This window comes from Marmota monax, unplaced genomic scaffold (assembly GCF_021218885.2).
Source record: "Marmota monax isolate L192 unplaced genomic scaffold, Marmota_monax_Labrador192_F-V1.1 WCK01_AAM20220418_F8-fsc00834, whole genome shotgun sequence".
Lineage (NCBI taxonomy): Eukaryota > Metazoa > Chordata > Mammalia > Rodentia > Sciuridae > Marmota > Marmota monax.
The window spans coordinates 55,213-127,301 of NW_026694919.1; the positions used below are offsets into that span (position 1 = coordinate 55,213).

Here is a 72,089-nt window from a genome sequence, read left to right on the forward strand (position 1 = left end):
ATGTCCTATTGAGGAATTTGGAGCCCGACCCCACCAAATGTAGATCGTAGCCAACTTTTTCTTCTATCAGACGGCGTGTCTCTGATTTGATATCAAGCTCCTTGATCCATTTTGAATTCACTTTTGTGCATGGCGAGAGAAAGGGATTCAGTTTCATTTTGTTGCATATGGATTTCCAGTTTTCCCAGCACCATTTGTTGAAGATGCTATCTTTCCTCCATTGCATGCTTTTAGCCCCTTTATCAAATATAAGATAGCTGTAGTTTTGTGGATTCGTTTCTGTGTCCTCTATTCTGTACCACTGGTCCACCCGCCTGTTTTGGTACCAGTACCATGCTGTTTTTGTTACTATTGCTCTGTAGTATAGTTTGAAGTCTGGTATCGCTATACCGCCTGATTCACACTTCCTGCTTATCATTGTTTTTGCTATTCTGGGTCTTTTATTTTTCCATATGAATTTCATGATTGCTTTCTCTATTTCTACAAGAAATGCCATTGGGATTTTGATTGGCATTGCATTAAACCTATAGAGAACTTTTGGTAATATCGCCATTTTGATGATGTTGGTTCTGCCTATCCATGAACAGGGTATATTTTTCCATCTTCTAAGATCTTCTTCTATTTCTCTCTTTAGGGTTCTGTAGTTTTCATTGTATAAGTCTTTCACCTCTTTTGTTAGGTTGATTCCCAAGTATTTTATCTTTTTTGAAGATATTGTGAATGGAGTGGTTGTCCTCATTTCCATTTCAGAGGATTTGTCGCTGATATACAGGAATGCCTTTGACTTACGCGTGTTGATTTTATATCCTGCCACTTTGCTGAATTCATTTATTAGCTCCAATAGTTTCTTTGTAGAGCCTTTTGGGTCTACTAGGTATAGAATCATATCATCTGCAAATAGTGATAATTTAAGTTCTTCTTTTCGTATTTTGATGCCTTTAATTTCTTTCATCTGTCTAATTGCTCTGGCCAGTGTTTCGAGAACTATGTTGAACAGAAGTGGAGAGAGAGGGCATCCCTGTCTTGTTCCAGATTGTAGAGGGAATGCCTTCAGTTTTTCTCCATTCAGAATGATGCTACCCTGAGGCTTAGCATAGATTGCTTTTACAATATTGAGGTATGTTCCTGTTATCCCTAGTTTTTCTAGAGTTTTGAACATAAAGGGATGCTGTACTTTGTCAAATGCTTTTTCCGCATCTATCGAGATGATCATATGGTTCTTATTTTTAAGTCTATTGATGTGGTGAATAACATTTATTGATTTCCGTATATTGAACCAGCCTTGCATCCCAGGGATGAATCCTACTTGATCATGGTGCACAATTTTTTTGATGTGCCCTTGTATCCGATTCGCCAGAATTTTATTGAGGATTTTTGCATCTAGGTTCATTAGAGATATTGGTCTGTAGTTTTCTTTCTTTGAAGTGTCTTTGTCTGGTTTAGGTATCAGGGTGATGTTGGCCTCATAGAATGAATTTGGAAGTTCTCCCTCTTTTTCTATTTCCTGAAGTAGCTTGAAAAGTTTTGGTATTAGTTCTTCTTTAAAGGTTTTGTAAAACTCTGCTGTATACCCATCCGGTCCTGGGCTTTTCTTAGTTGGTAGTCTTTTGATGGTTTCTTCTATTTCCTCAATTGATATTGGTCTGTTTAGGTTGTCTATATCCTCCTGACTCAATCTGGGCAGATCATATGACTTAAGAAATTTATCGATGCCTTCACTATCTTCTAATTTATTGGAGTATAAGGATTCAAAATAGTTTTTGATTATCTTCTGTATTTCTGAAGTGTCTGTTGTGATATTGCCTTTTTCATCCCGTATGCTAGTAATTTGAGTTCTCTCTCTTCTTCTCTTCGCTAGCATGGCTAAGGGTCTGTTGATTTTGTTTATTTTTTCAAAGAACCAACTTTTAGTTTTGTCAATTTTTTCAATTGTTTCTTTTGTTTCGATTTCATTAATTTCAGCTCTGATTTTCTGCTGAGAGCCACGGCCGAGTCTGTATGGCCCCTGGCATTTTGCCAACAGTATTGATTGACAGGCGAGGCATTACTATCCGCCTCTGCCGCAACTTTTGAGTTCTCGCACTATTTTGGAGTTCTCGTGGGGATTTCCGGGGATTCCCCGAGAGTTCCCATTGGTTGGGGAAGTGCAGGAGGAGGGATTTCCGGGATAGATATTTCCGGCTGGCGGTTCCTGGACAAGCCTCCTGGCGCACTCGGGAGGATTCCCCGGGAGCTCTGTGAAGTGTTTTCCTGCAGTTTAAAAATAAAGTTTGTTCCTGCTTCAGTGGCTCGTGATTTGTGCCCAGCCAGACTGCGGCATTTGGCGGCCCGTTCGGGGAAAGTCTGAAGCTTCGGGGTAAGTGAAATTGCTTGCCCCTAAGGGAAGGCGAGAGAATGGGCGACCATTTTAAAAAACAATGTGTTCTTGTTTTGATTTGTTTTGTGTTTGTTTCAAGCTGCCTATCCCTAGAATTTTCTCAGGCAGATTGGGAAAAATGGTTGGCTCAAGGTTTGAAGTTGTTCACCCCTGAGGAAGAGATAGAAATAGACCACAAATGCACATGTCAAGAAAATAGGAAAATTGATACAACGATTTTTTGTTCCGTTTTTGTTTCATTCTGTTTCGGTTTTGTTTTGTGTTATCTTACTGGGTTGCGTTATCTTTATAACAGATTAGAAATTAGTAAAAAACAAACTGAAAGAGTGTTAAGTAAATTGTTAGAGGTTCAGACCATGGAGAAAGACATTTTAGATCAAGCAAAAGAGAAGGTCTCTCAAGCTAGTCAGACAGAGGAAGAAAATTTAAAGGAAGAAAGCTTAGAGGAGAAACAGCTATTAGGGGAAAAGCTACAACAGGAGGCTGCTACTAACACTGTTCTATCACCAGAGGGTGTAATTCAACCAACAGCTCCCCCTATGGAGATAGCTGAGTGGCCCTCAAACCCCGTAGTTGATAGATGGGATCCTGAGACAGGACCTCAAAGATTAGCATGCCCTGTACTTGAGCAGGCAGGAGGGCAGCGAATTCACCATGCTTTAGATTTCAAAACAGTGAAGCAGTTAAAGGAGGCTGTAACAACCTATGGTCCTCAAGCACCGTTCACTGTAAGCATGGTCGAATCCATTACCAACTTGGACATGACGCCAGCAGATTGGGCTAGTATGTGTAAATCTGTGCTAAATGGAGGACAATATTTGTTATGGAAGGTTGCCAATGAGGAATTTTGCAGGGAGACAGCTAGACGAAATGCAGCAGCCGGTTACCCTCAAAGAAATCTAGATATGTTGTTAGGAAAAGGACCTTATGAGGGTCAACGGCAACAAATTGAATATGATCCTGGCGTATACGCACAAATTGCTGTAGATGCGGTTAGGGCATGGAAAACTTTACAGGGGCATGGAGGTTTACAAGGTCAATTATCTAAGGTAATACAAGGAACTAATGAACCTTACGCTGAATTTGTAGATAGGCTTATTCAAGCAGCTTCCAGAATTTTTGGGGATACAGAACAGGCAATGCCATTTATAAAACAACTGGCTTATGACCAAGCAAATCGTTGTTGCAGAGAGGTCATTAGACCATGGAGACATGAAGATTTAAACACATATATTAAATTATGTAGAGACATTAATGAACAAGGGCAAGTCTTAGCAGCAGTACAACAGGCTTTAGATGCCAGGCCAAAAACATGCTATAATTGTGATCAAACAGGACATTTTAAAAGGAGTTGCCCCATAGGAGGAGGGTTTAACAAAGCTAGATATCAAACGAATAGAATACCGGGTATTTGCCCACGATGCCGTAGAGGGAAACATTGGGCTAATGAATGCCGTTCTCAAACCACCATAGAGGGTATTCCGTTATCAAAAAACAGACAAGGACCAAGTGTTTACCCACGATATCGTGGAGAAAGGCATCAAGCTCCATTGCCAAAAAACAGACAGGGGGGCCCAATGCTCCGGGGCCCACGACCACAAATGTACAGGGCACTGGAGGAACCCAGAAACACCATGGAGGAACCCAGCAACACCATCAGGGTAGTGCCCAGGACACATTATCCATCAGATCTCTCATCAGACGAACCAGAGGAAGCGCAGGGTTGGACATCTGCGCCTCCGCCAGAGCAGTACTAACTCCAGAGATGGGAGTTCAAATCATTCCCACAGGAGTAAAAGGACCTCTTCCCCAAGGAACAGTAGGCTTATTGTTAGGATGCAGTTCTTCTACGCTAAAAGGACTTATGATAAGTCCCGGGGTAATTGATCCCGATTATGAAGGTGAAATAAAAATTATAGCTAGCTCTCCAAAGGGTATATCAATAATTTCACCAGGAGATAGAATAGCACAGTTATTAATAATACCCAGCCTACATGATAAATTTTCCAGTAGTACTATAGAAAGAGGTTCCAGGGGATTAGGCTCCACAGGTGTAGATTGGGCTATGCTGTCTTTAAATTTAGATTCTCGTCCCATGCTAAAACTAAATATTCAAGGACATGAATTTAATGGACTACTGGATACAGGTGCAGACCTTAGCATCATATCTCGTCAAGAATGGCCAAAACATTGGCCGTTACAACAAGCCACTCAAATGCTTCGAGGCCTAGGAGTGGCGACTAATCCCCATAGAAGTGCAATGGTATTAGATTGGAAGGATCCTGAAGGATGTGAAGGAACTATACAGCCATATGTATTGGATCATCTTCCTATAAATTTATGGGGACGAGATGTCCTAGATCAATTAGGTTTGACATTAACAAATAACATCAATCCAAATGCGCCCACTATTAGGGCTAGACAAGGTTTCAGGAAAGAAAAAAGATTAGGAGAACAAGGCATAGCAGCAGCAATTCAAATAGATCAGGGAATAAATAGACATGGACTGGGTTTTCAGAAGGGGTCACTGAGGCAATAAAAATTACTTGGAAATCAGATAGACCAGTATGGGTTCCTCAGTGGCCCCTGACTAAAGAAAAGATACAAGCAGCCCATGACCTGGTCAAACAACAATTAGCGGAGGGACATATACAACCTTCCGTATCTCCTTACAATACTCCTATTTTTGTCATTAAAAAGAAATCTGGTAAATGGAGATTATTGCAAGATTTAAGAGCCATTAATAATGAGATGGTTATTATGGGACCTGCTCAATCAGGGATTCCTCAATTGTCTGCTTTGCCAAAAACCTGGTACGTTTTAGCTATAGATATTAAAGATTGTTTTTTTTTCAATTCCAATTCATCCTGAGGATAGTCCACATTTTGCATTTACTATCCCTGCACTGAATCATGAAGGTCCTGATCAGAGATATGAATGGAAAGTACTCCCTCAAGGGATGGCTAACAGCCCAACTATGTGTCAAATTTATGTTAACAAAGCAATCCAGCCACTTAGAAATCAAAATCCTAAACTACAAATATTTCACTATATGGATGATGTATTGTTAGCACACAAAGATAAAAACACATTGCTAGAATGTTATGCCACACTTACAAATTTATTAAAAAATTATAATCTAGAGATAGCAATAGATAAAGTACAATTACATTTTCCAATTAATTATTTAGGAGTTCTATTATCCTCAACCATGGTCCGTCCACCAAAAATTCAAATACGAGTAGATCAACTCAAATCACTTAACGACTTTCAAAAGTTATTAGGAGACATAAATTGGATAAGGCCTTATCTAGGCATACCAACAGGAGAGTTGGGACCTTTATTTGATATCCTAAAAGGTCCATCAGATCCAAATTCACCCCGCATGTTAACGCCTGAAGCAAGAAAGGCATTAAAAATTATTGAAACATATATGGAAAATATGCATTTGGATAGAATTGATATAACTTTGCCTTTATTATTTATTGTAATACCAACAAAAAATATTCCTACAGGAGTATTTTGGCAAGAAGGTCCATTATTGTGGATACATTTATCTTATTCTCCTAACACTATTCTTACTAGGTATCCTGAGGCTGTAGGACAATTAATACTCAAAGGAATAAAAGCAGCAAAGGGAGTGTTTGGAATTTCTCCCAATAAAATTATTACTCCATATACTATGGATCAAATTGATGAGTTAGCTAATGAGTTAAATACTTGGGCAATAATCATGTGTAAATCTAATGTTTCATTTGATAATCACTTACCATCTAATCCTTTGTTGTCTTTTTGGTCTTCGCATCCTGTAGTTTTTCCAAAAATGACAAGAAAAACCCCTATCATGAATGCTCCAAATGTATTCACTGATGGGTCAAATAATGGTACAGCAGCAGTAGTTACCCCTGATCAAACTTTTACATTTTTAGTACCCAAACAATCAGCTCAAAAGGTAGAGCTTAATGCAGTTTTACAAGCTTTTGTGATGTTTAAAGATTCTGTATTTAATTTATTCTCTGATAGTCAGTATGTAGTTAATACTATAGTATCCCTTGAAGATGCTGGCAGGATTTCCCCTTCCTCTACTGTTTTCTCTTTGTTTTCTGCTATACAAAGTGTAATCTGGGACAGAAAAGATTCATTCTTTATAGGACATATCAGAGCACATACAGGATTGCCTGGAGCCCTTAGTTTGGGCAACGATTTAGCAGATAAAACTACACATGACATACATATTTTCTCTACACTAGAAGAAGCTACACATTTTCATAAAAGGTTCCATGTCAATGCTAATACTTTACAAAAGCATTTTAAAATAACTAAGGAACAAGCTAGACAAATAATAAAACAATGTCAAAATTGTGTGACCTTTTTACCACAAGTTAATCTTGGAGTCAATCCTAGAGGACTGATACCTAACCATATTTGGCAGATGGACGTCACACACTTGCCACAATTTGGAAAATTAAAATATTTGCATGTTACAGTTGATACTTCTTCCGGATTTTTGATGGGCTCCCTTCATTCCGGAGAAAAAACTAAAGATATTATAGCTCATTGCTTACAAAATTTTGCCACTGTGGGCGTTCCAAAACAGTTAAAAACAGATAATGGTCCTGGTTATATTTCTACCTCTTTTAAACAATTTTGCTCATCATTTGGCATTACTCATATAACAGGAATTCCATACAATCCACAGGGACAAGGCATAGTTGAAAGAGCTCATCAAACTATTAAAATGTACTTACTAAAGCAAAAAGAGGGAATTGGAAAGGGGTATATGTCACCCAAAGATAAACTTAAAATAACCCTTTTTACTCTAAACTTTTTAAATTTGGATTCCTCAGGGCTTAGTGCTGCGGAAAGGCATATGTGTCCAAAAAATGTACATAAGCCTAAGGTACTTTGGAAGGATATTCTAACAGGACAATGGAAAGGTCCTGACCCAGTGATTGTCTGGAGTCGGGGTTCTGTTTCTGTTTTTCCACAGGGAGAACAGCAGCCGATTTGGATTCCAGAGAGATTAACTAAAACAATTTCTACAGGCCAAAAGGAAGATGATTTGACTCAAATCCATAACACCTGATATCCAGAACTCCAGTTTGGCTATTCTTACATCTGCGACAGTGATTAACCAGGATGCTTTTTTCAATATTTATTTTATTATTTGCCTTTTCCCACATCATAAAGTTCTATTTTATTTTTGAGCTCATACAGACCTAGGTTAATGTTTTTCTGATCAGTTTTATTTTTTGACTGTGGAGTTTTTAAGCATTGCAATGGAGATTTCACCTAGGTAAAGCTACAAGGCCTTTACTATTGTCTTATGTGTTGTATGTTATGTGTGCACACTTCTGTTTTGTGTTGTATGTCTGTATGTGCGTATGTCCATATATCATATATGAGGAGCGCTCATGAATAAATGGATCCGAATTTTTTTATTCACGTGATTTTAATGGTTTAATTTAGATTGGGTAAACAGCTGTTGAAAATTGTTTTAATATGTGAACAAATAAGGAGGTTAACAGATCTGTTTGTTTACTTTCACCTTTCCTTCTCATTATATTTAATAATTCTGTTCAGGATAATGTAAATTGTTCAAAAAATTGTTTTCTTAGTGCCTGTTGGAATGTTACATAATTTTTTTCTTAGCATCATTGCCAGAATTCCTATCTTCACCCCAGTGCAGGTGAAGACAAAGATAAAACCAAACTACAGCTTCTTCGATAGTTATCACAACAAACTGTAAAAACTGATGCATCAATGAATAATAACTCAACAAGTAATGCTCAATTAAGGAGTTGATTTACTTTGGGAGGAAATGGACATATTGACAGATTCCTCTGCTTTGAATTGCTTGCAGACCTTGCCTGGACTATGTATCACTTATATGCATTGTGAACTATCTGTTGGTACAGCGAATTGTGGTAGTGCTGGAGTATTTTTGCTGATGGTGTCACCGGTGGTACAATTTTTCAAAGGAGCCCTCAATTGGCTTAGTGTCATGGCATTTTGCATCCTCCTCCCTTCTACTAGTGATGGTCTAAAATTTGGGGGCCAACAGAGGTGAGGCAAAGAACCTCATCCCCCCACTGGTGCAAAGGCCTATCCACAAGTATGGCTGTATGCTGGACCGGTAGTCAGTGACGGGTATGATCCAATTGCAGTGGTACCAACCTAAGACAGGAGGCTGACGCCTAGAGGTCAGTTCATCCGATGACGGGTAAGGACCATATGTTGAATTGGACTGCCTAACAGGCATGGTCCCTAAGCCACATTGCTTGTTGTTTAATTAAACAAAAAGGGGGAGATGCTGAGAGCCACGGCCGAGTCTGTATGGCCCCTGGCATTTTGCCAACAGTATTGATTGACAGGCGAGGCATTACTATCCGCCTCTGCCGCAACTTTTGAGTTCTCGCACTATTTTGGAGTTCACGTGGGGATTTCCGGGGATTCCCCGAGAGTTCCCATTGGTTGGGGAAGTGCAGGAGGAGGGATTTCCGGGAGAGATATTTCCGGCTGGGGGTTCCTGGACAAGCCTCCTGGTGCGCTCGGGAGGATTCACCGGGAGCTCTGTGAAGTGTTTTCCTGCAGTTTAAAAATAAAGTTTGTTCCTGCTTCAGTGGCTCGTGATTTGTGCCCAGCCAGACTGTGGCAATTTTCATTATTTCTTGCCTTCTACTTCTTTTGCTGTTATTTTGCTCTTCTTTTTCAAGGATTTTGAGATGAAGTGTGAGATCATTTTTTTTTTTTCTTTTTTTAAGGAATGAACTCCAAGCAATGAATTTTCCTCTTAGAACTGCTTTCAATGTGTCCCATAGATTCTGATATGTTGTGTCTGTGTTTTCATTTATCTCTAAGAATTTTTTAATTTCCTCCTTGATGTCTTCTATAACCCATTGATCATTCAGTAACCTATTGTTCATTCTCCAAGTGATGTATGCTTTTTCCTTCCTTCTTTTATCGTTGATTTTCAGTTTCATTCCATTATGATCAGATAAGATGCATGGTATTATCTCTACTCCTTTATATTGTCTAAGAGTTGCCCTGTGACATAATATATGATCTATTTTTGAGAAGGATCCATGTGCTGCTGAGAAAAAAGTGTAACTGCTTGATGTTGGGTGGTATATTCTATATATGTCAATTAAGTCTAGGTTATTAATTGTGTTATTGAGTTCTATAGTTTCCTTATTCAACTTTTGTTTGGAAGATCTGTCCAGTGGCGAGAGAGGTGTGTTGAAGTCTCCCATGATTATGGTATGGTGGTCTATTAGACTCTTGAACTTGAGAAGAGTTTGTTTGACGAACATAGCTGCACCATAGTTTGGGGCATAAATATTTATGATTGTTATGTCTTGTTGGTGTATGGTTCCCTTGAGCAGTATGTAGTGTCCCTCTTTATCCCTTTTGATTAACTTTGGCTTGAAATCTATTTTATTTGATATGAGTATAGACACTCCTGCTTGTTTCTGAAGTCCATATGAGTGATATGATTTTTCCCAACCTTTCACCTTCAGCCTATGTATGTCTTTTCTTATCAAATGCGTCTCCTGTAGGCAGCATATTGTTGAGTCTTGTTTTGTGATCCATTCTACTAGACTGTGTCTCTTAATTGGTGAGTTTAAGCCATTAACATTTAGGGTTATTATTGAGATATGGGTTGTTCTTCCAGCCATATTTGTTTATTTCTGTTACTAAACATGGTTTGTTTTCCTCTTTGATTATTTTTCCCCCCTTTACTGTCCTACCTCCCACTGTTGGTTTTCATTGTTATTTTCCATTTCCTCTTCCTGTAATGTTTTGGCGAGGATGTTTTGAAGAGATGGTTTTCTAGCTGCGAATTCTTTTAACTTTTGTTTATCGTGGAAGGTTTTAATTTCATCTTCCATCCTGAAGCTTAATTTCGCTGGATACACAATTCTTGGTTGGAACCCATTTTCTTTCAGTGTTTGAAATATGTTATTCCAGGATCTTCTAGCTTTCAGAGTCTGTGTTGAAAGATCAGCTGTTATCCTGATTGGCTTACCCCTAAATGTAATCTGCTTCCTTTCTCTTGGAGCTTTTAAAATTCTCTCCTTATTCTGTATGTTGGGCATCTTCATTATAATGTGTCTAGGAATGGATCTCTTATGATTTTGCACATTCGGCGTCCTGTAGGCTTCTAGGATTTGGGATTCTGTCTCATTCTTCAAGTCTGGGAAGTTTTCTCCTATTATTTCATTGAATAGACTGCTCATTCCTTTGGTTTGGAGCTCTGTACCTTCCTGTATCCCAATGACTCTTAAGTTTGGTCTCTTAATGTTATCCCATATTTCTTGGATGTTCTGCTCATGGTTTCTTAACAGTCTTGCTGAGCTGTCTATGTTCTTTTCCAGTTGAAATACTTTGTCTTCATTGTCTGATGTTCTATCTTCTAAGTGTTCTACTCTGGTGGTAGTGTTCTCCATTGAGTTTTTAAGTTGGTTTATTGCTTCGTGCATTTCTAGGATTTCTGTTTGTTTGTTTTTTATAACCTCTATATCCCTGTAAAGTTGATCCTTTGCTTTCTGGATTTGTTTGCATAATTCATTGTCGAAGTGATCTTTCATTGTCTGATTTTGCTGTCTAATGTCTTCCTTGATACTCCAGATCATCTGAAGCATATATATCCTGAATTCTTTATCTGACATTCCATCTGCTGCAGCTGTTACCTCTTCTAAAGTTGCGTTGACCTGCATTGCTTGTGGTCCTTTCTTTCCTTGTCTTTTCATACTGCTTGCATTTCTTTCCTGCAGGCGCGGGAGCGGCTCTGCTCTCTCCTTATTCCAATTGGGGTGTCGTGACTACCACACTGGCAGGTCACTGGGCCTGTTCTGGGGGCTGGAGGCGGGTCTGTTCTGCTGCTACTCCAATTGGGGTGACGAGTGTACCACGCCGGCAGGCCACCGGGCCTGATCCGCCGGTCTGTTGCAGGTCTGCCTACCTTGCAGGCGCGTGTGGCGGCTCTGCCCTGCCCCTCCTACCACGCCTGTGGACCGCTGTGCCTGATCTGCAGGTTGGTCACAGGTCTGCTCACCCTGCGGGCACGGGTGGCGGTTTCGCTCCGCCCCCACTCCAATTGGGGTCACGTGACCACCACACCGGCAGGGCCTGATCCGGGCATGGGCGAAGGATCTGCTCTGCCCCTACTCCAGTTGGGGTGACGTGTGTACCACGCTGGCAGGCCACTGGGCCTGAATCGCCAGTCTGTCACAGGTCTGCCCACCTTGCTGGCATGGGTGGCGGCTCCGCTCCGCCCTCTCTCCAATTGGGGTCACGCGGTCACCATGCCGGCGAGCCGCTGGGCCTGCTCAGGGCGCTGGCAGCGGCCCGGCTCCTTCCCTCTGGCTCAAGGACAAATTTAGAGAGACTCGGGTGTCTGTGCCTCACCCCCCCTACCAGGAGACCAACTGTTTCTGTCGCCGCTGGTATTGATGAAGTTCTCTCCTCCGCCGCTTTCTGATGACATCAGATCTCTGCCATGTTGGTATCCTATGCGAATGGCAGCATTTCGTTCCCCTTGCCGGGCAACCAAAGCAACAGGTGAGTCCTGACCGGCCCTCAGCAGGACCCAGACCGAGAATCAGTTTCCGTGGGCTCCTAGCCCTGGGCCAGGGCAGTTCCGGGAGCCGTAACTCGGCCGCTCTGTGCTCAGTGTATGCTCTGATAAGAGCAGACTCCAAGAAGCAGCCTCCGCAGGCTCCCCAGCCCTGGGCCAGGGCAGTTCCGGGAGCCTGAACTTGGCCACCCCACGCTCGGTGCTTGCTCCGATAAGAGCAGGCACTAGGAAGCACCCAGGCACTGAGCCCGAGCAATCTGTCTGCAAGCCACAGGTGAATGGCAGCCTGAAATTACCTGTTCTATGGCTGAATGAGCTGCGGTCAGTCGAAAACAGGGATGGTGACATCAGCTTTCCAACATGGTGGCCGCTGGCCTCCTCTGTCGTCTGACAGGTGTGGAGAACCAAGATGGACCGCTTCCTTCCCCCGTCTCGAACCCAGAATTCAGCCCTGAGTATGGTGCTTGCACAGCTGGCAGAAACTGCAGTGCTGTATCCCTGCGTCGCTATCTCCTCATTTCCCAGCGCGTGCTGCAGACTCTAGCCGCGGGGCGATTTGCTGAATAAGCAGTGTTACCCTCCGTGCGACAAACCTCTCGCGTTTGAGTCCCCGTAGCCGATCCTCGTGCGATGGAAATCCTTCCTCCAGGTTCCGGAGCACCCCACTATTGCTGGAAATTCCTAACAAGATAGCCTTTAGCAGTCCTGACTTGTCATACTCCCACATAGTGAAGCAGCACACGGGGGCAATGCACTCCCCTCGCCGCCATCTTCCCAACCATTTTTATTTATAATTTTGAGACAGGGTCTCACTAAGTTACCAAAGCTGGCCTTTGATTTGACTTATTCTCCAAGTTGCTAGGATTATAGGTGTATACCACTATACCTGGCTATAATAATATTTTGGTTTTTTTTTTTCTGACAAGATATACCTACAAATGTTAAAATTTATGGAGAGGAAGTCTGAGGAGCAATTAGATTTGAATGACTTCAAGGAATTTACCCCATGATATTTATTGGCTACAAAATGAAGGTGAGTTAACTTTAAATGGAGAAATCTGGTAGAAGCCATTTTAATCAAGTGCCAATAGTCATCACCAGCAATAAGACATACTGACATCATGAACTATGTGATATATTGCTCTGAGAAGGACTTGCATCTCAGAAAATCATAAACCTCAGAAAAATTATGAAAAACATCAGTTAAATGCAAACTAATGGATATTTGACAAAAATAACTAATACTCTCCAAAATTTTCAATGGAAGTAATGACTGAAAACTTTTTGCAGACAACATAAAAAAAGAACTAAATGCAATGTAGGATGTTGGGCAGTAAACTAAATTGGGGGAAAAAGGATATTAAAGGGAAAACTAGTAAAATTAGAATAAGGTCTTTAGTGCAGAGGTCAGGTGACTGGCTGCCTGTTCTGTAAATGGAGTTTTTTTTGAACACCACCAAGTCCACTGGTACATTTTATCCGTGACTTCTCTCACTCTTCAGTGACAGAGTTGAACAGTTGCAACAGAATCTATACATGCACTGAAAAGCCTAAAATACACACTTGCTTTTAACAAAAACCTAGGCCAAATCTCTGGTTTAGTGTACACTATTGTACCTACAGCAATTTCTTGGTTTTGAGAATTGTACTGGGTAACACATGATATTTGTATTAGGGGAAGCTGTGGGAGGGATTTACGGAAGTTTTCTGCCACATTTTAAAATTTTTCTGTAAGACCAAAATTAGTTTAAAATCCAAAACTGAAAATAAATAAATAAATAAATAAATAAAAAAGAGTGAAAATAGTGTGGAAAAAGTGCTAGTTGTATGGAAATCACACCGTTTTGGCTACTATAGGAAGAAGCCATTTTTTAAGTGCCAAATGTTGTTCTATGAGGTGGTTCTATTACAACTTATCAACTATTGATTTACTGATAAATGCTTAGCCTCTTTCCATTTAAGTCACTACTAACTATGTTGTGATAAACATAACCTAGTACATAACAATTATGTGTAAACCATTTTAAGGGCCAAAAATGGCTATTGGTAATGAAAATAACTTTACAAAGTATCCTTGCAATACTTGATTTATAAAATCTAGTTTTTAAATTTTTTATTTTCTCAAAAATTCCTTACCTAAAGATTTCTCCACCATCTGCACTACTGACATCTGGGCTGGATAACCAACTTCTTGAGCATGCTGTTTGGAGCAGCATATCCCTAGCTACCTCACTAGGTGCCAATGGCACAAACAAGTCTCCATGCATTGCCAGATTCTTTTGAGAAATAACAGCTAGCTCAAATCTATGGTTTGGTATACAATATTGCACTTGAAAAAGTTTTCAATTGGAAACTTTTATTCTAAATTAAGATATTAATTTATTGCTACTGAATGAGAATAATAGATTGAAATTCAAGCTAATTTATAAATAAATAGAATTACAACCAGTAATGAAAAAATAACCCAGCATAATTAGCTATCTAAATAAGACTGTAAATGGAAAAATGATACATGTTTTTAATTTGATTTTCATTGTCATTATTTATTACTAAAACCTTTATGCTACATGTAAATAAATGATTATTTTTACCTAGAGTCATGTTATACTTAGACTGCATAAAATACAGAATTATTTGCAATCATTTAAGAGTATCTGATATGTCAATTCACTTGAAAGAACAAATCATAGAAGCAATGTAAAAATTACCTATGAATGTGAAAGTCTTTGCATCATAATTTTAGCACAAAGAGGATAGAACAAGGTTTTTCAAGAAACATTTGTACTTTTAACTCTATTATATACTAAGTATATGAATTTGGGTAATTTGTGCAGCTCCTGGGAGTTACATCATATTATCTGTCAAATGGGCAATAGAAACCTACATGCTATCTCATGAGGACCTCAATCCTGCATGTTTGGCTCCTAGAACAATACATTATAACTATCAGGCTCTTATAAGTATTTCCTAAATAAAGAAATGAATACATAAGTGAATGAATGAGTAAATGAATAAAAGAATGAATAAGGTGGTTGTAAAAATTAAATGAGATCATGTGCTTCTGAAAAATAAGAATTTGTGTACTTTAGATAAGGAGCATAAACAAGCAAGGCCATATTTAATTATTTGTGAAATAGCCAGGCTTTGACAATTTTCTGCCTGAGAGTTTGTAATGGAATAATTCACTGCAGGAGAGAGGGAACTCAGAGCAAACCACTCACAATCTTTCAGATTCAAGCAGAGCAGTACATTTATCTTTTATATCCTGGATACCACCTACAGTTCAAAAGAGGGAAGGAAGTGAGTGGCCAAACAAGTGGATACACAATGAGGGCAACAATAATAAAACAAAGGGCATAAACTCCTAAGAAGCTAATGAATTGTGCTAAGAAATAAACATGGCTATTATTTCAACTTAGATCAGACCAGAAACCAGCCACCAAATCATGGCATAATATCTAAGACCCCTGAAGTGATCCAAAGCAGGGTTCATCTACATAGAAAAATCAGAATCAGGACATACTAATGAATGCTGTTCAAAGTTAAGTAGTAGCAGTGCAAACTAATTAGTGATCTAGGCTGTCCTAGGCACCAAAGAGCAGGAAGATTTTACAAGAACTGGGCAAACAGAATCAGGCAATGTGCAGAAACAGAAATAGTAGGGAAAATGAAGCAGAGAAATAGACATACATCACTGGTAACAAGGAAGAACACCGACAAGGGACGCAGAGCTTTGCCTTGGGCTCTGTACTTTTGTGTGGTTTCTGTCATGGGAGGAATCGACTTCAGCCTGGCTAGTCTTAGATGAGACAATAATTGGGAAGAACCGGTTGGGGTGATAGTTCGAGCAGAAGCACGCAGGGAATGCTGTCAAAGAGATCACCCTAGATTGAACAGCAACAAAAAGTTGGAGGCTCTCATAGTGTTGGATTTTTTTCTAAACTTTTCTTAGTTATCTTGATTCAGGACTGAACAATTACACAATCTGAAAATAGAAATCTTCAAGTTTTAATCTTAATGTCAGAATTCTCTGAGATGATGTCATAGGTAGATTCACTTTCAAGAACTTTGTGTACATTCATTCATATAATGCTAATAACCATGTAATACTTTAATACAATAATTTTTGCTTTATAAATTTGGGAAATGATGTCCAAAAGTGTTAAATAACTTCCTAAAGTTTATACAGTTGAAAAGCCACAGAGATGAGATTTAAGCAGAGAATTCAAACAGAAGGATCATCAAATGTGTATGCTTGAAATGGAACATGCTTAGAGTCTCAGGTCACTGAGAGAAGCCAACAATACAACTGGAGCTCTGTGGACTGGCAGTATCACAGATGTCCATTCCATTTATATGCATGATTTCAAAAACTTCATGTAACTTAGTATTTATTTTTGTTTTTAAAGGAACACATTTGGGAAAACTAAATGATCAGCCACCTATAGAAACATTTTAAAAGAAGCACTGATAGAGATATAGCAACCTAACCCAAAGAATTTTCCAACATTAACAATATGTCTTTTGTCATGTGAAAGTCATGTCTCTGATGTTTTATCTTCCACATCTCTTTAAAACTTACTATTTTTTAATAGGTAATTCAATGAACTTCACCCTTACCCTCACTTCTACGTGATTTCCATGGCATGTTTGTAATGGAAAGTTCACTTACTTCCTCTAGTTAGCTTTCTTCAAACTTGAAAATATCTGACTTTTTCTAAATCAGTTTATTATGTCAACAACTCCTTTTGTGATATTATTCTTCTATTCTAGAAAAACTTTATTACTTTTCTCTTTCTTCAATCTATTCTACAAATCTGTTTCTCATCTGCTCTTTTATTTCCTTCTGAAATATTTCAGTTACCAATTGCTGCAATTTCAATTACCACTCTTAATTTCTTGTCACTCTATTTAAGGCAAAAATCATGAAAAGTTAAATTTATTGTAACAGTGTTGTAGCTACTCTTTCTACCTTAGTCATTCCCTTTCCAGCTTATCCTGTGTCTTTCTGCCAGAATTATAGAACTCTCTCTCCATTATGATAGAAAATTGATTGATTGTTTAATTAACAGAGATTATATGTAGTATATTTGTTTGCAGTGAACACAATATCCTAATTAATGTCCCTTGACTTTAAGCTATTTTATTAGAAGTACTACTATATACAAGAAAGCATAAATTGTGCTATAATGATTCATCACTCCTGTGAAAATTTTGGCATGTATAAACTACAGGCAGATATAATGTTTACATAAGATATGTGTGTTTGAAGGATTGAAATTATTTGCTTGAAAACGTTCCATAAATAATAAAAAAACAACAATATTTGGTTACTATAAAAAGGTTTAAAATGTCCTGTTTTTTGAAACAGATATTGATTACTATTCTTTCAGTCCCCAACCATACTGTACAATTCTTTCTTGATAGAACCCATATCCCTTCTAGATGCAGAACATTTCTAGTTCATTCTTTCTCAGCTTTTCTTTCAGCCAGAGCATATGCAACATGACACAATTCTTGCCAATGGAACCTTAAGAAAATCTGTGAAAGGATGGAGTTTGTTATAAAGATATCCTTTCTCAATAAAATAAAGTGTACACAAATGTACACAGATGATATGATCCTTTAATTCTGTCATAAAAATGTTGGTATGGGAGGATATGCTTCTTAGATCTGTGGGGTTCATCTTGCAAATCAGAGTGTGGTTGATAGAATGGAATGAAGGATAAAACTGGGTCATTGAGATATTTATTCATTAGTATCACCCTCCTACTACCTTTCCTATAGACTTCTTATATTAAAAATGTATTAATAGTTAAGAAAATAGTTCTTAACTATTAATTAAATAGTATGTTACTTGTCATCAAAAGCTTCCCATCTGATGTGTATCTGTACTGCTTTCTCTATAGGACCTACCAGTGTTTTACAAATTTACTAAGGAACAGTTGCTCAATTACTAAATATATCAGTCTTTAAAGTGTTTATTTGTGAAATTATTGTCCTTGGATAGGACAAAAGTGGAATCATATAAGTAAAAAAATTTTTTTAACAATTTGGCACAATCCTGTGCTTTGGCAGAACTCCACAACACTAAGGTTTGTATAAACAAGTCTTAAAAAAATTATGGCATTTATGCTATCATCAATATGAACTTTAATAATATCTAGAATTATGCACCAGTACCAGGCTTCCCACCTGGGATATGACCCACTAGGGAAGTAAAATTTCATAGCTTCATGATTAATATATCCTTATTTTCTTATTATAAATATTCTTCAAAATTTCTCTACTTGTTTTCTCTCTTGCTAGAGTGTCACTGTATTATAAATTAAATTCAAAGACAATGATCTGTAATATTTTAGGAATAGTCAAATACATAGACAAAAAGTTTATGATGTTTAAGAAGAATAATCCTTAGGAAATCTAGTGTTTATTATTATAAACTTAAGTCATCAAAAAAGACTACTCTGTCATCCTCTGAAATGTTTAGAGGTCCAGAGATCTAACAGAAATCATATCAAATATATTTCATCAAGTGGGAAATCATTTCTGAAGTATTGCTTTTCAATATTATGCTGGCTGGTCTTTTAGCTCTCCACAAAATGTGATTTTTTAAATATTCAATAATGTGTCTTACTATAAGATTGCACTACATTTGGTTAAGTTGCTGGCAGAAAGGTAGTTCCATGGCTAAAATAATTTTACAACCCACAAAACTGCTTAGGAGCATTGAAGCTGTCTACACTATCTGACCAAATTGAGGTTTCAATTTGCAAACACAGCTGGAAACCTTTGAAAGCAACTTCCAGATGCCATGACAGAGCCCCTTCCAGATTTTGAACAGCTCCTATCAAAATGACAACTGGGAAACAGATCCACTATGCCTCTGGGAAGTGGAGTTTGTTTCTCATCTCATAGCTGCCAATTGCAGAGGTCCCATAAGCCAAGACAGAGACTTATAATTATTATCTGTACTTTGTGATCCTACTGGGTTTCAGAAGCTGCTGAATCTCATTAGTGCAGCAGCTCTCTGATTCTGGTAACTATATCATGTAAGAAATTACTTAGCATGCAGAGGTCTGGGACCCAATTTCAGATATTTGATCCCATATAGCAGAGATATTTGAGATATAGGACCCAGCGGTATGAATTTTTAAAATGCAAAGCAGGAGAGGAGATTCTGATACTGATTGTCCAAGGATTGGACTTGGCTACACAAATTCTTAGTTAGGAAGTAGCTGGGGCAAAAAGGATAAACTAAAATTTGGAGCGATTTGGGTTACCATTTTTGAGCATTTTCACGTTTTCACGTTCATTTTCATTTTTTTCCATCTCATATTACAGGCAAGAAAGGATTTTCAATTTTGATGATTGTAGAATAGTACATATCAAACTAAACCTTCTCAGACATAAAAATTATAACTTTGAATAAACTGTTAAAAGCAATGCCTTTAATACCCTAGAGAGTGAAGAGCAGTAGACAGAAACTGGAGGGTATTCAAACCTTGAAACAAAGGAACTGCATTGAATAACATTTGTGTTCTATTTCTTATTAACCAATTACATTTCCCAGGTTGTCAAGCAATGGGCTGTTAGAATTCTTGCAGAAATCCCAGGCTTTCTGGTTTAAAGAATTAAGATAAAGGCAGTTGTCAGAGTTGCTGGAAATAAGGTGAAGGAATCTTAGGAAAGAGGGAGTCACAGAAGGATTGCTCAAAAATTAGCATATAAACTCTGCTCAAACATCTGGTTTGCTCTTAAACATTGTATACATGAGGAAGACTCTAAGCAATGTAGTAGAATTCAGGGGAAATTGAAGGCTGAAAGAACTCAGGGGAAATTTAAGCTATAGTGGAAAAATTTAGTGGACACCAATTTCACCGAGTAATTGAAAGCAACATTACAAACAAGAGAAGCCATCCCTAAAGGCCTTCTCATACTACACAGTGAAAATTACATTTCACTTCTGGGTTAATTCTGCTCAAAATTCATAATCTGAGCCTCATAGCAGAGAAGCAGTAGATGAATTTAAATAAAGGGCATTCTATAAAATATTTGGCCTGTACTATTACAAAATATCAAGAAAGAACCAGAAAGGCTGAGAAAGTTACAGATTAAAGACACGCCTAAGTTGATATCAACAGTGAACCATCCTTCTGTGATGCTATCTGAGAAGAAAGTTGGGGACTAAGGATTTCATCCCCTTTACAAGGTAGCCAGTCCTCCCTCATGACTGATGCTCCTCCAGTGAAACACCTCTTTCCTCCAGGCTGATGTCAGCAGTAATGAGGCCACCCACACCCCAGTGTCAGTGGAGGCCTAATGGGAAGCTAGAAATACCAATTCTGTCCAATAGTAAAGAGGAACCCATGCTTCAAGAATCAAAGGAAGCCCCATAGGGGAATCTGGACTTAGATTCCCTACTGACAAGAATGATGTTTCATCCTTTCCCCTGCTAAAGCAATGTCAGACAAAAACAAAAAACAAAAAAAAACATACAAACAGAAAGTTTAAATAATACCTATACTCTTATAATGTAATACCTAAATGTCCAGTTTTCAACAGAAAACTACTCTTTAAACTAATAACCAGAAAGATCATAAACTGAATGAGAAAAAGGACAATAGTTATCAATTGAACTTCATGAGTCTTCTGATGGTAGGTCACAGAACACTAACACTCAATAGACAAGAAGCAAACTCCTTTGTTACAGAGCAAACCAGAGAAGCCTGCTGTGTGTGTGTGTGTGTTGGGGGGGGTGTCACACAAAGGGTTTATCCAGGGTCAAGGTGAAAGAATTAGTGAATATACTAATTGGTAAATAGGACAGCTGACAGAGTAAGCAAGGTGGAATTACTGAGGTTTCCCTCAACTCAAAATGAACTAGCTAGTTTAAATAATTTCACGGGCCACAGGGCATAAGGGCTGTCCCTATGTATTCGGTGCATGAGTATAAACATCTGACAAAGGTGAACAGAAAAGAGTAGGATGCATTTGGAGTATATTTAATAGGCCTTATAGAATAGGAGCCTGATGAGGGAATAGTTGAAGTAGGTGGAATGAGAGTTTAGCAAACAGACAGTGAAGGGGAACTGAGAGATTTTAATGACTTAAAAACTGTATCAAGACAGCATTTGTGAGATGTTGCAACAAGAGTTAGAATAGAGAAAGAATGCACTCAACCCCTAAGCGTAGCATATTTTGCAATGTTCTTTGAACCTACTAGGTTATCAACTAATGCCAGTGAACTGATGAAACATTTAAAGTGCATATTATGTTTGTTTTAGTCAGTTCTTCTGTAACTGAAAGATCTGACCTGAACAATTATAGAGGAGGAAAACTTATTTGAGGGCTCACAGTTTCAGAGGTCTTAGTCCATAGAAGGCTGGTTTCATTTCTTGGGGCTCCAGATGAGGCACAGCATCATGGCAAGAGAGCATGGCAGAGGGAATCAGCTCACATCAGGAAGCAGAGAGCACAGACTCCACTCTCCAGGTACAAATACATACCCCATAGTCACACCCCCAATTAACCTCACCTGCCTCCAGTTACCACTCAGTTAATCCCACCAGGGATTAATTCAATGATTGGGTTAAGACTCTCACAATCCAATCATTTCTCCTCTGAATTTTCTTGCATTGTCTCATATGTGAGCTTTTGGGGGACATCTCATATCCAAATCATAATAATGTTGAATGAAATAAACTTTGAATTTAGGTCACATAATCAAAGCATTGGCACTGAAGAACTCACCTCTGTGCTCTTCAGTTCATACATTGCTGGGGCAAGACACAGCTGATAATTGGGCACATTAATCTTTTGGTGACAGGCTGCTGTTACTTAGCACTTATTGTGTCTCCAAAGAACCATTCACAGCTGTGAGTTCATTCTCTCACAATAAAGAGATATGAGATAAATAAACTCTTGTATTATAAGGTCTATAATTTTCTTGGAAATAACTTGTAAAATAATGCTCATTGGTCTAAAGAAAGAAGATTAAGTCTTCCTAAAATGTTCACAAATGATGATTTCATCTTAATGAGAGGAAGTTTGGAAAAGGAAATGATGTCTAAGTCAGGACACATGTAATTTGGACCTATTAATCACTATTTATATAACATCAAGCAAGTTCTCACTGTTTCTGGGTTACATTTTTTTCACTGAGAAAATAAAATACCTATAAGTAATGGTGAGATTGGTAGGAATAAGAAACTAAAGTGAGAAATAGGTTTAGACAGTGAATAATTTGCAAATGTCTTTAAGCAAATGTCTAATTTCAACTGTCAGTTCTATGGTTGTTATCACAGACAGCAGTAGACATAAGAAAAAAGAACACAAACTTACACATTGGGCTTAATTGAAAAATAGTAGGAAAGAGCTCTAAACTCAAATAATTGCCAACATTAACAAACCACAGTATTAACTACTCAAGTATTCCCCTATAAAATGCAAAGACTACTGGGAATGGTAAGAGAGAATGCCAGAGTTGATCTACTGCTCTTTGGTCTAAACTCATTTATAATTTTCACTTATTTACTTGAAGCAACTACTTAATATACATAGTTTTCTTTAAAAGTGTGTATCAAGGAGTTGGACAGATATTCAGCCAGAGAAGCTGTAGATATTTTCACCAAGTATCACAAAGTGTGTTAGGGAAACAATACTTGTTCATAAATAGCTATAATTCAAGGTGGAAAACTGTAAGAAGACACTTCAAAACATGGAAAATCATACATGGTTCTGTCTTGTGTATCTACTTGAAAAATGCTAATATCTATCCATTTATACACCTATGTAGATAGGCAGATATAGATATATAGATAGAGATATCAACAGCATAAACTCACCAGTAGATAAAAAGGGCAATGTATCATAACCGAGTCAGGTTCATTTCAATGAGTGAAATGTGGGTTTGCATCAGAAAATAATGCAATTCACCAAGTAATTAAATTAGTGAAACAAACAGACAAATACGACGTGAAACTCTAAATAAATTGTATAAATTAGTAAAAAATTAATAAAATATTATATAAATAACACTGTTCTCATAAAGGGGTTATTGTTGGAGCCGTGGCAAATGTCTGTAATGCCAGCAACTCAGGAGGTTGAAGCAGGAGGATCACAATTTCAAGGCCAAACTTGACAATTTGGGGGGATCCTGTCTCAAAATCTAAAACAAAGGGCCAGGGGGCTGGAGATGTAGCTCAGTATTAGAGCACCTCTGGGTACAATCCCTAGTGATACCCTCCCACACAAAAATATATGGTCAACATAACTACCCTAACTGTTGTCTGCTATTGTGATCTTCTTCCAAAGAAAACAGTATGGAAAGGAAGCTGAAAAAGAGTAGCATTATAAAAGGAACTTGACACACGCTGGCACCCAGGCAAGCAGGTTAGGATCGTCAGTGGGGAGTTGTTTTGTTAATTAAAGATTTCTAGCTTTTAGACAAATTCTTATGTGTGATTTTTCGAGCCCAACCACAGGCAAGTACAAAACCTTTATCTGGCAGTCCTGAGGGGCAGCAGCTGTCCTCCTCACAACAAATCAGGCACAAATAGTGTCCTACACAATCTCCAAGGGAAGTGGACAAGGACTTAGGAGTCCTTGACTGGCCATCTTATACATACCTGCTTTTGTAGTCCAGGGAACTCCATTTGAAGATTTCCTGAGAAGGAAACCTTGAAAACAACTTTTCCATTCTGACTCAATATTTTTCACTCCCAGCCTACGGCTTGCCCTCAATCCTTGAGCCTCTCCCTCTGTAAAATTACAGGAGCATTTTATTTGGGGCTCCTAGGCAGAAAAGTGATCCAAATGCCTGTTGTGATCTCCCTGACTCTTAACCAGTGAACTAATCCATGAGGTAAATGGAGCAGTTACACTTTCTCTGATTTAGCACCTTGCTTATAGCATCACAGAAAGTGATTAAAGCCTTTCCTGGTACTTTCATTTCAGGCATGTTTCTTTAATTGGCTCCCCAACACCTGGCAGCTCAGCTCTCTTTCCAGCTCCACTGAACTACACACCAACAGTATGCATCCTTGATATAATGAGCTGAAAATGGCACCCTACATCTGTATTCTTTAAATGAGAATTTGTTCCCATTCATTTATTTATGTCTTTTCTCCTCATTATATGAAAAATGATGAAATAAATGTCAGACATTCTACAAAATACCTAACTTGTATTCTCAGAACTGTCAATGTCATTAAAAAGAAGGAAAGTGTGAGAAATCATACCAGTGAAAAGAAACCTATGGAGACATGGCCTCTAAATGAAATGTGGCATCCATGAAAAGGCTCTAAAACAGAAAAGCATCACCAGGTAGAAACTAAGGATCTCCAAATGAAGAATGAATATGAATATAGATAACAGAAAGGCATCAACATTAACTCATTAACTGAGATACATATACCATAGTAATGAGGATGTTAATACTATGTGGTGTATGGGAAAACATGTACTACCTCCCCCCCCCCTTTTTTTTTTCTGAAAAACTATCCTCAAAAAAATATTTAAAAAAATGAAATGAGTGAAAAACTTGTTCCATGATTTCATCATCACAATAATTGACGAATTTATTAATTATATAGATTAAAGAACACAGTGGGGAAAACAAAAACATTAAAAGTCTTTCTTGTTTGACTCAGTGGTGCAGGCCTGTCATCCCAGTGATGTAGGAGGCTGAAGCAGGAGGATCACAAATTTGAGCCAGCCTCGGGAGGCTCTAAGCAACTTAGCAAGACACTGTCTCAAAATAAAAAATCAAAAGGGCTGGGATGTGACTCAGTAGTAAAGCACTCCAGTATTTAATCCCTCATACCGAAACAAACAAACAAAAAAGTTAAGTCTGTGAAAGAATAATGCAGTTGAAAAACTTTGTTTGGCTAATAAATAAAAAATGACTTATTATATCATAGCAATAAAAAGACATGACTACAGATTTTAAAAACTTAAATTACAATGAAAGGAAAGTATAAACAATTTAATGTCAATACATTTAATATTAAAGTAGTAATCACAAAAATACAAATAACAATAAATGCTGGTAAGGATGTGACTTATAAATTATTGGTGGGACTACAACTTAGTACAATCATTTTGGAAAGCAGTTTAAAGTTTCCCCAAAAGGCTAGGAATGGAATTTCCAAATGATCCAGCTACCCACTCCTTGGCATTTATCCAAAAGAACTCAAATCAGCATACTATGGTGATGCATGCATACCCATGTTTATAGCAGCACAATGCACAGTAGTCAAACTATGGAACTACCATGTGTCTGTCAATGGATCAATGAATAACGAATATGTGATATACTTACACAATGGAATTTTATTCCATCATAAAGAGGAATGACATGAATTGAGTGTCAACATACTTTATATACAAACAGAGATACAAAAAAATGTGGTATAAATGTTTATTAAGAATTGTAATGCAAAAAAAACCAACACATGGATAAAGGCAAAAAAAAAGAAAGAAAGAAAGAGTAGCATTACCTTACATTAGGTAGAGGGAAATGAAAAGAGGGGAAGGTAGGGGATGTGGTGATAAGAAAGATAGTAGAATGAAACAGACATTATTACTTTATGTATATATGTGACTGTATGACCAATATGATTCTACAATATGTATACTCAGAAAAATGAGAAATTATATCCCATCTATGTATGATATATCAAAGTATATAAGTGCATTCTACTGTCATGTATAACTAATTAAAACAAACAAATAAATAAATAAAGGAATGAAATTATGTTATTTTCTTTTAAATGAATGAAACTGGAGAACATCATGCTAAGTGAAATAAACCAGAATTGGAAAGTCAATGATCAAGTTTTTCTCTTATATGCAGAAGCTAGAGAGAAATAAGAAATTTTAAAAGTTGAGGGGAATCTCATGAAAATAGAAGGGAGAATAGTGAAATAGAGAAAGAAAAATGAGCAGGAGGAAGAAGTGATGGAAAAGGGTAGGAACAGCAGAATAAAATTAACCAAACTTTGTCATGGAATGTATAAACAGATCAAAATGTATTCTACTTTTAAATAGAACTATAATGCACCAATTGGGGGAAAAAAAAATCAAGGCCAGGTTTGATGGTGTTTGCCTGTAATCCCAGCAGTTTAGGAGGCTGAGCAGGAGGATCTTAAGTAAAAAGACAGCTTCAGCAACTCAGATCCAGTTGCAAAGTAAAAAATAAAAAAATACGAGGGGGATGTGGCTCAGTGGTTAAACACTCCTGGGTTCCATCCCTGATTTAAAAAAAAAAGTTAAAAAAATATCAATATAAATTGGAATTCCTTAAAAAATAATCCAAGTCCCTCAAACAGCCAGAAGAGTTAGAAAAATGGAAAAGGCCTAGATCTATTAAGTAACTAGAATATCCAACTTAAAAGCACTCCTCAAAGAAAGGCCCTTTCATCAATGATTTCACAACTGAAATCCTTTAAATATGTTTAAATGGTAAAAAAAAAAAAAAAAAAAAACTTTTCCATAATTTTGTTTCAGAAAAAATAAAAAGATTTAAAGCTCCATATGATCTGTGAATTCAGGACAATATTAAAGTTAAGTGCAAGGGAATAATTCCAGAAAGGAAAAGGTTAGATCAACACCTCCTGGAAATTAAAAAAATCCTAAGTAAAAATATTATTTTATTCAGTTTAGCAATAATTAATAATAGGTTCTGTCCAGGAATATGTTAGTTTAAAATTTAAAACCAATGAATATAATTTATCATCCTAATAGAAAATAAAAGAGAAGCATAGTAGCACTTGAATATGCAATTATATCAAATAACATTCACAAAAAAAGAAACTCCGGGGCTGGGGATGTGGCTCAGGCAGTAGTGCGCTTGCCTGGCATGAGTGCGGCCTGGGTTCGATCCTCAGCACCACATACAGACAAATATGTTGTGTCCGCCAAATACTAAAAAATAAATATTAAAAAAAAATCTCTCTCTCCCTCTTTCTTAAAAAAAAAAAGGAAACTCCTTGCAAATAATAAATAGAACAAATATTCTTAATCTGATGTATAAATTTACACATATTAATGGAGATCCTCACCAGCAGAAGAAATCAAAGTTAAAATTATATAAATTAGAAAAAATATATATTTTTAAATAAATTTACAGTTAAAATAATTATACAGACTAATAAAATCTTCATATAAATACTAAAATTAGCATTTTCAAAAGGTAACTGAGTATATGATTGGGTTTATTTTAATATATTAGCAACAAATAAATAAAAATTTTAAATTAAAAACTAAAAATCATTTATGATAGATTTAAAATAATCACAAATAAGAATAAATACAGGTGAAAAAAAAAGAATAAATACAGGTGAACACCATGATACATACCTGTAATTCAGTGACTCTGGAAGGTGAGGCAGGAGGATGCCAAGTTCAAGGTGAGCTTCAGCAATTAAGAGGGACTCTGCCTCAAAATAAAAAGCAAATAAACAAAAAAAGGTTGGGAATATATCTCAGTGGTAAAATGCCCCTGATTTCAATCCCTAGTACTAGGCATTAAATTAAAAAAAAAGAATAAGTCTAATGACAGATATGTAACACTTCACAGACAAAAACAAAAACAAAATCACCACTTGTATAATATCTGGAGAAAATAAGGAAAACCCACATAAAGTCAGGTGTATTCAATGTTAATCAATTATTCAATAATTTAAAGACATCAGTTCTCCACTCATTTATAAATTCAATGTAGTCCCATCTGAAACTCCAGAAGGTATTTTTTTTCTTTGTAAGTTGATGAACTGGTTCTATAATTTATTTGGAGACATAAAAAGATAAGAATGGCCAACATAATCTTAGCAATGAATCTGAAAGATTTTGAGTCACACCCTGGCATGGTGACACATGCCTGTAATCCCAGGAATGGTACATTATCAACTCTATTATTTAAGAAGACAAATTCACCAAGGTACAGATACAGTTCTATTAATAAAGAAGCTAGTAATTAGGCAGAATGATGTAGCTCAGAAACTGACAGACTGAAGTATAAGTTTCTTTGGGGAAAGGGATGAAAGAGCTGTAATTTCCAACAGTGGTGTTATAGAAAGCCTTGTCCCCAGTGCCAATCAATAATGAGGACACAGTTTTGAGTAAATGGAAAAAGAAAGGCAATTCTGTTCCCCTCTCCAGGTTAGGGATGGGGAGAGGGAGACAAAGAAAAGGAAATATGTCTTTTTAAAAATAAGCCTCAATTATTCAATGCATGAAGTGGATCACTGTTACGTTGGTATTTGAGCCAAACCAATCTATTGCTTGCATTTTATTTTAGTGTATCATCATGGGGAATGAGAGGCACACTTTCACTTTCTCATTAATTTCACTTTTGTCCCTGTATAGTTTTCTCATAGAGCACAAAGTATCACATTTCTGACAGCAAACAATTCTTTTTTCTTTCTTTCTTTTTTTTTTTTTTTTTTGGTACTGGGGATTAAACCCAGGGCATTTTACCACTGAGCCCCATCCCCAGTCCTTTTAAAATATTTTATCTAGAGACAGGGTCTTGCTGAGTTCTCAGGGCCTTGCTAAATTGCTGAGGCCCGCTTTGAACTCACAATTCTCCTACCTTAGCCTCCAGAGCCATTGGGATTACAGGAGTGCACCACTGCCTAGCAGCAAAGGTTTATCTCCCTCCTTTTTCCTGAAAAAAAAAAAAAAGACAGGTGTTATTTGGAATATCTTTGAGTATAAAAATGACAACTCCAATTTGGATTTCTGGTATGATTATGTCATGTGAATTCAACAAAAATGTGTCGTTCAAAAGAAAATCAATGATTAAATAAGTTATTGTAGTTATGAATTCCATCTTATTGAATATCCTATTGAAATTTATTTTCCTAGCAAATAAATCTATTTTTCTTCTGTCCTTGGTGGAGTTTTTTCTTTATACAATAACCCTGACACTTCCTGTTGAATATGGCTTCTGATCTGAGCTGGAAGGTCTGGGGACACCCATTTCTGAGACAGGACCTGAAGCAACCAACATATTTCCCTCAGGGCTCAATCCTAGGTGTCCCCGAAAGCCAGTGCTGCTCCAACTACATCACTGGCCAAAACCATGCTAAGGTTCCTCTGACTCTACTATAGACAGGTTTATACCTGACCAGAGCCCCCTGGTTTCCCTTTCCTCAGACATTTAGTTTAGATAATTTACAATTGCAAATTCTTTCTCTGCCCCTTTGAGGTGCAAAACTCCCAGACTTTCACTAGATTACAATCCCTGAAAGCTTTTTCTCAAGCCATCATTTTGAAATAAAATCAGGATCCCTATCTCCCAGTTTCTGTGGAAAGGCAGAAAGTTGCATCAATTAGCAAACAATAAAGGCCTGATCACACTGAGAAGCTTTTCTCTAATGTCTCCCAGTACTTTTCCACTAGCTCACCTGAACACTTAAAAAACGGTCTCACCTTCTATTTTGGTGAAGTTGAGTTCAATCTCACTCCCGTCTTTCAACAATCTTGAACCATTTGTTTTGCCTGTTAGCTCTGTCCAGTATAATTTTTTTCTTTTACATCTCACTGTCCTTATCTTCCAGGTGTGAGTTCAGTGTAGGTCTCAGCCTTCACTTTAATGATCAAGAACTTGACAAGGATCCCAAAATAAAAAGCCTTTATGTCTCCTTTCTAATGATTACATAGAGCCCTAGATGACAGGGGATCAATATGACATTCATATTTTTATTGAGGAGTGGAGTGTATTTATACACATTGGTCCTCTGTGTAATCACTGATAAGGAAAAAAAATCATGAATGATAGAAGAGGAAGCTAATATTTATAATGAATATATCATGTACCAGGCATTCACACTGCTATTTTTTATATAAATGTTCTTATTTAACCCTTAAAACCCCACAAGAGAGAAATTATTATCTTTATTTTGCTGATAAAAACATAGTCATATAAAAGGAAAAGTATGGCAGAAGCAAAATTCTCACCATGGCTGGATGACCAAAATACTTGAACTTTTTTTTTTTTTAATTCCAGATACTTTTTTTTGTATTTGATTCAGAAATGTATTTAACCTGGATATTCTTGTCAGTTATTTAAATATGCCAGTCATTATTAATATTCCTGGGAATAGGAGATCCTCAGACTGAAAAAGAGGGGAAAAAATTGAAAGAAGAAAACTGTTCAGATAGCCAAATCTTTTTATTTATCTAGTATTTTTCAAATTATTATTTTAAAACACTTAGTGACATTTTTCCCACAAAGTTTTGGAAGGCAAAGATGAGGAGCAGAGAGAAAATGGGACTGACAAGTTAGAAGTCATCATATTTAAATCTTGTAATTAGAAGAAATTTCTCCAACATGACCCACACTATTGGAAAGCAGTCATTCTTAATTTCAGAACTAAAAGTTCTCATTGCCTCACAGAGGTGCAAATAATGGATATGAACGTGTGGTGACCAAGGAACATTTATGTATAAAATACCTCCCAAGCTTTCTCCCCACATAGCCACAAGAATAATGATCTCATTAAAATTTCTGGAAATCTCGGGCTTAAGTGCCAGTATTTATCAATGATAACATTAGGTTATCATTAGGAATCTTGGAAATCTGAACTTAGAATAGCATCTCATTGTGCTGTATGTTAAGGAAAGCAAAAGTGGGGAGTAAGATTTAAAAATTAGGTCAGTCCAAATCCAGGATTGACCTCATCTTCTTTGTGAAGGCATTATTCTGTCTTTATGTGGAGTTTACAACTTATAGGGTAGATTCTCATTCATTTGAACTGTGTCCTTTTCACAACAATTGGTTCAAGAATGAGTATATAATTCCTACTGCTCTTTTTTAAAGTAAATTTCCTTCTCATTGCAATGTAGAAACAAACTTGTGTTCTAAAGATTTAAGGTTTAGGATTACTGTACCCAAGAAAGATGACACAGAGCAGTTGAGTGATCCCTGTATGGAGTGATGAACTGCTATGTAGGTAATCCGGAGGGAGTGGAGCCCAGAAGGCAATGCTGCTAGAGTCCCCAATCAGGCTCTTTCTGATTTATACCTACTTTTATACCTACTTCTCTACTCATCATTTACATTACATTTACACCTTTTACTGAAAACCGTTTTGAGACCAGGGCAAAGGACAAGTAGCTAGTAATAAAAAAAAAAAAAAAAAGGAAATGGGTTGATTGCACTTCCCCAATCCCTTGCTAACAGTTTCCAGGGGAGGGAAGGATCACACTTTCCAACATCCCTGGGACAGCTGTCTTCCTGCCTTTTGGCCACCAGGTAAGCAGGATTGGGGAGGGGCCATGAGAAGAAAGGAAACCTGAAATCAATAAAAAGGGTGGGACACCCCACTCACTCCCTTGGCACCATCTCTATGGGTCCCCTCCTATCCGGAGGAGCCCCCCACCCTCTCTCTCTCTTCCCTATCCCTTAAATAAACTTGTTTTATTGCCTCAGCATTTCTAAGATGTTTAATCTTGAACACCAGGGATATGAGGACCCAATCCTGATTTTTCAAAACCGCTTTCAGTTTGATTCGGGTTTTCTCTTTTTGGATCTAAAAGCAATACTTAAACAATGCTAGCTTCATTTTTAAAAAGCAGACTAGGAAAAAAATAGGGCTCTTCAGAGAAAAATCACAATGAGTGAAGCACAGTACTGACAGGGTTGGGCCTGTTTCAGAGGCTGGGTTTTGGGATGGATAGGCACCCGCAGAAACTGGGTGACATCTCTTGTATCTGTACACTCCTGAAGGAAGCCAGTCTTGAAAAAAATGAATGGGCTCTGAAACACTGCACTGGAAGGGCTCTACCTAAGGAAAGAAAGTGAGTTCATCACTGACTCGAGAGAGGGAATACCAGAGATGTGAAAAAGGTTTGGTCTTGGAATTAACAAGATCCTGCCAGTGATGTGGAAATCAGTGGACTATGGTAGGATCAGCATGTACTATAAACAGTACAGTCACTGATCTGTGACCAGCAAAGCAACAGAAGCCAGAGAGACAGTTGACCTGCTTAAGGCAGCTCTGATTCAGTATCTGGCAGATACTGAAAACACAAGAGGAAAATTTCCATTGACTAAAGACCTTGAAAAGTATGGCCTACAGGGGATTCTAGTTGGTTTTAAGTCTCCTTGGCTTCTTAAAAGTATTAGGAGAAAAAAGCCTGGGAAGGCCTAAATTTATCATTCTTCTAGTGGCAAGTGTGTGTGTTCACCAGCTGAGAGGTCAGAGTGCTTGGGACGAAATTACTCAATGTCTTCATATTTCACTTCCCACTTAGCAAGACACTAAGCTTTCAGTTGTGCAATACTTGAAAAAAATGCCATTATTAAATGTATCAAAGGATTAGACATTTATTATTACCAACTACAACAGTAAAAATGGAGCAGCCTAGTAATCAAGTGACCTAAATGTTATATATAAATTTGAGAGCCATAAAATTTTAGATTTTCTGATTTCAACTTGTTAATCTTCCAAGTGAAAATATTTCCATATTTTCTATAAATAATAGAGAAAATACCTTCAAGCACTGGCTCATCTACACTATTTCAAATCTTGAGAAATATCTTTCCTTGAGATGCTTATTGGGAAAAAAAAAAGAACGAAAGAAAATAACCCAATTAAGCATGTAAGAAGTGATTTTTTTGCATAATTTCTAATCAGCAGGTACTGCTAAAAATTGTTCTACTCTGATGAATGGTTCCTTCTTTTAGACTAAAAATGCAAAATTTTTCAACTAGAAAAGATAGGTACCTTCTTGTGTAGCTGCCTCTTATATTGTAGTTCCATTTATTGAATTAGATTTAGATGCAATTCTGCCCAGGTGGCATGTGTGTAGAGTTATTAGAAAATGTGTGCACTTATTGGATCTTATCACTGACATTTTTTCTCTTCTTCAGATACCAATTTTCTCCATGTATCAATTGTCAAATAAGTTGATTTTAACCAGGCTACAGTGAAAAAAATCATAAAATCTAATTTTAATAAAAATAAGTTATTATATTTATACAGATTAAATATTGGAGTCACATTTTAGTTCCTCAAAATATGTGAAAATTGTCTTGTATAATTTTTGTATTTGTCAAGAGACTAACATTATATTATCTTCTTTATTTAATGTAGCATAGAAGACTACATGAGAAATGCTAAAACTGGAAACTAAAAAAAAATTACTAGTTGGGCTGGGGCCATAGTTCAGTGGTAGAGATCTTACCTACCACTGGTGAAGCACTGGGTCTGATTCTCAGCACCACATAAAAATAAACAAATTAAATAAAGCTATCATGTCCATCTACAATTAAAAGTAAATCCAAAAAATAATAATTTGCTAGATATTCATAATTTCACTTGACATGCTTCTTTTCACAAGATACTTTGACTATATGAAAGTATTTTACTTGCTTTAGGACATACAAAAACTACCTTTGCTCTTATAGCTTTAGGTAAGTATTTGCTTACTCATCTTCATTTCTTTAATAAAAATGAGAAACTTAATCATTTGTAGAATTCTGCCTAATGCCAAACTCCTACTGATATAATCAATTGTGTTTTAGGATCTGTTTTAGTCAGTTTTTTGTTGCTGTTACTGAAAAACCTGACAAGAATAATTTTAGAGGAGGAAAATTTGTTTGGGTGCTGATGGCTTCAGAGGTCTCAGTTCATAGACAGCTGGCTTTATTTCTCCAGGCTCTAGGTGAGGCTGAATATCACACCAGGAGGCAAAGAGGAAAAATTCTGTTCCACAAAGACAAAATATATACCCCAAAGGGACACCTCCCAGGGACTCACCTCCTCTAGCCACACCCTACCTGCCTACAGTTAACATCAATTAATCCCTATCAGGGGATTAATTTACTCATTGGGTTAAGGCTCACAAAACCCAACCATTTCACTTCTGAACCTTTTTGCATTGTCTTACACATGAGCTTTTGGGGAACACATATCTAAAATCTGGAAACACATAACTCAAATCTAGAAGCAATTTAAATGCAGAAAAACAGCAATTATTCACTACATTTGGATCAGAATTCTTGTATAATTTGCTTGTTCAAGTGTCAATGTTCTATGTTCAGTCATCAAATACTGTGGGACACATTATTGACTATTTCTCCCTAAGAAGGGAACGACATGTGTGATATGAATTGTAATGCATTCCTCTGTCATACTTTTTAAAAATAATATAAATAAATAAATAAAAAGAAGGAGGCAAGAGGTCTTATAGAGATAGAGGTCTTATAGGCGATCAGAGTAGGATCAAGAAAGAGGTCATGGGAAAAGTCATTTCAAAATAAGACAAACTAGCAAAACAGGATACACTAGCAAAACAGAATGAATTAGCTAAATCACATCACCACTTAATTAAGAGTGAAGAAAACAGGGGGTCCCGAGTAAAACCCTGAAATGGCTAGATAAGAAACAACCAATCAATTAGCTCAAACTCCCAGAAACAGAAACAAATCAGAATGGGGAGTAGTAAACTTCTCTACAGAAGCCCTAAAAGAGATTGGGCTTAAGACAGAAATGGTACTCCTGCCCCTCCCATGCACTGTGCTGGGAGGTCTGTACTTTCCCCTTCTTAACAAATTTTCTTGTTTGCTTGACTCTGCGCTCAGGATGTTCATTCTTTGAATCCATGGCACATGACCTGATCCAATTTCTGCCAGCAACAATAACACAACTAATAGCACATAAAGGGCTCTGATAAGTCATAAAAAAAATGAAATCTTCCATTTATCTTACTTTAACTCCTTTTTTCCCCAAGTATATGTGGCTTTAAAAAGTCTCCTCCTCGAGCAATATATATTTAAATTATGTAAAAATTTCCACATAATCATCTCTTTAAAATTGTCTCTGAGATAATATTTAGACTGAAATTCTTTAGGTTCTACAAATTTGGACAATATAAAATTTCTTCATTGTTTTAGAGTTCTGTAAGAAGTTGGTTGTAATAACAGTCAGTTCTCAACCTTGGTTATGTGTTTAGTAATAAATAGGTTCACAGTATGGGGACTTGCTCCAGATCCCCGTTTTTAACTATAAAACTATTCCAAATAGAATTCTTTTCCCTTATTGAAAAATAAACATTCTAGAAATGCACTAATCAATCAAGCTTACAGTACAATTTCCTTTCCAAGGGCAGTAGATGATTCTGTATATCACACAATATTTTATTATATCAACTTTAATTAGATTCTATATCAGGAAGTCTATGAAAAAATAATACTGTTTGCCGCAGTCCCTGGGCAAAATAACCAGGAGGTGACAAGCAACTTGAAGGTTGAAGCAAGCGGGGGAACTGCTTTATTGCGGGGAAACTCAGCGGGAACTGAGTGGGAACTCAAGGTAGTGGGAACTCAAGGTAGCGGGCACCCAAGGTAGCGGGAGCCACTTTACTGCGGAACAGCAGAGGTATATATACCTAACTGATTACACACAGCTTGACTCAATTAGCATCATCCAGATACAGCAATCAGCCAATAAGGAATCTCCACCATCTTAATGGCTCGGTGGCATTGCCTCTGGAACCACTCCTCCTGGCAAACTGCCAGGCACCATCTTGACTTGATTTGTGGTCCCCAATAACTGTTAACACCAACGTATTCTCTAACAATGTACAGTCCTTGGCTTGATTTTTTCTCAGACAAATCTATCATGATCAAAGAAACAGCATAACATCCAAAAAGAATTGGCTAATAACAAACTACCAATTAATATTTTCCCCTCAATTCCTTCTTTGTTTATTGAATTTTAAAACTGAAAATGGGCAGTTTTTGAGATTCACTTTAATGTCCTTTGAAAATTCATGTTTCTATACTTTTTAATCATAAGGAAAAACTAAATATTATAGTTCCTTTAAGTCAACACTGACAGATCATTCTTATAAATTTTATTTCTCCAGCATTATAAATATATATTTTATTCTTAAAGAAAAATGGACCATGTCAGCTTTTGAATCTCATGAGCTCATAATTAATTTTTCTTTTGGAGAAAGGAAATTTTTCACTGCTGGCATAGGTATGCTATACATTCGCTGTTAGAGAAATTATATATATTTTTAACTTCTCTATATTTTTATCTTTTCTGTTAGGTTTTCCTCTTTAACAAAGTTTGGTTAATTTCCTTTTTGATGAGGTGACAGTAATTCATACTTGCAAAATTGTTATATTAATTAAATAAAATTTCCACATTGATTTGGTGATCTAACTTTAAATTTGGATCCTAATTGTGACATTTCCACTAAATCAGTAACCTTAAATAAAATGATTCTATACCATAGGTATAGTCTATATTATTGCCACCATCAATTAATAAAACTTACTAGTGGTAAGGTTTCATCTATAAAATCATAGCAAAAGTATTTTATAAGATAATATGTATTTTACACAAATCTGGGGAGGCAGCAAAAAATTTGGGATAAATGTGCTAATGTTGAAAATATGTGATCACTAGACACCATGTTTTATTTAGTAAGAAGAGCTGGCAGGCATGGCTGGAAACATGGAGAAGCTCCATGGGTCAGTGGATATTCTGCTTCATGATATCAGCTGTCCCTACGTGTTGTCTAAGAACTGATGTGCTCTAGCTGACTTGTGATATATAACTACAATGGTGGCTACATTTCTAGAAGTGATAGAAACAAGTATAAATTAGATGTGATCTGAAAGTCTATGAAAATACTGATCAGGTTCTGGGGAATTAGGAAAATTGCAATAATAAGATGATGTGCCAACAGAATTTGAAATAAATATTAACAAAACATACAAAATTTATAAAATTTTCAAATGTATGTTTTTACTGCATACAATATCAATATAACTGGCATATTAATAAAATGACGTATTTGAACTACTATAAAAATGAAAATAATATTTCCACTGAACTATGAATAAAAACAATATATCCCCACAATTTTGAGAAAAAGTCTCCTGGCTTTCTTTTTTCCTCTTAAGAATTTAATACATAGATTAAAAAGGAACTGTTACTTTGATCTCAGACTGCTTTAATTGTGTTTTCTATCTGCAAGCTTATATCATCTAAAAATTTTTTCAATGAGCATTTGTGAATGTATGAATAAATGATTATTTAATTACACTTGAATATATACATGAGTGGGATAGAAATTATTTGTGGCAAGTAATTTGAAATGATTCTAAAATCAGGTCCTAGGGCTGACACATGACACCTTGGGATGTTGGTTAAATTGTTGCTCTTATATATTCATTTTCAAGTTCCTACTTTGCTAAATATTCCTTTTCAGGAAGAATTTGTCTTCAGTTCCTTAAAAGTGCAGCAAGATTAATGGATTCATCAATTCAATCACTAATTCAATAAACACTCTGAGGTCCCTACCAACCAGAACATGTCAAGGCCTGGCTAACAGGTAAGTTTCCCTGAGGTCATGAAAGCAGAATTCCACACTGACCTCCATAATGGAGATCACAAGGTATTCAATGTCTGTGTCAGTTCCTCCTGGTGAATGAGAGGTAGTCACCCAAGACCTTGTTTTTGCAAGAGAATAATGGGAAAAACAAAAAGGCAGAACTTACTGAACTTCCAGTGTAGTATAAGAGAGAGTTATGATAGAAATATGCACAGAAGTGGTAGCTGATGCAATCTAAGGAGAGTATGTGTTAAAGTGTAAAAGGTCGAGGGAAACGGTTACTTATTGGGAAGGCAGAAGTTGGAAAGGGAAATTGAGGACAGTATGCTAGGAAAAGGGGACATAATAAGACAGAGATAAATAATACATAAATAAATGAATAGGTGTATATATATATATATATATGTGTGTGTGTATATATTTCATCCCTCTTGTAGTTTATATTGCTTTCATTATCATCATGTCTTAAAAATCAGTATATAAGTAAATTATCATTATAAATATTTCAAGAATATTGAAAATGGTAACCCAAAAATGAAAAATAGACTTGATTTTACACCCCAGTTTTTAGATAAGATTTAAAAATTTGGTACATGTATTAGTTCTCCATTAATGTTTTATGTAACTATGCACAAACACATATAAATACACAAATTGCATATTTTGAACTGAAAGACTCATATCATATACTTAGTCTGACTTAATTTGTTGACATAACCATATCTTGGAGCATTTACAAGAATGTACACAAAAGGAGGTGCCTACCTCCTTTTCAATGGCTGCATCATTTCCCATAATACAGCTTGGGCATCTATCAGGTTCTCAGAGATGGACATGTAGGTCAATTTTAAGATTTTTATATAATAAACTGAGTTGTAATGAACATTCTTAGATCTAAGTCTCTGAGTTCAAATGTAGACATAGAATTATTTTTATTTCTGATATAAACTACCATTCTAATCGCCATCTAAAAATTTTAAAAACATGTAATCCTAGCAGAAGTTATGCCACTGAATATTTTAATATCCTTCCTGGCACTAGGCATTCTCAGATTTTTACACTGTTGATGTTTGATTCTACAAATCTTTATGCATTTTCTATCTCATATAAATATAAGGCCTTAAAGTCAAATACCTTGTAAGAATCTGGCAAGTAAAATAAACTTTTGAATCAGAATGGAAAATAGCTTAGAAATTTGGAAGAAATATGTTCTGGTTACATTAGATATTAAAATTTAGACTGTTTTGAAAATATTATGTTGATCTTACAAAATAAAACTATAAATATAACTGTGGTCCTGTGGATCATTGATTTGAGGCCTATTGTAAGAAAAGAAGTCACTTGTGAGAAGACACAATCTTTCCTCTTTCCCAACTGAATGACTCTGTCCTTCTCCTTCACGTACACTCAGTCAGTCCTTACCAATAGATAGATTCAGAGATGTGAATGTTGTATCCTATTTTAAGGACTGATGTGTGAGAAAATCACTTTCTATTCTTTAGCATGGGGTGAGATATTTCATACTCTGCAGAAAAGCCATTTATCACATGATAAAAGACAGAGCATTTAAAGGAAATTTGACATGTTTTCTGCTATTTTCATGCAAAATATATGTTTTGCTCCAATATCTCATCTTTAAAAAAGCACCAATTATCTCTCTAGAGAAACCATGAATTTAAGGCTTTCATCCCATTTTCTTCTACCTTTCTGTTCCTTTCATCTGACACATTGCTTAACTTTTTATAACTGGAGAATTTCACATTAAAAACAACTTTTGATTTTACTATGGCAGACATTTAACTTAATATATTTTAAGTGGTAAATGCTCTGCTATGTTAAGCAGACTGTTATTAAACTGAATACTAGGGACTTATTACTATCAAAAAGAAAGTAAGTTCAAAATATTTTTAATTCATAAAACTCTCCCTTTGTCTTTACTATACCCAGTAGGACTACAGTTGGTGACATATCTGATGGCTATGAGCCTGAAGGAGAGTTGGCATATAATAACTAATATTCTTTAAAGATCATTCTGGCTTGCACTTGAAGGCCAATTTGCATATCTGACTACTGAGCTGATGAGGTTATGAAAACAGTCATGATTCTCATCAGAAAAAGAGGGCTGTTAAGTTCTGTAACAAATTTCTTTCAGCTGCTCACTACTCTAGTCTCCTCAGGTTAGCATACATAATACTGTGATAATAAACATTCATGCAGAATGGGTTCTATAACTCAAGCCAAACTCAGCCCCTGGCCAAGTGTTAAGCAAGCCAACTTGGATTGAATAAGCTACCTGGAAAGTTAGTGTAGGTTTCAGAGTCAGATTTATCTGGCTTAGCAATTTATTTGGAATTTTGATAGATTAATTTACTGGGTAATTACTATGACATGCAAACCCTTAATTTCTTAGTAGGCAAAATGGTAATAATGATGCCTATTCCACTGAGTTGCAGTGATCGAGGCGAGGTGAGGTACATCAACAAGCAGCACTCTGTCAGTTCCAGTCACTCAGTGATTCTCATTAGCTGAGAAAAGACATTTATTTATTGTTTGTTTTGCTTTGTCTTCCTCATGGATAACTAAAGTTGGATCAGTTATTCTGGTCCATTAGCCACGTGCCCCTTCTCTTCCAGATCATGCATGAATGGATGGTCTGCTTGAATGTCTGGTCTGTTCCAACAGAGAAGACCTTTCATCAAAAGGCTTTGAAGAATACTCACATCCCCACTGCAGCTTTCACTTGTGCATTTACCACCTCCTGCCTTCCCTTGATGCTCTTCCTGATATCCATCAGTTCACACCATGTCCACTATTCTCATCATTCACTTCAGCTGAGCTTTAGATGATAGTAACACCATTTTCTATAGCATCATGTTGCTCACTAAATTACAGGAGTATTGTGAAGTTGATCAGCTTAAGCTTATTCTCAAGTTCTGCTTGTTTTATTCAACATCTTTCATTTTCCACAAATTCATCTACAGATTGCTGCTGCTCTAATTTGGCATCTCAAAATATTACTCTTCTTAACTGTGTCTTCTAAATATGTTGATTGACTTTTGCTTTACCAGTGGTGAATGCTATGTCTCTACCTGATGTCTCTTGTCCTCTGCCTGAACCTAGAAATCATCTTTACCTTCTGTTCTTTTCTGTTTGTTTGTTGTTTTTTTTTTTATAACTACCCTTCTTAAAAAGAAGTGGTTTAGGTTAGGTTTTTAACACAACTTACATATGAACTAGTTGCAAACCACAGTTTTGATAAACATTCTGTGTTTCAGGAGGCTATAGCAATGGGATTTGTAACTGATTAGCTAATGATCCTGATGATTTCATTGAACATAGAGTCTACTTTTCATCACATAGTGCAACTGTAATTTGATATATTACTCTGCCCAAATAAAGAGTAGAATGTCTACTCTTCTAATTCAAAAGAAGATCCCCACAGACTGAATGCCTGTCAAATATATGATATTCATTATTTTTAATTAACCTGCCAATGTAATGTCAATGTAATTTGGTATTATGTGACCCATGACACTCTTTCCATATGTGTTGTCTTTTAATAGACTTTGGATCATCGTCCTATAGTTTACAAGAATGTCTATAAAACTATTCTGATTGTTCAAATGTATATGTAACTTTCAATAAATATTTAGTTATTTTAAAAGAACATTGTCTTTGAGCATCAATATAGCAAATAGTCTACCACATGAAAAACAATTTCTTAAAAACTGAGGAGACATTGCCTCTGACTTGTTGATCTCCATCTGGCTGAGAAATAAACTATGTCAAGGCCATCTGACTATCAATCTGCCTGGCTCCTCGTCCCTTAGCTGTCATTGCCTACAATCAACTCTCCTAGGACTTCTGAGGATCATTTGCATTGCTAATGACAGAAAAGATCCTCAAAGCAGCTGAAACCCAGATGGCTAGTCAGGTGTATTGAGATAGACTAAAATCCAACTGACTTTGCTACTCATGGAAAAAGTAATATACAGGAAATCAGCCATTGTCATTCAAAGAAATCACCTTCTCATCTCTTTGACTTTATGGTAAATATATCCCAATATCTGCCAGGAGGACTCTACTCCTTGTGTTTTAGAAAACCCAATATTATTCATCCAACAATACATTCTACTCCATTATGTACTACAAATGTAGAAACCACAGAGAGACAATTCAGAGGCTGGCACTTTCATAATGGGGATACATTCATCCCATGGCCATGGCTTTAAGACCTTCAATAACCAGTGAGGGGCTTGGCTATACATCAATATGAGAAAAACGATTGTACAATAAATAATACAGTTGTGATACTACATTACTACTAAACAGTCTGAGATTATTTGTTCTCCAGCAAATCAGTATGCCTTTTTATTTTATTCATTCAAACTCATATACACAATGCTAAAGTTTTACAATTGTAAGGCAACTTTTGTAAAATAATGCATTGATGAAGCCAATGTCTTTGGAACTCAATCTCCTATTTGCAAGCAGCCTTAATTCATAGTCCGCAAAGATTTATTCACACCAGTGGAGCTATATATAGGATTCCTACTGATACTATATGCTGAGTGAATAATAGATTATCTGAAGAACTTTTCAAGAATATTTGTTAATGAACTCTGCCATAAATTAATAAAAACGTGCGGTTACATCCCTCCATTAGCTAATGCTGATGTTGTTATTGTTTAAAGCTCCAGGTGATTTTAAGGTAAGTAGATGTATCATGAACACTTAACAATGTTGTTACTAACAGTGTTAATACTTAACATTGCTAATATTACTAACGATAAATATTGTTGAAAATTTTCCATAGGACAAGAGTTTGAAGTGTCTTCCAGTTATGATGTCTGATAACTGAACTGAGTTGGAATTGTACCAGGCTGAATGTAACAGAATAAAGGGAATATCTTCAGCTAACAAGAACTTCAGAAGTCAGTAGTCCAAGATTAAATCAGAAACTACTCATGTTAATCAAAGCCACAGGATCCCTTGACTTTATCAACAAACAATAGACTGGCTTTTCCTTGTAGACAGTCGGTTTTTCCAGGAAACAAGAAGAAATTAACAGAGTGGTAAGAGGGGTTATATTAAAAAAAAAAAAAAAGCATTTTCACCCTGGAAATTCTCAATTGACTTCTCAGTACCCAGAAAAATAACCACAAAAGAAGTTAAGAAAAATCTAGAAAGTACATTACCATTTCTTTTTCTATTTTGTTAACATTAGTATCATTCTTACTTTGTATCCAAAAAATGATGTTTACTGTTTTTATATACCCAGGTGCCATCTACATCAAAAAGTCAGAAATATTTCTCTTGATGAAATATACTTCTCATCTAAATATAAAAGACAATATATGTAAAATATTTTTGAAGGCTCATTTCCCCAAAAGGAATCATTTTCCATGAAAAATATGATATATAATTTGCTTAATAGCTATGCCAAACATGTGATAAAATTGCACTATCAAGAAAATTTTACAAATGTGATGTCCCATTAATCAACATTTTGATGTGTTTCTTGAGCAGTGCTCACAAAGACTGCATTTTCCTAGACTGGAAAAATCATGCTTATCATGTATACCTGTTTTAAAATTCAGATGGCATTCACTTTGTGTTAAATTCTGAATCTAAAGAGAAAGAGTTCTATTTTTATCCCCCCTCAGCTCAATTATGAATGTAATTGCTCTGGCCATTAACTGTATGATTACATGTGCATCCTTTGTCTTTCATTGCTTGATGAATCTTTTTGACATGTTATTTCAAAAGAAGAATGTACTGAGAGACAAACTTCTCAGGTTGATGTGATCCACTTATAAAAGTTCAAGTTAGTAATGCAGAAGACTTGGGAAATGTTTTATTATTTTTTAAAGGCCCAATCAGGAAACAAAATTCACAAAATATTTAAAAGGAAATACTTAAAGAATTATTAACTCTAAGGAGGTTTTCTATAAAGCAGTAGAGTGCTCTTAAAAAGTACCCCATGGAAAGTATACAAGGAAGAAATCTCTAGGATTGAACTCAGATCTCCTTGGAGAAACTGACTGCAGATCAGTGCATGGCAGAGAAGGTGTTAACACAGGTAAGAACTTTTCTACAGTTGTTGGATAAGTATGAAAAATCCCTGCAGAGTGCAAGAGATAAATAAACATGACTATTACTGACAAACAGGAATTACTCTGAGTTGACAGAAGAGGCAGGTAACCAACCACTGGCTCACTTAGAAGCCTCATTAGTAATTCATTTATAATATACCATTCAATTTCAATGGCAAATAGTGCACAGGACTCCAACTGATACATAATTAGGGTGAGTGGTGCTGATACTGTCCACATATACTACCCCCACTGTCTCTACATGCCAGTCACGTGGAGCACAAAGAAAATAATGGGAATCCAAAAAGGGAACTCCTTCTTCTTGTTGTGTCTATTCAGTACCTACTAATGTCAAAGCTTAGCATCACCAGCTGCAAAGGAGACATTTTTAAAAGGCTCATCTCAATTTTTGAAGAGCAAACAAGGAAGGGTACATTTGTCAATATGTTCATAGCCTACACAGTTCCTATCATCAACCTGGGCCCTAGATGGAAGGTGTAAAAGCTGGGAAAAAGCCAGTAGAGACAAACATACAGCTTTAAAATGCATGATGTAAGTGCTACTGATTTATCTTTAATTAAACAAAAATTGCCTCCAGAATTTACTTTAAATTTGATTTTTTGTCATTTTCAGCATATATTTGTTTACTTGTTGACAGAAAATGAAAATCTTATCTTGGTCATTAAAACCCATTGACTACTCCTTTCCTAATTAAATAAATTCAGCATTCAAACTTATAGAGATGCAAATAGCACAATAGAAAAAAATAGCATAATGCAATAAAAACAATATAAAATAGTAACACTTTTGTCAGTAATGTTGGTAGACTTTATCATAGGGCAATTATTGATTAATTTGCACTTAAAAACAATATAAATTAATAAATTGTTATCCCTAGACATTTATGTTTAATAGCAGTATGTTTACTGAAAACAGATTTTGGGCTAGCATAGAGCATCTTTTAACCTGAAGAGAGGACTGAGTACTAAAAAAAGTTAAATAATCCCTTATATATCATGACTTCTATGTATCTCTGTATTGATAGAGAAACTTTTTAAAAAATGAACTGGGTTACATTTTCCCTTTTTGGAACTATCTAATTACTTTTGAGTACAATAACTCTTTAAACTCAAAGCAATTGCTTATCTTGCCATAAGTGAGTTTTTAATAGTATTTGATAAAAATGTAAAACTCTGTCACTTTTTCTCTAGAATTCAAATATACATCTGAATCGTTAGCATTGATAAGCTTATGCTTAGGTCTCAGAGCTCAGAGATGTGCCCTGTGGGCTGGGACCTATCTTTGAGGACTGGGAACTGACATTTGTATTAACGTCTTTTGGGGGAGTCGAGTTAAGTCTTTTCTGGAAACATTGGGGAATTGCAAAATGAATCTTACTACCACGGGAGAGAATTGCCACTGTCAGCATTAAGAAGATTGACAGAGTGACTCTCAGAGTAACAGGACACAAACAAGCAGAAAAATATGGGAATCAGCAATCCCTTCTTTCTCCTCCAGATTTGCAGTATTTCTGTGGTTCTCACTATAAGCAGAGTTTAACTTACAGACTGATGGGAAAAGAAAACTACAATTTCTGAATTTTAAATCCCAGCATAATATATTAAATTATAGATGTCTAAGTCTGGAGCTGAGAGACAATATCTTAATAATTACCACAGATTGTCTTAGAATTTGACTTGCTCTTTTATAATTCAACTGAATATTACTGCTTATTATAGAAATGTCATTATTCCCAATTTGCATATGTAAGTATTGACTCTCAATATTTAAGTGTTCCATCCTGGCATGTCTGCTATAATGAACTTCAAATTTGAATGCAGTGTTTTCTCTTTCCATCTATTTATCTTCAAGCTGAAAGCCTTGATATTGCTGTTATCTTGAATGTTGTTACCTCCTTAACTTTAACTCGAGATTCTCTCAAAAACTTTGGGCATCTTTAGCATTATTCAATTCCTCAAATGTTTAAAATATCATGAATGAACTCTATCATTCATGAATGTTTTTTGTGGGAGAAATTTTAATTATAATTTCATGTCATTTATGAATATATTTATATATACACATAGTTCATACACATATCACTTATATATACCTAAACAGAAGTATATATTATGGTTTTATATATATATATATATATATATATATATATATATATGAAACTGGGTTTTCTAATTCTTATGTCAATATCCCTGTTTCATTTGTCAGGCATATTCATATTTTTGTAAATATATGATACTTTCTGTAAAGTTTAAAACATCCTTTCAGTATGCTCTGTGGTCATGATCCTTTACTTCTGATACTGGTAATCCATGCCCTCTCTTCATGTTATTGGTTCAGAATAACCTTAATATCAAAGCTTGGGAAGGACTTTTATACCCAAGTTAAATGATGGAAAAACCCTTCTTGTAAACGTAGACATAAAACATTAAACACTATCATAGCAAATCAAATCTAGTAATATAAAATGTAGATGATGTCAAGTTTATTAATTCAAAGATCTATCGTATTACTTAATCATAAAATGATAAAATTAATTCACCACCTTAATAAAACCAAGCAGAAAAATGATATTATTTAAACAAATGTGTGTAAACATTTTATAAGATTTTACATATATCCAATTTGAAGTAAAACTCAATAAAGTAAGAATGAGAGATTTTCTTTAACCTTATAAAGAATATATCTTAAAATTTGCAAAAAATATAATATTTGTGAAATAGTTTAAATATTTTTCCATACATTGAGAACAAAATGGCTATATCTGCCATTTCTTTTAACCAACATTGTGCTTGAAGTTACAGATAATGTTATATGATGACCAAAATAAATTTTAAAATATAAACATTGAGAAGAAAGAAATAAAAGTGATTAATTCATAGGTAGTATATTTGTATACAGAAGAAATCAAAAGAATCTGTACATAAAACATTATCTATACATAAACCATGTTAAGATGCTAATTTTGAACATTTATATTCCTCATAATAACAATTTCAGGAGGTTTCACCTAATATCAGAATTGATACATAAGTTTAATAATATTTCTCATTTAATATAAATACACCAAAACAAAAAAGAAACCCTATACTTTTAGAACAGTGAAAAGCAAATTAGAAAATAATAGCTGGAAATAGGAAATGCTAATGTACTCTCACACAGTATGGCTATTGTCAATAATAACAACATACCATCTATTTTGAAAAGCAAGTAAAAAGATTTTAAATGTTCACCATAAAGAAATGATAAATTTTTGAGGAAATGAATATGTTTAACCTAATTTAAAGTTTAGATATAAGTAAAATGTGTAGTTGTACCAGAGGATGACCTGGCATCCCATAAATACATATAACTTATATTTTTATGTATCAGTTAAAAATAAATTAACTAAATAAAATTCAAAAACAAAAAGATTAGAAAAAAATATTTCAATTTCTGCCCTCTGAATTGTCTTGTAAGCATTGAATGACTGGGAATAAATATAAAGACTTCAAGGCCTCTAAAAGAAAAGCTTCTGAAAGAATTCAAGCCCTCTAAATTTTGTAGAAACTACAAAACTTTACTGAAACAAAATCTACATAAATAATGTCAATGTGCAATGGTTACAGGTTGAATGGCTTAATATTATAAAGATGTCATTTTTTTTTTCAAAAACTGATCAACAATACCAGTGCAAGACTCACTGTATCCAAGTGTTTTCTGGTGGTTAAAACTACTTTTAAATTTCATATAAATGTACAAAGAACCAGGATTAGCTCGGATACTCTTGAAGAAAAATAAGTCAAGTTTTGATATATACACACTTTTATAAAAATAAAGACAGACCATTGTAAAAGTATAAAGAACCCAGAAACAGAGCCAAACATGGTATTGGAACTATGTGAAATTCTCCCACTGTTCCAAATTATGTTTTGACTAATTGCTCAATAAATGCTAGTTGGAAGAAACTATCTCTAGCTTTTACCTATTTATTAAAAGGCATTTTATTTTACTAAAAACATACAAAAGCTATTAGATTTACTCAAATACAGAGATACATATTATTCTTACTACTAAATAAAATAAAAAGAAATTTTAGCTAAGAAATAGTCATTAGCTAAGTATTATTCGAACTTAGCATTATTGACAAGGGTGTTGCCTGGGGAGACTTGGTAATCTGTAGCTGGACTATGCCACAGAACAACACATCCACCTAACTTGATAACAAGGAGGATTCCATAGTCAAAACACAATTTGGAGCCATGTGAGAATTTCAAATTGCCCTTATGCCTTCAGTGTAAAAGTTCATATCTTCAATGAAACTTTTCCTGGCTCCATTACTTAGCAGTCATCAAAGTCAGTATAAATGACCAACTTTGAACTTTACCTTTCTCTTTTAAGTCTAAAATTTGTCTTCTGGATATATTAAACATTTTGTGAAAAATACAATGAAAGATTAAAAAAAGTGTTTTTCTTGGATATGTTAAAGAAGCAAATGAATTGTGAATATTGTCTGTTTTATTTTGTTTCATTTTGCTTTTATTAAAAGAACTTGTAGAAGTTTAGTCATATGACTCTGAAAGATCTCTAGCACACCTACAAAAGAAAATGATAGGCATCTAGAATAATTTCTTCCTAAAGAATAGCAAGAGATATTTTTTAATGTTGTCAAGTAGGATTCTGACTTGTCACAACGTTAGACATTGTCAACAGGAATTTTGCTATCTTCTCTACCTCCCAAATATAAACTATATTTTTCATTTATAGTTAACAGAATTTTATCTGAAAAACTTTATGTACAAACTAGATATTATATATTTTTTATGCTGAATCTTAGAACACTAAGATAACTTGGGGTAAGAATTGGTTTATATTTATGTTTGAATTTAAAACATTATTATGATTTCCCAATGAAAGTCACCATTGAAATAATTATTTTAAGATGATTTTTTTCTGCATGTTTGTGTATTCTAGACATATTACCTACCCTTTTTTAGATTGATGGAGATTTGGCACTCTGTTTATAAAATCACAATATGTTCATTTAATTTTTGCATTTTTTAAATTTTGAGAACATTTTGAAATAACACATGAAAATGACAATTGTGCAATACCAAATTACTATAGTTATACAGAATACACCCATTTTGCTTATCGACCTGCCAATGTAAAAGCAGTGTTCAATGTACATCCAATTACACAGCATCCCAGAATGTTTAGAGATTTACTGCAAAATTAGGTGACTGATTTTGAAGTATTAATTGGTTATCTGCTGAATGCTTATGTAGTGTTTCATATTTGTAGAGTGATATTGATTAGATGGCTTGATTTTACTCAATTTGTACAATTTTTAGTTTATTTTAAAAATAAAAACATTATTAAATTCTAAAAAGTCTCCTGAAATTACTGCAGACTATCATAAAAGTTAGAGGGAACCAGATGGGTCAAACAACTATCTATTTTATATATATTTATATATTTTTTGCTATTTTGCTGTTAGGTCATTTATGTCATGTGTCTCAACTTTTCAAAGAGGTAGTTAAAATAATAGCTAGCATTTTTTGAATTGAAGACAGTATGTTGGAAAAGAAGGTGAAAAGATTTGCTTAATGTCACATGGAAAAAATTATAGAGAAAAATGATAGAGACAGGAAACAATATCTAGTTTTTTAAAATTTTCAGTTAAGTGTTTTTCAAAGTGAGCCATTCTCACAACTTCTCTATAATAGAAAAAACTTTTTAAAAATCTGCATCACTTCACAACAAAAGTGCTGAACACATTATAGAAGGATCATATATCAACATAATGAAGGCTACATATGGCAAATCCATGTACGACCTCATACTGAATGAGGAAAAACTAAAATCATTCCCTTTAAGATCAAGAACAAGACAAGGATGTCTATTATTATTTCTCTTAATCAATATAGCACTAAAGATTGTGGCCATAGAAGTAGACAAGAGAAATAAATAGAAGCCATATGAATAGAAAAGGAAAAAGTCAAATTATCCCTGTTTATAGATGATATAATTCTGCATATATAAAAAGTTAAACACTCCACCAAAAGACTAGTAAAAATGGCAGACAAATTTAATAAAGGAGCAGGATACCAAATCAACATTAACAAAACTGTAGCTTGTCTATATACCCACAATGAATTTGTTGAGAAAGCATAATTCACAATAGACACACAAAAAAATCTAATATGTAGGAATAAACTCAACTAAGAAAGCGAAATACCTCTACAATGAAAAAAATAAAAAAGAAAGAAAGAAAGAAAATATACTGAATAGTGGAAAGACCACCTATGTTTATGGAGTGAAAGAATGAATATTGTTAAAATATCCATATTAGCCAAAGTAATATAAAGAGTCAATGCAAGTCCAAGAAAATAACAATGATATTCTTCATCAAATTAGAAAAAGCAATCCTAAAATTCATATGGAGTCACAAAACATCCCAAATAATCAAAGTAGCCTTGAGCAAAAATAACAAAGCCAAAGGCATATAAATACCTGATCTCAATACATACGAATAAGCAATAGTAACAGAAACAACTTGGCATTGGTATAAAAACAGACACCAATGGAACTGAATAGAGAACCCAGAAATCAGTCCATGAATCTACAGCCAACTGATTCTAGACAAAGTTGTCAAAACCATACATTAGAGAAAGGACAGCTTGTTCAATAAATGGTGTTGGTGTAAAGTTTTTTGAGCTCTTTGTATGTTCTAGGTATTAATCCTCTAGACAGAATTTTTTTTTTCAAATATACACATGAAGAAGATTCAAGCTTAGCTTCTGTTTCAAAAATCAACTCAAAATGAATCAAAGACCTTAATGTAAGCCCTGAAGCCCTGAAACTGCTGGGTAGAAAAATAAGAAAAAAAAAATCAATGTATTGGTACAGGCAATGATTTTTTCCAAAAGGATTCCAAAGGCCCAGACAGAGAAGAAATTCCTTTTACAAAAGAACATTATGAAAGATAGAAAGAATATATATATATATATATATATATATATATATATATATATATATATGTGTGTGTGTGTGTGTGTGTGTGTGTGTGTGTGTATCTGTATCTATCTCTCTATATATAATTATAAAAAGAATATGTCAAATGAATGAAGAGCAGCAAGCAACAGAGGAATGTGGCTTATGGGGAAGCAAAATAGTTGCAGCTTAGTTCTTTGAATTGGTGACCTTAACTTGAAGTTGAACTTAAGCTAGAGAGATTCTTGGCACAAAGCTGTATGACTGCATCAGTTCCTTTAGACTTATTTAAAAAATGAACTGATTTTTTTTTCAGGTCATATTGGAAATGCTCTGGACAAATTCTTCTTCAAGGCTCTGTAAAGTTCTAGACAATAGTCTTGGTTAATGTGTTAGTTTTGATATTTTAGATTGCCAGGGCAACCAGATAACTTTATAAGGTAAATACTGTTAGTATGGAAATAACTTATATTAGTCTTTCTCAAAGCTGGCATTAAAAGATTTTATCTCTGAATATTCATAGTTATGTTTGAATTTAGGGAATAGGACAGGAAGAGGCAAAGAAAATTGATCTGAGGCAAACAAAAAAGGTAGACTATCTCACTTCTTCTCCTGACTCTATCTATAACTTTGAGTCGAGTTGTGTTTCCTGGCTGTTCCTCAGTTTTCTTACCCATAAATCTGTGATGCTGAATCAGATGAACTCAGAAGTTCTCTCAAATTCTCACACATTGCCAAGTGTCTTTAATGTCATAGCAAATGCACTTATATGGAAGGAATCAGAACTAAGGAGAAGGAGCAAGGTATAGGATATGTACAAACAATGGTTATCCCTAGAATGCCACACTTCCTATATGAAAGTAATTGTTTAAAAATCAGAGAAGAGCCAGGCACAACGGTGCATGTTTGTAATCCCAGCCACTCAGGAAGTGGAGGCAGAAAGATCCAGGTTTGAGGCCAGCCTGGGCTAATTAGTGAAATGTAGGTCACTGGTAGAGTGCCTCTAAGTTCAATCTCCTATATCACAGAAACAATGACCAAAAATTAAAACAGAGACATCAAAAGCTGTTCACCATGGGAAAGATAGATTCTATAGTTTAATTGCAGGCAACTTTGCTGTTTGTTTTTTTTTTAATTTAAATTTGGAGATCTTAGATTGTGCAATAAAGAAGAAAAATAAAATACATATTCATTTTAATTGAAGATGAAGGTCTATACTTATTCAGCAATCACCTAATTTATATACAGAAAATCATAAGCTTTTGTGAGTTTTTATTGCTTTTTTTTCCTGGGGATTGAACCCACAAACACTTAACCGCTGACCCATATCCCAGCTCCTTTTTAATATTTTATTTGGAGTCAGGGTCTCACTGAGTTGCTTAGGGCCTCACTAAGATGTTGAGGCTTGCTTTGAACTTGTGATCCTCCTGCCTCAGCCTCCTCAGCTGCTGGGATTACAGGTATATGCCATTACACCCAGCAAATCTGTGGTTTTATAAAAAATAAACCTTAGCCTAATAAATCAATTTATCAAAGATTCAGAATTAAAGATCAATATAGAAAAACCAATTGCATTTTATGTCCTAACAGTTAACAACATAAAATATAATGTTCATAAATAAAGACAATTCTATTCAGCATCAAGAAGAATAAAATACTTAGTTACAAATTAAATAAAACTAAAGTCATGCTGAGAGAAACTGAAGATTAAAATAAATGAACAGATAAAATTCATGAATCTCATGACTGGGATTTATTTAAAATCTTAGTTTTCCCTAAATAAATCTGTAGATTAAATGCAAACTATGTCAATATCCCAGCAGGTTCCCCCTGCCCTGGCCATAAATTGACAAATATTTAGCAAATTTTATATGGAAATAAAAAGACCTAGAATGACCATCTCAATTTTGGAAATGAGAAACAGAATTGAAAGTCTTAAAATCCCTGATTAAAAGTTTACTATAAAGCAAGAGTAATTGAAACAATAAAGATGCACATGAACACTAGAACAGAAGAGTCTAGAAATAAACCTTCACATTTAAATGTATTCATTGCAGCCAAGAATGTACTTTTGATAAATTATTCTCGGATAATGAACATATATATGCTAAAGAAAGAAAAAAGAGAGAATAAATTTACCTTTCACAATACAAAAAACATTATTTGAAATATATCAGAGATAAAAACATGAAAAAAAAGAAAGAAAACTGCATATCAATAAATTAGGCTTGGAAGAAAAATACTGAAAAATTGCAATATATCTGAAGAAGCTGAAGAAGGGATAAGGAGGAAAAACTCAAAATTACAAAAGTTAATTTTTTCCAGAATAAAATTACAATAGAGAATATAAAACAAATATTGGTCTTTGGAAAAGACTTTAAAATAAAAAAACCTGCACACATATTTGCGTAGATAAATTGTAAGAGAAATGATATAAAAAGTACATAGCTTACATATGTGTTCATTATACTGGAATATTCCACAATGCTAATATATTATAAAATATTTAACAATGGAAAACAAAAAAGGAGAAAACATGTTTTTTTTTTCTTTATGCAATTGACCTCTAGAAAAAAATGTGATCCAATGAATTGAAAGGCAGAGGAAAGATTTTTGTTCTTTGCGATATTGACATTGTTTTGGTTTTATCAGGGACATATATGACTCTGCTTTGTTTTGAAAATGTCAGTAGGAGACACTGCTATCTCTTGTGACTACACTACTCTGGGGAAAAAAAATACAGTTCCAAGGAAAGCATGCTACTCAGGCTTATATGTAAGTTTGTTTTCTTATACAAATATATATTTATTCCAAACCCAAAGAGCATATCACCAGCATTTTAAAAATCAATGCATGAGTCCTAGCAGTATGGAGACAAAATTTTAAACAAAATTAGTGAGTAGGAAGCTTGGAAGGGAAAAATGAGAAAGCGAGAAATAAAAACAAGTTATAATATAAATTCAGAAAAAGATAAAAGGAAGATGTATACAAATCAAAAATAAAGTGTTTCAAAATTTTAATAAAAGATTGAAGATAGTATTATGAAAAAGACATCTGGCATCTGAAGATATATCACTTTACAGATTCAGACAACAAATGCAATCAAATTAAAACTTTCACTGTTATTAGATTTGACATTGAGGTGTGTGTTGTTCTCAGTATGAGGAATTGTGTGAGAATAGATAAACTACGCTCAGCAAGAGCAAAACACTACTTTCTTCCAATCACTTGAGATAATCATTTTCACAAGTGGTCAGATGGTTAGTCTTTAAAAGATAGCTTACTTAAGTGAGTCAATTTCCTCCTTTTTCCCAGAGAGAGATAATATTGGAAATATAAAGAAATATTAATATAATTTTCAGAGTTTTCACAAATATACCATTGGTAAGGTATGGACTTGCTCATTCCATGAGTAGAATTTGTGTAATTTGTTGTTGGATGGGTAGAACTGTGTACCCACTCTTTGTCCAACTTGCTTCCATATGGCCATTTTAGTTCCTCCATGTCTATAACACAGTCTTAAAACTGTCTCTCTTTTTGAGGTTGGGACATCATAATAAAATACCGCACACAGAGTGACTTAAACAATTCATCTATGTTCTCTCAGATTATTATTCTGAACTGTGTTTACTATGTGTTATGATCCTCTAGCACTCCCTCCCCAAAGGTGAAGCACTTCTAGCTACAACTGAAAAGTCATAGTAGCTGAAGGCTTTTAGCTAACTCCTTGTCTAGTACTTGGCCTTGGTTGGAGAGAGGTGTCTCATTCAAGGTCACAAATGGTGATGCAGGGGGGTAGTTTCAGACTAATTTTTTCAATTTGGGAAAATTCCAAAAAACCATCTCAGCTCCTTATCCCCATATATGGGTTAAGGACTTTTGTTCAACTTATCACAGTCCAATTAGCACCTCTTGCCAATCTTACTTTCTTTACTCCCTTTAAATGTGTTGATCTCAAGTGCACATACTTATAAATTTCCTACTTGCAAATATCTAGGTAAGAGTTGACTCCCTAGGAAACTTGGTGTCGAAAACAGTCCAAGAAAGGTATGAAAATAGAATTTGGGCACTTCATCATCTACCAGCTCATTAACCATGAGAACTGCACTGAAAATAAAGGATAGATCATGAAGAGTCCATAGCAAATGATAGTGCTGCATTTATATTTTCACCTGAAGGTCAACTGGGAGGATATATCAAGTAGAAGGGGTTGCACTGGAAAGTGAAATGTTCCAAGTGTGTGAGATACAAGAAAGCAATTGTAATGATAGCAGGTGTGGAATTTAAGCATTTAATATATTGCAGACATATGAAGAGAGTCCCAGAGTTCCTCATAATATTAGATAGCAGTCAGTCATGAGCAAGTGGGTGAGGTGTTTAAGAGAACAATACAGAGAAAATCAGTTAATCTACAGCCCTGTCTCAGTGGTGGTACAAGGTCTGATAAGTTAGCTATTTCAGGACCCCTACCTGATCTCAGCTCTAAAAACCATTCCTGTAACAACAGAAGGAAGATAGATAAATTCAGGGGAAGACAAAGATACATTTGCTCAGAAGGGCCTACATACTAACACATTTTATGCAAAGCCCTATACAAATAACAAAGACTAGGGATTTTCAGATCTAAGAAAGCCGAATAATTGAGACTTGAACACCCCCGATTCTCACCCCCCACCTCACCCTGCCTCCCACCCTGACTTCATACACACCATAAATTCTGTTAAATTAGTTCCAATTAGGACCAGGCCAAGACGACCAAAAGTTGCCCTTAGTGTATTAGCTACTATAATCTGGTAACCCAGAGCCAAAAGCTAATACTTGGAGTGGACTTTCTAAAAATCTCCCTGTTTTATTCAGCTTTTGCATTTCTGTGACCAAATACCTGACATGAACAACTTAGGGGAGGAAACATTTCTTTTGGTTCATGGTTCCAGAGGTTCAGTTCATGCTTGGCTAAGTCCATTGCTCTGGGCCCAAGGTGAGGCAGCCCATCGTAGTATAAGGACATAATGAAGGACAGCTGTTTTACTCATGGTGCCCAGGAAGCAAAGAGAGGAGGGGAAGTGGCCACATGAAAGCTGAACCTTTCCAGGGCATGCCCTGAGTGACCCACCTCCTTTAGCCATCTGCCTATAGTTACCACCTAGTCTATTATTGGATGGGTGGAACTGTGTATTCACTCTTTGTCCAACTTGCTTCCATATGGCCATTTTATTCATCTAGGATACACTCATTAGATTACACCTCTCACAATTCAGTAATTTCACCTCTAGAATCAACACAGGAACTTTTGGAGGACACCTTATTTCCAAATCATAACACCCTCCTCTTACTGGGACAGAAAGAAACTGGGACACAAAGAGTGCATTTTTTTGCTCTCTCTGAGAAGACCTCTCTCTCCCTTGAGAGTATTATACTTTCCCTTCTCTTTCTCTGCTAATAAACTTTGCTATATTTTACTAAAAGTCTTGTAATTTGCTTGAAATCCTCTTATGCAAAGATCCAAGAGCCAAGAGCACAACAAAATGTCTTGTAAAATCTTATCTCAGGAATAATCTTATCTCTATTATTAATAAGAGATTAAAAGTGGAGAGCCTCCTAGACAGTATACAAAGAGATTCTTCCTGTCTCTATCTTCTAAGAAGTAGACATTTCCTATCTTCAAAGAAGACAGAAAAATCTTTGAATACAGTCCATCTCATGATCATAAAAGTAGAATTCCAGTGGCTCTGGAGACTAAACCAGGAGGATCATGAGTTCAAAGCCAGCCTAGCAACTTAGTGAGGACTTCAGCAATTAGTGAGACCCTGTCTCACAATAAAATTTTTAAAAAGGGCTGGGAATGTTGCTTAGTGGTTAAGCGCTACTGGTTCCATCCCCAATATGGGGGGAAAAAAGAAAGAAAGAAAAGAAAATGAAAAATGGATGAAGATACTTCAGATCTCCGTCTTCAAAATTCTGCAGGCCAAGGTAAATCCCTGGTTTTAAAAATATGGAACCTCAGGCCGGTCACAGTAGTGCACACCTGTAATCCCAGCAGCTCGGAAGGCTGAAACAAGAAGATCATGTGTTCAAAGTCAGTGAGACCCTGTCTCTAAATAAAATACAAAAATAGGGCTGGGGATGTGGCTCAGTGGTTGAGTGCCCCTGAGTTTAATCCCTGGTACTCCCTCCCCCCACAAAAAAGTGGAAACTCAGATATGAAACAGTGACACCAGTATCAATGGCCATCTTTGGGCTTGCATAGTTTGTCCTCATTAAAGGCTTGAATATCCTATTAATCTGGAAATAAAACTATGGCCTATGTCTTATAAGACAATATGGTTTTCCATTAGATCTACCATATCTCTCCCCTCTTGGCTACCAGATCAATAACTATGGTTGAGGCCAGAAAAACCACCAAATCATATGTTCTCTGGAAATTCCTAGAAGACACTCATTCATCAAAGCTCTGCTAATAGAGGAACTGGCATCATTAAGAAGTTCAGTGGTGTCTGTCTTTGGTTGGCTAATCACAAGAGAAATTGTCACATGAATTGCTCTCTGATTATAAGGGTGTTTTTAGAGTATTAAAATAACATAAGGAAGATGATGGTGTTTACCCAAAGAAATAAAGTAGAGTCAGTTATTGTAACAGGTACAAAGTAGAAGTATCATTTGGAGTGCCTAACCCATAGAGAGCTGTGGAAATAGTTAATAGAAATGTGATATCCAGACAGGCAAGTTAGATGAGCAGCCAACTCAAGTATTACTCAATCTCCACATCCAAAAGACATCACACATGGGAAAAGAGGGTGTTACAGCCACCTTAATAAAAAGACAAAATTCCTTGATCGCTCTCCAGACCTGATTTAGTTTTGAGACCCATATAAATAGACTCCCTATGGGAGTTGGGGGGTATCCCTACAATAGTATTAGAAATTGACTGCATTGCATTGGATGGATGGGCAGATACATTTATAGCCTTCTCCCAGGGCTATATGAATTTTTTTAACCTTTTTCATATTGTCTAAGGGGAGCGGAAATATCTAGGCCTGGACTATCTGAATAGGAACAGTATATTAAATAAAACATAGAGCAAGATGAGCATAAAACAATGTCCGTTGGATCATAAGACACATGAACTCTTGAAAGTAGGAGCTAGAACCTGTGAATGAGTGGATTTTCCAATGATCTGTGAGATGTTAAGGCATCCTCACCAAATAAAGAACATGTTATTGAATCCCACACCTTTACTACTAAGAAGGAGGTACAATACCTTATAATCTTCTTTGAGTTCTAAAAAGTAACATACTACTTGTGAATAATGCTCCATCCCAGTAACTAGATAACTCAAGGGGTCTACATCAAGACTAGACTATTGTGCAAGTGGACCTGCTGATTGAGTTTTATGTAATGGAAAATAGATCACACCACCATACCATCATGAATGATATTTTAAAAAGTAGCAAGGGAAAATTAACCTGGGAATGGAACTTTGGGTTTGGTAATTGGTAATATAAAATATTATGGGAATAAAAAGCTTGGCTGATTGGTCATTGTTCTAGAAAATATTGGAATAATGAGAAAATAGAGTATATTAATTTCCTAGGACTGCCAAAAACTGGGTAACTTAAAATAGGGTCTCTCTCTCTCTCTCTCTCTCTCTCTCTCTCTCTCTCTCTCTCTCTCTCTCTTTCATGAAGGCCATGAAATCATGAAGGCCATAAGATGAAATCCAAGTGCTGTTGGAACCACACTCTCTCCAGATACGGATTCTAGGAGCTGTCATAATTCTTTACATTGTGTTATTCTGCTCCAATCTCCGTTTATATGGTCACATTGTCTCCTCCTTGTATCTTTAATCTGCCTTCTCTGCTATGTATGTTTTATGACAACACTATCATTGGATTTAGACACATCCAGTTAATCTAGGATGATCTCCAAAGGTCAAAATTCTTAATTGCATCTACAAAGACTCTTTTCCAGAAATGTAACTTCTACAAATATTGACGATTAGGTTATACACATCATTTGAAGAACTGCCATTCGACCCGATAAAAGAAGAAGAGGAGAAGAGGAATAGAAATCTATTTAGGAAAGCAAAAAAAAAAAAAGAAATATTTATATCATACCAAATTCACTAGTGTGCATTTACTCATGTAGAGGTGTTCAATAACCAAGCAGACGGAATGAATTCTCCAGGTACATTTGTCAGTTTCTACATGAGCTACCTTCCTTTTTGAACCGAGTAGACAAAGTAGAAGGTTATGCTTGATCTCAGTAGCATGGGCTCCATGTCACCAAGGCAGAGTTAAATACTCCCACTGATGCTCCCACTGACACTGCCAACTATTTAAGAGACACTCAAGCAAAATCCCCACTATAAAAGTATCTATAAAGGAGACAAATCAGGTATTCACTGATGAATTGAACATTTTAGATCCTTTATACCCTGAAGGGGGAAGTAATTCTTTCTGACTGCCAGCAATGTATAGTCCAGGATGATTTTCCACATGCGTAACACAACCAGCACCACTATCCATTGACACAGGTGTGTTTGGTCTACCCAAATGGATCCCTCCATTATATCTCTCAGAAAAAGCCATCTACTTGATTACAAAGGAAACTTATGTTTGCCACATGATCATGGAATCCACAATCCTATGATATACTATACCATCCAGAGATTGCTATCCTTTCAACCATCAGTTGAAGGCCCAGGGAAAGCACTAACTTGAAGAGGATACTCTGTGATATTGATATGCTATGATAGGTCCAATTTTAAGATAATTTCAAATATCTTACTTTGTGTTATAGAAAAGCTGCCTAATCCAAGGGACTGTTAGTTGACCTTATATTGTAATAGGAAAGTGGCATATGTCATTCAGATTCCAGAGCAGTTGACTTTAAGATGGGCAGAATATCCAAGTGGGCCTATCACATATATTCTGTAAATCTGAGTTTAAATATCAGAAACCCAAGGCACCCAAGATATTTGATGTGCCATTCCTGGCTTTAAGATGGAGAGGACTGCATGGCAAGCAATATGAGCAATCTCTAGGAGCTGAGCATGGCCCCAGATAGGTAAGCCTATAAACAGATGGCTTCCTGAACATGTATCTAAAATGAGGGAGTCATCTTGGAATCAGTCAATCAAAGCTGGAAAATCATGATAGAAAAAAATCTAGATTTTCCTAAAAAAAAATTGTAATTATAATGCACACATGGAAAACTGCTATTACAAACAGGAGGAAGATCCTTCTTAGTCACTGAAAGCTTAGTGAAGTTGTTCCAGTTGTATGGAAAGCAAAATGCGTAAGGAATTAACTCAAAAATAAATGTAAGGAGGTCTTCAAGTAAAGTGTTTAAAATACACACTGGTTGCTTCTCACAGTTTATAGTAAAATGCAAAGAAATAAATATAAATGGAGAAAATATCATTCTACAAAGGAAGATAGAACTTGATAACTTGGATATTATTAACCTACCGAAATGGCAAAAGATGCTAAAATGAAGAGAAGACTTACAAAAGTGTGGCATAGAAAAAAAGGCTGAGAGTGTGGTGTATAACTTGATGTTAAAATCTCAGATCACAAGGTCAGAAAATTTTGTCATGCAACTGGCTTTTTGATAGCTTAATGGTATATGCTCAGAGGACCAACTAGGAAACATAAGGACTGTGTTCCTCAGCAAACTCAACATAAGCCAATAATATAGAAGGAATTATCTCAAAAATATTTGTAAGTGAGTCTCATGGCTAATGGAGTGAAACCCAATACAATTCATGCAAGATCACAGGTTTTTGAGAAATTGACATCAGCAGGAACGCTGCCATTGTGAACTGAAAAGGCCAGAGAGTGGCAGAAATCAGGGTGATAAACCTCTCTGCTGCCAACACGGGATACTTTTTATGAAAAAGAAAGGATGATTCTGAAGGCAGAACAGAGGGCAGAGATAAGAGTTCAGATGGCAACAGAATATTACTCCCAGGCCTTAAAATAAAACCAAGAAAATTACAAGATTGCAGAAAGCCCTGGTTTTCAGGTAAGTTTCAATTAGCAATTCTTTTGCACTTCTCATTTCTCCTTTTGAAACAGAATGTCTGAAATTATCCTTCTATGCCCATCACACCATTGAATCCTGTGAGTGCTGGAAGCAGATAATTTGTCTCTAAGTTTCACAAGCCCCCAAATGGAGGAAAATTTTGCCTAGGAGCTGTATCTAATAGATTATACCCAGGAGTCTTTTCTAATCCTGATTTTGATAAAATTGAGAATATCTGGGACATTGAGCCAATGGTAAGACCCTTGGAAACAATGGAAGAGGATGAATATATCTTGCTTTGGGAAAGAACATAAAATATTGGGGTCCATGGTGGGCTGATTCTGTTCCTTGAGTATACTCTTCCTGAAAGATTACTAGTTTGTATACATGAGGAATTTGTCTCCTGTGTTTATGTTGTGTTATGTCTTGTGACTCTGCAATAGCAGATGGAAACTAGTTCTTTTCTTTTCTTTTCCTATTGTAGTACATAATCCCTCTCACCCCATGATAAATTCAAACTAACTGGTTGCTGCTGCCATACTGATCTCATCATTGATTACTTCAATCTACAACCATCCTTGTTTGTCCCAGGAGGCTGGTTGTATGACAGTTGTGGCTGCTTCGATTCCCACAGTGTTCTGCCTGCTGCTTAATGAATTAAGTCCCTGTGAACCCAGATGGCAATAACTATTGACTCCTCTCTAAGTACCCACTGCTCTCCTAAGTTGCCATATCTACCCATGTGTGTCCTAAAGGAGAGTAAAACCCCCGCTGTCCAACACATGGATTTCCTAATAATCAGCATCCTAGGAGCAGCTCCAGAAGGGCATTGACCTGAGAAAGTGGGCAGTGGGGATGGGAACAATAACTTTTTTCACCTCTTGCTTAGTTCAGAGCATTTTTTGTATGACTGAGGATTACCAATTATTTCTCCAATTTATTTTATGCCTCAAGAAATGTACACTATATATCCACATGCAAACACACACACACACACACAGACACTCTCCTACCTGAATATTATTTTGGAGATATTCACACAGAATGACACCAGAAACAAACAAATGTAGATTCCCTTATAGTTGAAAAACATTCATTTCAATTATGCCAGCACTTTGAGCACCCAATAATCAGAGGTATGGTAAAATATAATTAATAATCACTCAATTCCTTAATATTTAAATGAAAATACCCAGTACTGAGATAAATACAACATTTCCATATTATTAATTTCTTTTAAAAAGAAGTCATCTCCTAAGATTATAAACATTAGGCAAACCCAACACTTAATATATTAAAATAAAATATAAAATTGAAATAGTTATTGAAATAAAATATAAAATTGAAATGGTTATTGAAAAAAACACCTATCTAATTTATTTATTTATTTATTTATTTATTTATTTATTTATTTATTTGTTTTTAGTGAGTACAGGGACACCTTGGGTATGGTAGACAAGTGTTTTACGACTGGGCTACATCCAAAACCCCCTTTAATTTTTTTTTTAATTTTTTTAAATTTAATTTTATTTTTTTTATATCTTCCTAAATTGCCCAAGCAGGGCGTGAATTTGAGAATCTCCTACCTCAGCCTCCTGAGTTGCTGGTATTATAGATATATGTAATTGTATTCAGCAGGACACTTACCATTTAGAAAGAAAATTTCATATGATACTACAGACTATACAGACATTCTCATTTCATAAGTAAAATGAAAACTGAAAGAGACACCCTTAAACTAATACATTTCTAAAAGGAATCATGTGTTTAAAATTATGTGATTAAATTTTATCCAGAACAAAAAAAAAATTAAGTAAGCTTTTAAAAGTTTTCATATTTTAACAAAATAGATCATTAATAACTTTATAAAATTTCATAGACCCAGTGAAAAGAGGTATTAACTGGGGATAAGAGATGGAGTCATGATTTTTCTGACAGCAACAATGAGTATTTGATTCTGATAATCAAAAAATATTCAATATTTTTACCAAAAAAGATATATAAAGGGTTTATCAATTTTCCTACTATCTCTTTTAATGCTTTGATATATATGTTAATGTATTCTAAAGCATGCTTTATGCCACCATTTCTTGGGTGTTGAATTGTATCCCCTATAATGCTACATGTTCAAGTCCTAACCATCATTTTTTTGAATGTGACTTTATTAGAAAATAGGGTGTTTGTAGACATAATCAAGTGAAGATGAAGTCAGACTGAACTAAGGTTGGCCCTAATCCAATGACTAGTATCTTTACAAAACAAAGGAGAGGAAGATTTGGAATCATAGATGCAGAGAGAGTGCCATATGAAATAGAGGTAGAGATTGTAGTAGTTTGTATACACACCAAGGCTTGCCTAGAATGTCCAGAAACTACCAGAAGCTAAAGATAAACATGAGACAAGATTTTCCCTCAGATCCTCCAGAAGGAATCCTCCATGCAATACTTTGTCTTTGGATTTCCAGCATCCCCATCTCTAAGGGAATACATGTATGTGGCTTTAAGCCACTCAACATGGCACCTATTTATGTTAGTCCTAGGAAACAAGTATGTCATCCTTGTCAACTATGTCTGCCTCAGTTAACTCTTTACTCATCCAATTCTTTCAAATCCTTATCTACCAATTTCTTCATCAGTAATTTCAGTTCTACATTTTTGTTCCTATGGATTTTATTCATTTTGTGTGTGAGTGAGGTGTGTGTGTGTGTGTGTGTGTGAGAGAGAGAGAGAGAGAGAGAGAGAGAGAGAGAGAGAGAGAGAGAGAGAGAGAGATTTCATTTTGGATCAGTTACATGCAATTATTAGATATTCGAGCTTCTGAGAAGTCACTAAACTGAATGGACTGTGATTGATTGGAAAGAACAACCATAATGGATAGTTATGGTAGAAAATTGTTTGAAGAGGAAGGCTATATATTATATTAGGTCAGTTGACTCGTATGTTTTTCTTTTTGACAACTGTTGGTTCCCTAGGCATTCTTAAAACTAGAACTCTGTGACTAGTCAGATAAAAATGACTTGCTGCTCTTTACTCTTTCTTTTTGAAAGAAAAGGAGGGACTAACTGGGGGAAAATGCATTAATATATACTTGATATGAACTTTGAAGCATATGAAAAAACAATAGAAACAAAGTTATAGATACTAAAAACCAAAAATCTAGAATTTGGAATAAATTTAGAAGAAGATTATAAGAAATGCACTATTAGATTATAGGTCTATTAAGTGAGAAAGCTATTATAGGTTATATGAAAAGCCACTGATTGGGCTGGAATATATCCATGCAATCAATTCTTTGCAGACTAGAATTTCTTTTTAAGCAACCATAATAAGAATTCTTTGCAACAGAAATAGATATAATAAACAAGCTGTCAAATGAGACAAATTAGAGAAATTAAGCATTAAAAAGGACAACTTGCCTCAGTAAAAGATATGTGAGAAAAAATAAGTATCAGAGACAGTGCAGAAAGGGAATGGCAATAATATCTGTATTTTTAATTTCCTTAGAACAGCAACTTCTGAAATACTATTTTGAAGATGAATAGATGTTGATTGAAATGAAAGAAAATAATATTAATAGACCAATAGGAACAGCAGATTTTTATAATTCAGAATTCTTATATGATTTAGAAGATTTAACTATAAGTATACACCTTTATATCTATAAGAGTTTTCAGTAAGGAATTGACAAATACAAGAACTACTGTCTTCTGTGAGAAAGATATCTATCTTTAGAAAGCAATCTAAAGTTTTGTTTTGTTTTAGGAAACCTTTTCTATTTTTTTTTTTTTTTTGAAAACTATTTTTTAGGAAAACTTCTTTAAAGTCAATGAAACAGGAAGCAACCTATAGGTGGTCAGCGCAATACTTGATATAGTGGTTGATGATGAGAAAATCCATTCATAGAAACACAAGAAATATATAAAAATATTAAGGTACACTGTTTAAATTATGATAATAAGAAGGTCATATTCCTAGATATTTTATATTATCACATTGCTTCACTGTTTAGAATTATGATTTGATTCACTGTAACCTAAAGAAAAAAATTCAGAATCCCAGACATGATGTGTTAACTTCTTTCACTTCAAATTCCAATTCTTCCTACTCCTTCCTGGGCCACCACTTCTCCTTCTTGTTTCCTCACCTCTTAAGCCTTTTGATATTATCAAGGAAAATTCCTAGCCCTTCTCCAAAAGCCCTTGCATCTTTAGCAAACATTTCCCCTTCCTTTTTTTCTCATGAATAACCTTTCTTGCACTTTGACAATCTGTTCAAGTGTCACCTTCTCTATGAGGCCTCCCATGATTTGGTTATCTACCAGTCTTTCCTTGCACTTTCATTTCTATGCCTGAGAAACTGAAGATCTCTGGAAAAAAAGAGTGAATTCAACTTAAATTATATTTATATATGTATAATTTAAATTTAAATTATATATGCAATTTAAATTAATATATATAATTTAAGTTTATATATATATAAATTAAGTATATATACATATATACTTTTATATATATATTTATAAAATTTAGTATGAGGGATTGAAGCCAAGGGCACTTAACCACGGAGACACATCCCCAGTCTGTTTTGTATTTTATTTAGAGACAGGGTCTTGCTGAGTTGCTTAGGATATCCCTAAATTTCTGAGGCTGCTTTTGAACTCACAATTCTCCTGCCTCAGCTCCTGAGCCACTGGGATTATAGGTATGCACCACTGTGCCAGGCAACATATATCTTATAGGGGAACTCCAAACAGTCCATCATTTCCTGTGTTGCTTTTCCTGGAGTTTTACTTTCTTACTCATCAAATTGCATTTTCAATACTTCCTTCCTTCCTTCTTTATTTCTGTTTCTTTCTGATTGCAAAAAAAAAGTTGAAATATCTGCACACATGCTCCTGACCGATAATGACCTTGTTTCATAGTTTATTGAAAGCATAGATGCTTTCAATGAGATGCCCTCACCTTCTTTCTCTTAAACCCCCAAGTTTCCTGGCCTGAATCCATTTCCCTCCCCTTTCCTTATAATTATACAGAATATCCTTATTAAAGTCTCTTGCTTTCCAGATCTCATTTGTCCTCAATTTCTCATAAATTTTATTAAATTTACATTTAGTCCCTTGAATTCTCAGGAATGAACATGTAATGCATTGGTAGAGCACTTGTCTACTATGTACAAGACCCTAGGTTTGATGCCCCGCATGGAAAAAAAAAAACAAAACCATAAAATGAAAATAATGCACTAAATTCTCACTTTCTCCTTTTCTAATGTCATTACAATTAACCTACAATTATGTTTTTATACACAAACACACACACACACACACACACACAGCATCTCTTGACCCCCATTTCTTTGTCCAGGCATCCTTTTTCTTCTGATGGTCTTTAAAACAAAAATTTTTGAAATAAAATGTCTGTCACCACACCCATTCCAGACAGGTCTCTGTCACCATCACTTACCCGAATTCCACCGGTCAAGTTTACCAACAACTTCAATTTGACATACAAATGCTACATCTCCATGTTAACCTATTGTGTACTCTTAGTATCATTCAACACAATGAACAGCTTTATTTAATAATTAGCCCTGCTTTTCTTGTCTCCCATGCTATGTATGCTTCCTATTTTAGCTTTACGTGTCTTAATCCTTTCATGTTGCTCTAATAAAACATCATAAGGTGGTAGCTCATACACCAGAGGAATCTATTTCTGAGAGCTCTGGAGGCTGGGAAGCCCTTGACCACGGCACCAGCACATTTGATGTCTGTTGAGGGCCCACTTCCTTCAGAGATGTGTGGCTTGTCACTGCCAACTCGCACAGTAGGAAGGACTAGCCAGCTCTTTGGGATCATTTTTTTAAGGTCACTTATCCCACTCATGAAGCCAGAACCCTCATGAACTGTCTCCCAGAATTTTTACCTCCTACTACACAGACTATTAGACCATAGGACTACTTCCTGAGGTGATGCTTCTGATTTTCTGTTCTTTGTTCCTCTTCCTTTTGAAGATCTATAAACACTGAAGCACTCTCAGACTTTGGAACTAGTCCCTATTTTGTTTTTTGTTATACTCTTGTTTTTTATGATATGATTTCAGATGCAGTTTTCAAAACCTTCTATACACAGATGAATTTCAACTCTGTACCTCATCTTGAACTTTCTTCTAGGCTCCCACTCTTAGTTGACATTTTTCACTTGTCAAATTTGCCATGTACACAGCAGACCTTATCCTTTACCCTCTTACCATGTCACACTAACTCACTGTGCTCTTATATCCCTCATCTCAAATATTATCCTATGAAATAGGAACTTTTTTTTTTCTGAATCAGGGATTCAGGGTCAAACTGTCAAAATAAAATATATCCCAAAGTTGTCTCTATTTGTTTTCCCTGCTGCTTTCCTAATGTAATCCTTCATCAATATTCTCTGGACTCCTGCCATGAGTGCTAATAGGGTTATGTGAGTACACTTTTCACTTGTCCATTGCATTCTCTACATGGAAATCAGATAATGGATTAATTGGTACCTGAAGGCAGGTGGGGTGTGACTGAAGGAGGTGGGACTTTGGGGACATGGCTTTGGGGTATATATTGCATATCTGGTGAGTGAAGTTTCTCTCTCTGCTTGCTGATCATCATGTGAGCTACTTCCCTCTGTGATGTTCTCCCTCACCTTCAGTGGTGAGGAATGGAGTCTGTTGTCTATAGATTGAGACCTCTGAAACTGTGACCCTCAAATAAACTTTTCCTCGTCTACATTTTCTTTGGTCAGATCATTTAGTCACAGCAATGAAAAAGCTGACTAAAACAGTTATCTCACTTGGATTTCTCAAACTTAGGTAAGAATCTGATAATAAAATAGCAATGAAAAAAGCTGATAATTTTGGGAAAATGATGATGGGTGGCATGTATTTCATAATCTCTGGATCCCATATATATATATATATATATATATATATATATATATATATATATATATATATATAAAATATTTCAAACATATGCAGTACACATAATAAACCTAAGTGACAAGTGATGCCACCTCATCAGTTGTACATTACATTTATGAGATCAAAGTTTGTAGAGGAAAAAAATAGATGGAAGCAATGATGTATCAGATAGGTCAAATAAGAGGAAATTTTCCTAAAGAGTCATCATTTATTCACTAAAAGATCCTCTAAGTCACTCTGAGAAGAACAGCTAATTTAGTGAGTTTTGCCACCCTATAAGAAACACATTGTGAGGGATCCTAGGTAACATCTGGTAGATCCCAGAATAATCCCAGTCACAAGGTCCTTTTCTCTTAAAAAGGACCAAACAAAGCTATACTTGGCTGGGCCTGACACTGAGGAGTAGAACCACAGTGAAACCAAACATGGACATGAGAGATTAAGGAAAGGAGGTTCAGATGAACATGGAAAAGAACAGAACCAGGGAATCTCCAGAAAGTAGACTATTGTTTGTTTATTTGTTTGTTTGTTTCCTTCATAATTTCAGAACTGGAAATTATGTGAAATTAGGAAAATCTATCTTAAACCATGACTCCTTTTGGACAAAATAATTTTGTTTTGAAATTAAACTTTGAAAACATTGAGGTTATACCTCATAAAATCGTATTATAAAAGAAAGTAGGGGTCAAAATAACATTTCTATAACCAATAATATGTATGCCAGAAAATTATTTCCACAAAACAGGTCAAAAGCATTACCCACTATTTATAAATAAGAAAAAAAAATATATAACTAGAAAGCAAGACATGAAAGACCATATTTTTTGCAATCAAAAAGCAAAGTTGAAAAAAAAAAGCAGCAATAAATAAATAAATAAATAAAAATAAAGCAAACCTTACAGCTTCCTGTTAGCTGGAACTGCCAGCTTCTGATAATTCAACAAAATGACCATAAAGAGAAAGAGAATAGACATGATATATTTTCTCTAGGTTTTTTAGAGAGCATGAAATTTTTCCTTTGGCTGCATACATGGGAAGGTATACTAAAGGCATTGTTCAAAAGGAAAGGATGCACAAATTATAAATTATACCACAGTAAGAATGGAATCATCTACAGTGTTACTCAGCATGTTGTTGGAATTGTTGTAAACAAGCAAATTGAGGGCAAGATTTTTACTAACAGAATTAACGTGCATATTGAGCATACTAAGCACTCTAAGAGCCAATACAGCTTCCAAAAGGCATGAAGAAAAGTGATCAGAGAAAGAAGGAAGGGAGTTAAAGAGATAGGTATCCAGGTTCAACTGAAGTTCCAGCCTGCTCTATCCAGAGAAGTACTTCATGAGAACCGTGGGAAGAAGCCTGAGCTGCTGGAACCTACTTCCTATGAATTCATGGCATAGTAAATGTAAAAATAAATGAAAGACCCCTAGACTATAAGAATGAACAAAAATTTTTTAAAAAAAAACTCACGAATGAAGTAAAATATCTCACATAGGAAGAAAGTAAAAGAAAATAATTCACTGATGAATTTTAAATTACAAGAAACACAATAGCAAAAAAATTGATAAGACATTAAAATAAAATAAAATATGTGTATGTGTGGATGAGAGGAGGGCTTGAAAAATATGTAGAGCTGAGAATTTTTAAAAATATGAAAAATAATAAAAAATATGGATTATAAGAACTCTTGAAGAAGGAAAATAAAAGAAGACATATAATCACACTGGAGACCATTATTCCTAGAAACTTTTAGGAGATTTTAAAAAATAAAAGTAGATATTGACAGAGCACACTTTATACCTGAGAATATCAACCCAACAAACATAATCTTATAAAATGACAGAACTTTAAGAAAAAGAAAGATCATTTTAGATCATCTTAGGTGATCTAAGATCACCCTTAGTCATCTAGACAAATTTGAAAAGATAAGTTATAAAGGAAGGAAAGAAATTTGGATTATAGACATTTTGACATAACACTGTATGCCAGAAGCAATGAAAGAAAACTCGAGTCAAAGATTTTATATCAGAAAAAAACTTACAATTAAGTATTAAAGACACAAGTTGTTCTCAATCTCCAAAAACTCAGATTATGACTCCCATAAATATTCCCAGAGACATGAATTGCAGAACAAGCCACATGTGACCAAATAGTTAGAAGCATCAATGTATAGTTCTAGGCATGAAGATGGAAATTCAACAAAAGTGACTTTAGAGGTAGAACTACATAAAAGTTTAAAAAAGAGAATATAGTTTATAACAGCTCTGTTCCAGCAATAAGATAAGGTAGATAAGGTACAACTATTAAAATATTAGAGTGAAAAAATATTAGAAAAAATAAGAACAGATGAAAAATTACTTTTATCTCTAATAGCCTTAATGCTCATAGTTATAATATTGTAATCCTGCTGCTATCTCTTTAATGCGTAGAAAAAAGTCACCTACAGGTGGAGTAGAAGGCACCATCCTCCAGCCCTGTCTCCTGGTATTCATGGCCTAGTGCAATGAATACCATTCCTGAGTGGCATCTTGCTTCTAACAAACAAGATATACATAAGGTAAAGAATCATCAACTTGAAATTTATCTAAGATTATCTTTAACAGGGCTTTGTTCTCCTAATACTAAATGAAAACATTTAGTTGGTTAATAGTTAAGTACCATCTGGCTATTGTCACATGTAGTTTTCAAAATAAAAATTTTTATTGTATTGATGTAATGATTGCCCAAGGAACAAGGTTCTCTGATGAGAGGTTAATTATGTCATTATGAAATCCTTTTGAATTTGTGGAGCATGTAATGTCTCTCAGTTTGGAGCCATTTCTAATTATAAAGCATTTAAATAAAATAATTCAAGGTGGGCTGATTGATTGTTCATCAATTAATTGGAAAAATAGAGGTGAGATTTGAAATTAAGTGATAAGTATCACTAACAGATGACCTGTTGTAGACAGGGGACACACTCAACCCACAATAATCTCTAGGAATTTTATCTCTTAATTGAACTTGGAATGGTGGATACTGAAACATTATTGAGACATTATGTCAGGAAACTTTATTCTTTACTATGACTAGAAATATAATTTCATTAGATCATTGCTGCATTTAATCCTATTTTTTTCTTTTCTTATCCAGATTTGTCATTGACTAAAGAGGTACCTTTCCACTAGCATCTAGAGGCCACTGAAGGCAATGGTGCTTCAAATGTAATGGCTTACTAAAGAGAAGCATTAAATGACTTTTGATGGAAAAGAAAAAAGTTTTACAAATTTGACATGTAAAAGGAAAGCATATTTATTTTATTTGAATGCAAACTAATTAAGTTTTAATATTGAGATTTTTTTTAACCAGATTTCATAGAATCTAAGCTGCTATTATTTTTTTTCCAACACTGGAAATGGAACCCAGGGGCACACTTTACCACTGATTGGACTACACACCCAACCCTTTTTAGTTTTTTTAAATTTTAAGACAGGGTTTCATTAAGTTGCCCAGGCTAACCGGGAATTGGTTATCCTCTTTCCTTACTTCTGGGGTAGCTAGATTATAGGTATGCCCCACCATGCCCCAATGAGCTGTTATTGATTTTAAAGAAATTCCTAAGCAAGAAAACAATGCCACTATTTATAACTGCAAAACACAAACAATTATAAATGCTCTTGATTTTAGAGATGATAAATGTGGGAAAATGTGAACCATAAAATATGATAAGAGTTAATAAGTTATGAGACCATGGATACAATGGTTGATATCTTGGGTCTTTCTTTTTTTTCTATTAATTTTATTTTTTAAATACATGACAGTGGAATGCATTACAATTCCTATTACACATATAGAGTACAGTTTTTCATATCTTTGTATATAGAGTATGTCATGCCTTTATACACGTACTTTTTTTGTATTATAATTCTTATTACACAAATATGCTTTTCTATGTGAAATGCCAATAATCTGTCAGTTATCTTCCATGCACAATACAAAAAAATCATTAATTTTCCCTGTTCTAAAGGGTAGAGAATATTAAAAAAAACATTTTTCTTTTTTCACGAAGATGTGTCCTCATTTGGAATGAAATTCTAGGTATGTCCATTATGATTTGATGGTAACCAAAGGGGAAAGTTACTATTACTTTACAGGTGCCTTATGTTCACTATTATTTTCGTAAGTCTTTCCTGTCATCCTAAGGTAAGTGTTCCTGAGATTCAGACCCTTGTCTTTTGAATAGGGAAAATAAGCCAATCTTTATATCTCAATTGTGGCTCTACAGAAAATAGAAGAGAATTTAAACATTCACAAAATTTGAGTCATTGTTGTATGCTGAACACTGGCATGCGTGAAATTTTTCTATTAAACACAAGTTTAATGACCCTCTTGGGCAAATAGTTTTATAAAAAGCGTAAAGGTCTATATATATTAGTATGAGAAGGAGGTTTTAATTATTAAAAAAAAAATTCTAAGACATCTGTCATCTGAAGAGAGCAGATACTCTGGATTTTCCAGAGTTGACCTGTATTCATTTTCTAAGCTCCCATAACAAAGTAAGACAAATTGGGTGGCAAAAGCAATAGAACTTTTGTTTTTTCATGTTTTCAGAGGCCAGAAGTTCCAGGTCAAGTTGTCAGCAGGATTGGTTTCTTCTGAAGGCCTCTCATGTTGACTCCTAGAGGACCATGGACTCTGTGTTTTCACAAGATCTTCCTATCTTCT

The 72,089-nt window shown here is 35.2% G+C and overlaps 1 long non-coding RNA gene across 3 annotated transcripts; it reads left to right on the forward strand.

Annotated features, from left to right (window-relative positions):
• Window positions 1–21,317: 21,317 nt before the first annotated feature.
• On the forward strand, window positions 21,318–45,490 carry LOC124081084 (uncharacterized). 3 transcript variants are annotated; one of them, XR_009225198.1, is made up of 3 exons: window positions 21,318–21,452; window positions 37,200–37,322; window positions 42,139–45,490. It is a non-coding gene; the product is annotated as an uncharacterized LOC124081084 (long non-coding RNA). The 3 variants fall into 3 exon arrangements; XR_006847942.2 differs by lacking the exon at window positions 42,139–45,490 and adding an exon at window positions 39,956–41,097; XR_009225199.1 differs by lacking the exon at window positions 21,318–21,452 and adding an exon at window positions 31,138–31,221.
• Window positions 45,491–72,089: the final 26,599 nt, after the last annotated feature.